The sequence below is a fragment of the Solea solea genome, chromosome 14 (genome assembly GCF_958295425.1).
Source record: "Solea solea chromosome 14, fSolSol10.1, whole genome shotgun sequence".
In the NCBI taxonomy this organism is placed as follows: Eukaryota; Metazoa; Chordata; class Actinopteri; order Pleuronectiformes; family Soleidae; genus Solea; species Solea solea.
Window position 1 is genome coordinate 4,849,187 of NC_081147.1, and position 71,284 is coordinate 4,920,470.

At 40.4% G+C, this 71,284-nt stretch overlaps 3 protein-coding genes, 1 long non-coding RNA gene and 2 other non-coding genes across 10 annotated transcripts; 2 read left to right on the forward strand and 4 right to left on the reverse strand.

Moving 5' to 3' along the window:
* The first annotated feature begins 8,393 nt into the window (after window positions 1–8,393).
* On the forward strand, window positions 8,394–17,598 carry LOC131473018 (centrosomal protein of 78 kDa-like). Its single transcript, XM_058650537.1, has 13 exons — window positions 8,394–8,761; window positions 8,853–9,028; window positions 10,871–10,943; window positions 11,025–11,128; window positions 12,406–12,580; window positions 12,666–12,779; window positions 14,034–14,127; window positions 14,298–14,340; window positions 14,458–14,574; window positions 14,689–14,766; window positions 15,449–15,630; window positions 15,859–15,997; window positions 16,693–17,598. Exons 1-13 carry the CDS (start codon window positions 8,509–8,511, stop codon window positions 17,101–17,103), a joined length of 1,959 nt encoding a protein of 652 aa, XP_058506520.1. The 5' UTR covers window positions 8,394–8,508; the 3' UTR covers window positions 17,104–17,598.
* A 4,164-nt stretch (window positions 17,599–21,762) lies between these two features.
* trnal-uaa (transfer RNA leucine (anticodon UAA)) lies at window positions 21,763–21,844 on the forward strand. The gene has a single exon. It is a non-coding gene; the product is annotated as a tRNA-Leu (tRNA).
* Window positions 21,845–22,010: 166 nt separating this feature from the next.
* On the reverse strand, window positions 22,011–22,084 carry trnai-aau (transfer RNA isoleucine (anticodon AAU)). The gene has a single exon. It is a non-coding gene; the product is annotated as a tRNA-Ile (tRNA).
* A 17,252-nt stretch (window positions 22,085–39,336) lies between these two features.
* On the reverse strand, window positions 39,337–43,184 carry LOC131472879 (uncharacterized). The gene is made up of 6 exons (XR_009242144.1): window positions 43,140–43,184; window positions 42,672–42,826; window positions 42,362–42,446; window positions 41,004–41,093; window positions 39,468–39,542; window positions 39,337–39,384 (listed from the first exon to the last, which is right to left on the reverse strand). It is a non-coding gene; the product is annotated as an uncharacterized LOC131472879 (long non-coding RNA).
* A 1,487-nt stretch (window positions 43,185–44,671) lies between these two features.
* Window positions 44,672–53,598, reverse strand: LOC131472215 (cyclic AMP-responsive element-binding protein 1-like). Of its 5 annotated transcripts, none has more exons than XM_058649136.1 (7): window positions 53,417–53,598; window positions 49,706–49,822; window positions 49,529–49,611; window positions 49,075–49,202; window positions 46,219–46,404; window positions 45,975–46,128; window positions 44,672–45,129 (listed from the first exon to the last, which is right to left on the reverse strand). In XM_058649136.1, the coding sequence occupies exons 2-7, from the start codon at window positions 49,754–49,756 to the stop codon at window positions 44,985–44,987; spliced, it is 747 nt and encodes a 248-aa protein (XP_058505119.1). In that variant the 5' UTR covers window positions 49,757–49,822; window positions 53,417–53,598; the 3' UTR covers window positions 44,672–44,984. The 5 variants fall into 5 exon arrangements, with proteins under 5 accessions (XP_058505119.1, XP_058505120.1, XP_058505122.1 ...); XM_058649137.1 differs by having other exon boundaries at window positions 44,676–45,129; window positions 49,721–49,822; window positions 53,417–53,597; XM_058649139.1 differs by lacking the exon at window positions 53,417–53,598 and having other exon boundaries at window positions 44,678–45,129; window positions 49,351–49,611; window positions 49,721–49,787.
* Window positions 53,599–55,957: 2,359 nt separating this feature from the next.
* Window positions 55,958–57,094, reverse strand: LOC131473020 (dynein regulatory complex subunit 4-like). Its single transcript, XM_058650540.1, has one exon. The coding sequence runs from the start codon at window positions 57,092–57,094 to the stop codon at window positions 55,958–55,960; it is 1,137 nt and encodes a 378-aa protein (XP_058506523.1).
* Window positions 57,095–71,284: the final 14,190 nt, after the last annotated feature.

The following is a 71,284-nucleotide window of genomic DNA, read 5'->3' on the forward strand; positions in this document are numbered from 1 at the left end:
TAGTCCTGACAAGGTCACTATTTACACCAGAAAAGGTCCTAAGGAGGTAACAAATTCAAGCCCACACACACACACTCCATTAAAGTGGCACATAATCTCAGGGGCAACCAAGCTGAGAGAGCAGCCAATTAGCCTGACCATCTGTTATTGAGGACAGTACCAGAAGTTGTGCATGAATGTGTGTGTGTGTTAGAACAATGCAATAGTCAAACGTCCAACTGGACATTCCTGTTAACAGAGTCACATGTGTGAAAGACAGCACAGAGAATATGACCCATGCAGTAGTAGTCAGGACAAGGCGCAAGTAGCATAACTGGCGATGCAGGAGTATCTTTAAAATCCACTCACATTAGATGATGAGATTCATTCATTTTGACCTGCATTTTCCACCACTGAATTATGCAGCGAGCCCGCGGCAGAGTGCTCTGTATACTGTCTTTTTGCAGCGTTGCAGTCAGGGGTAGACGGTTTATGTTTTTGGAGGACTCCTGTGGAGATGTAATGGGGTTGTACCACAAGAGTAAACAGCCTATATGGTCCTATTACTGTAATTTTCTTACCATTAGCAGTCATGGCGCCAACAAGAACTGTCACACGAGTAAAAAGTGTATAAAGCCGATCTATGTCTATCCATCCATCCATCCATCCATCAATTTTCTACTGCTGTATCCTCCACATGAGTGTCGTGGGGGGTGCTGTGTCTATCCCAGCTGACTTAGGGTTATAGACGGGGTACACCCTGGACAGTTCACTCTCACATTCACACCAGTGGTCAATTTAGAGCGTCCAATTTACCCAATCCCCATATTGTATGTTTTTGGACTGTGGGAGGAAGCGGGAGAACCCAGAGAAAACCCCCACACACGCAGGGAGAACATGCAAACTCCATGCAGAAAGGCCCTCGTTCTGACCGGGTCTCGAACCCGGCGTTGTCTTGCTGCAAAGGCAAGAGTGCTAAATCATTTATGATAAATTACAGCCACAAAGACGGTCAGCAACAATAGTCTAAACAGGGCAAGGGAAGTGGGCATCCCATAGTTAGTGCTGCTAACTATCCTGTTGGATTTGCAGTTTATTTTTACTGCGCACTGACTGATGGAGTGAGTGAGAGAGAGAGAGCAGAAGACAGTTGGGCAAAAGCAAACAGCTCAGAAACACAAAGTTAGAGACCTGATATGTTGTGGGGGTAAAAAAAAAAATCCTAACTTGCGAAAATAAAGCCGGCTGGAAATGAATGTAGGGGAACTGCAGAGGTTGATAGTATGCAGGTATGCATTTGCAGGCACAACCATTTTTTTCATTTCACTTTTAAATGAGATGGTTTCAATCCATCCAAAATAAACCAATGACCTATTTGGTGCCGAAGAAAAGTTGGTGAGTCTAGTCTCCAGTGTTTGACTCAAAGTCTTCAAAGAAAAGTCAGAGTCCAGTCCTGAGTGGAGTTTGTCATGTAATACAAGTCAAGAGTCAAGTCCTGTATGTCAAAGAAAGTCCAGTCCAGAGTTGAGTCAGAGTCACCAAAGTATAGCAGTTCAATCATCTGTGTTTGACTATAAGTCAGAGTTTCAAAAGAAACATCAGAGTCCAGTCTTGAGTGTTCAAGTCAAAGTCACCAAATATAAGTCTTTATGCCCTTTTCCACTATGGTCCCAGCTCGCCTTGGCTCGCCTCGCCACGGCACGGCGCAGTTTAGGTTGGTTTTCCACTACAAAAATAGTACCTACTCAACGTGGGCGGAGTCATAATGTTTAACGTCTCTTCCTGTGAAGGCACTCTGACCAATCAGTGGCCAGCAGGCTGACGGCATCACGCATAGTATCGCCTCAGCTCACTTTTAACCTGGTACCAGGTACTATGCTTAGCCGTGCCGTGCCGTGCCGTGCCGTGCCGTGCCGAGGCGAGCCGGTAGAAACACGCCATTTGTCCAGTCCTGAGTATATAAGTCTGAGTGCCAAAGAAATAATTCAGTTTCCAGTATGCTCATCCAAGTCTTCTAAGAAAAATCCAGTCAATAATGAATGTGTTGGAGTCTGAGTCACTAAAGAAAAGTTAGTATCCAATCCTTTGTGTTTTGAGCCATCAAGCCTGGGTTTAAGTCATGTTTCAAAATGGGCTCCAGTGCTTCAGTCTGATAAATAGCAGACATTCAACTAAAAAAGGGCTCATGATGAACAAGGGCTTGCAGGTAAATCCACATTAATCAGTTAATTAAACATATTAGTGACATAAGTGACCCCTGCTCTGATCATGAAACTCAGCATCCCAGTTAAAGAACCAATTGCAGCTTAAGTTAGCCTGTGGCAGCATACAATTGTGAAGTAGGATTTTCTGTTTTCACTAAAAATAATGACCAAAACACAGACTCAACACTGCAACTGATATGCACATTATATTGTTCATTTAACTGGGATGCAATACTTCAAATCACGCAGGCCTACCTATCACATTTGCAAGGTGCAAATTAAATTCTTGCACAATGCAGATATCCTGTTAACTCCACCTGAATGCATTTAATGGTCTCATTTATCACATGCGTGTTTTTAATGACATGTGCATACAATGAAGTGGTGATTCATTTACCAAACACATGCAGTATGTCTTGAACATGCAGGATTACCTATTCAGAATAAGATTAGGTGTCGCCGTAAAACTAATCAGAAACATTGTGCAAAAATGTAATCTTAAAATCTGGGTCCCCGACTTTGAGAGGATTATTTCAAAGATGGATATTATTCTGTTTGGTGCAGTTTTATTGGGAGGCAGGATAATCAACATTGGCCCTGGATTGGCATTTTTCTTTTTTTAGGGTTAATAAGACATTTAGAGTCTTCAGATGAGCTCGCTCTGGTTTAAGCCAGATACATCTGAGAAGGGCATCACGTTCCCTGGTGGGTTGCTATGATTGGCGTTGATTCCACATTATTATTGTCCAACCATGATTATTGAAATGAAGGTCACTGTGGCCAGTGTTCTCTTGTGGTTACCCCCGCTGAAAAATATCAGAAAGGCGAGCTGGAGAGAGAAGAATATAATAAAGCCATTTTAACCCATCTTTAAAACATCACACAATATTGGGTGTTGAATTGTTCCTTGGAAAACATGAGTTTATACACTGATTAAAGCACATTTGCTGAAAGTGCAAATGGTTGTCCCAATTAGAGTCAATATAATTTCAATACCATTATGCAAACAGTTGAATAGCAGTTTGTTCTTCTTTTTTCTGAATAATTTCATAAGTACATCCCATTTGCCTGGGTGTAATGGCTCAAGTCCATATGCTTATCTGTTTGAGCAGTGGGTGGAACTGGGGTGAAACCTGTAATATCAAGGAGTTAGAGTCTGTAATGGGAAAGGCATGATTGCTCAAAACTTAATCAGAAAAGAAAAGTCCTCAGTTCTTCATACAACCACACTTCAATAAAAGGTGCATGTATAGAAAGCAGGGTTCTGAATTTAGTACAATAAACCAGAGGAAATGTGTCTTGTTGAAACTTATACTAAACTTAAATAAGCATACAGTCCATAAACTCAATTCTGGATTTGATTGAAACTAGTGACCTTTGACTCATCGTGACTCACAAATTGGTCTCTGCTGGAAAGAAAATGATACGCCGCCTCAGGCAGAACCTTATCTGAAGTGAAAGCCCCCGCAAACCACAGCAGTCCATCATGCCAGAGGGAGACGGAGGGGGGTGGAATTTGTTTAGAGGACGAAAGAGCGGGACATTTTAAGAAGAAAGAGTGTGCCGGACAAAATATAAGATGAAAGCTGCAGATATTAAGAAGACTCTCCAGATTCTGCAACATGCCACTCCCTCACCCACCCTTCCATCTTTGACTGACACTCTTCTGTCCAAGCTGTGACATCCAAATATATCCCTTCCTCTTCCCTTTCTTCCTTTCCCATTGCACAACCTTCCCCTCATGTCCTGTGAGAGAAATCTTCTACAAACACTGTGTGGGATGAGTGGCAAGGTGGTAGCAAAGTTCCTCCACAGCTTCCAACCATGGCAGATATTGCAATTTATATTGATTTTAAAAACAGAAGGTACAAAAATGGTATTGGAATTTCGATTAGAAAACAATATTTTGTTCAGCCCTATTCCCATATATTCATCTGTGTAGAAGCGACTGTAGGTGGGGAAAGCAAAGGTAATGTGATATAGGCAGATACACAGAGAGTAAAAGAGAAGAGGGCAAAAAAGTCTCATCCCTTCAGGCTGAAAGCATGAAGGGATGCCAGGAAAGAAGGAGAAGACGGACAAGCTTTAGGATTCAGGAGATCATGGACGTCCTGAGAGAAAAGTAGAGGTGCATTACATCTTGTTCACTCCTGCTGCAGTGTGTGCTGCTACTGAAACCATGAGGCAACAGTGCCATCATGTGCCTCTGATTGGATTATCAAGATTTTTAATGTTTTTCCTCTGGTAGGAAAATTAGTCTCTGTGCTGAATTGCATGTGCATAAATAATAAATATATTCCTCAGGGATGTTTTTAACATTGGTGGGAAATGGAAGGTTTCAAACTAGATGTGATTAAATTGAAATCCTCAAAGCCTCATTGATAAAAATATAGACTCCTTAATCCATTGTCACTAGATTGCTTCCATTCTAAGCACTGTAGGGCCCCTCTTGGTCCTTTATGTCTTGGGCCATCAGAACCTCTTCAAATGGCCCGGAAAGTTATAGACTGAATTTGGGAAGAATTTCAAACTGTGATACAAAACTTTAAACCTTCAGATTATTAGAAGAACAACAACTATTAACTGCAATTGGGAACTTAACTACATATATATATTCATTTTTAATTTTAAACACTGAAAACAGGAAACAAGAACAAACAGTAATAACATGTTCACACAAGACTGCCTCAGTAATTATATTATTTGGGCTAATGTTATAATCATGAGATCATCTAACAATTTCCCTTAAAGTGTACGTCTCAGTAGAACTTCAGCTTTAAGAATAAAACATGCCAACTCTGCTCCTTTCAGCCAGTGGTGAGGTTTGAAGTGTCCAAAACTCACAGCAGGGGATGTCAACACAACCTCTTTTTTCCACAAGATGTTGATCTGCGGCTCATGACTATTTTTAAACTAAAAAATACAACATACATGTCTAGTTAGCATAGGCCCAATTGGTTGTTCCAGTGGTTTAAGACACTTTGGAGTCGTTTTTAGTAGAGCACTTGATGCTAAGCTGTCATCCACAGTGATAACCATTAGACTGGCACTTTCCATTGTCCTGACAGTGGGTCTGTCACTCTTGATTGTGAGTGGTGTCCACGGTGACCCTGGAGTTCCCGTACATGTCGCACTGTGCTTTCAGAGCAACATCTCAGAGGCAAGAAGAAAAACAACTCAAGGTGGGGCAGGAATGGCAGAAGACAAAAAATTGTGACATGTTTGACTGCTCTTTCAAACCCTCCGTATACCAACTGCCCTTAGCCTTTGTTAGATTTTGAATCGACACTGGAAACAACTGTGGAGAATTGTAATATGTTAAGCCCTCCAGCTTGATTCCTTTGGCAGCATTGACAGCAGTATGAATTCATTCATACAAAGACATGACGAGGCAGCCTCACTTTCTTCATCCTGTGCTTCCAATTGTTGCCTGTAGGGATGACCTTGATTTTTGAGGCGATAGACTTTATATAGCTTCACTTACTTGCTGTTTGCTCATGTAAAAAATGTGTGTCATATCAACTAACAGGGTACACTGTGGAGTGTGTCTTTAAAAGATGATACACCCTGCCAAAAACACTTTGGGGTGTCCCAAAGATATACACACTTGTCACAAAAACAAACTGTGATGAAGTCAGGTTTCACTGTGTCACAAACTCCCACATTCACATCCATCTCCGCCAGCCTTCGCACAGATTCCTTGACTGTTTGCACCACCATTCATCTTCCCCTCAATGTATCATTCATTCATGCCACTGTAGAGGCGAGAGCAGAAGAAGAGGGGAGTTTCCAATTCAACCAAGCAACAAGCTGGTAGTAAGGTTGTTCAATCTCTTTTTTTTTATTTATTTCATGCACCCACTGTAGCCATCCTCCACCACCATATCAGCTCTATAGCTGTAATGCCCTCTGGCAGGAAACAATGATGAGTTGAATGTTTGTCACAAAGCTAGATTGTGTCTATTTGTTTCCCTCCAGACCCAAAACTTTGTTTGACTCTGGTGTAAGATGAAGGGAAATTAATAAAGAAGTTGAAGATGTCAGGAAACTGCAGGTCTGGAATAATGTCCTCTCCGGCTGTATCCAAACTCATAAAAAGCATGCCGTATTATTATTATAAGGTATTGGTTATATTCTAGTCTGTCAAGTTTTATGATATATTGTTTGTTGACCATGGATTTAAAGTGGACAGGGAATACTGCCAGGTTGAATTTCTGCTGGATTAAGCTGCCGATATGGTGGTATCGATGTATTTTCTTACCATGGAGTGTGGGACACTTGGGATTTGGGATGTTGTCTTGATATTTTTACTTTTTCCCCCCACAAAACTCAATCAGCAGCAAACAATGATCTTGGACTTAAGAGAAAACGTCATTGACCATAATGGAGAAAATAATTGGGCTTATGACACTTCCTTGGAGGATACCATTTTCCACCACACACCTTCCTGATCGTGCAGATCCTATTCTTTTTATCAAATAGTCCTTAATCCAATTATATAGTTTGACCAGTTATTCCCATCATACTTAATTTGATCAGCAATCCTCTTCTTCTGGAATCTCTTCCATCACATCCCCATTTCCATCTGTTCTTGCTTCTCCCCATAATGTGCTATGTGCATTAGTCCCACATAACAACACCCTCTTACTATCTAACCCCTCAATTTGTGCGAAGCAATTCAAATCAAGCTCAAGGATTGCCATAATTAATGATAATCACTAGTGCTCCCTCATGTCCATATTTCTACGTGTATATTCTCGTTCAGTGCCTTTACCTACCTCCCTAAATGAAATACCTTCTGTGATAAATGTTACGCATCCTACCCCCACCCCATCCCTTTGATCCAACCTGATGGCTGAATAGCTAATTATTTTTGAAATGTAAGTTGGTTTCAGTCATGTTTCCTGTACTAATAACATCAGGTTGTTTGATCATCTACTTTTTAAATTATTCACCATTAGCCAACAAACATTTCACTGTTCCTCCTTTTAGGTTTACTCTTATTTCCTCCATCGAGACTCCAAATGGAACCTTCCAAATCACGGCTTGTTCTTACCACCTTAAACCTTGTTATTTCTTTAATCCTGCCAGCCCGCTCTCGCTGCTCTTCAGTTCTGCAAACAATCAATAGGTTACCATCTTGCAATACTTGCCATAAGTATATCGCTAGTCTGGTTTTCAGTTCAGTTGTTAATTTCACATTGAACTCCTCTCTCTTCATTAAATTGCAAATTGACTTTAAATGTGGAGCTTCCTTCATTTCCCCTTCTCCCTCTCTCATCTCCATTACTCCTATTCTTTGCACCAGTCCGGGCAAAATGACTCTCTCTTTTCTCCCTCGATCTTTCACTCATTTGGCTTTTCTCCATGTCACTCCCACCACTCTGGTCCATTCACAACATAGTTGTGTCTATCCACCATTGTTTGCTTCATTTGAAGCGAAGTATTGTTTTCAGTGGCTCTGTGTGTCTGTTTGTGTTTCCACACTTGCCAATATGACCAACAGAGGCCGACAGAGGCTTGTTGCGTGAATGGGGTGAAGTCTGCCATCTCTGATTGCCTTGTTTCACTGGTTTTCCTCCCATGACCATCAGCTCAACATGGAGCCATCTTCTTCAGCACGTGTAACACAAGTTCAGCTGAAGTAGCGGCAATTTCACACCTCCAGGAAGTGGACTTTAAAGTGGGAGAAGTCAGTAGGAGTTTCCAAAATAAAAACACAACAAAACAAAAATTTCCACAGTCATTAATCACAGTTCGAAGTTCTTCAACACAAATCAAAGTTGTCCTGCTTTCTTGTCTTCATTCTTTTCTTCAACATGGTTCTTTCACATCGAAGCTCTTCAACGCACTACTAAGTTCTTGCCTTCTCATCTCCTCAGTCTCTTCATCGCAGTTCAAAGTCTCCTCCTCATTCGCCCGTCCTCATCCTTGCCCCAATCCCCCTGGATCCCTCCTCATCTCATCTCTGTATTTCCATTACTGACCTTTGATATGATATACCTGCTGGATGGGTCCAAAAAGAGGAACCACGAGGAGGATCTAAGGATTAGAGGAAATAACCTTGAGCTGTATTGAAAGGAATGTTGCACTGAACTTTGAACTATGTTGAAAGACAACTTTGATCTGTTAAAGAACTTTGAACTGTGATTACTTAAAATGGGATTTTTTAAACTGAGATCCTTCGAACGCAAATCAAAGGCAGAAGAATTTACCTACTGTTGCGACAGCAACCCACATACAGATCAAATGCACTTCTTGGACTTGTTACTCTTAAGTCGAAGTAAAATTAAACTTTTAAATCAGCTTTCCTCCCAGATCAAAGATGAAGCAGAACAATGCTCAGATGCTAAGGCAGGGTGCCACTGACTTTCTGGCTTACTATGGCTTTGCTTGTGCCAGACAGGATTCTATGCCTCTCACTGCTATCAAGAGACATCTTGACAAAGGAATGCTGGACTTTAATGGAGACAGGCTGGATCTCAGAGACTTGCAACCTGTTCTCAACTCTATCTCTATCAATCAACACTTGAACCACATTGCAATAAGAAGCACTCATCTTGGTTCTGAAAATGCAGGTAAGTCAGGATTTTTTTTTTTAAAAAGGACCCATTATTTATTTTTCTTAATTTCTGACTTAATTTCTGATTTTGTCATCTCTAATTTTAGATAAAAGGTATTATAGGCCTACATCTAGGAGGGAAATCCCATTCATTTGCTCCAAGGACATGACACTTGAGCTGTGCAAGGCCCTAAGAGAGTGTCTGACTATCTCCTCCAACCTAAAGACTCTACGACTTAATGGACTTCCACTGAATAAAAGGGACCTCATCACACTGAAAAAGGTCAAACAAAGCATTATTTGCAGTATAAACTGTCCAAGTTCAACAATTGTATAGTTTTATTTAATTTATGCTACAGTCAACACTATTGGCGCTTTTCCATAATACAGTATGCGCAGGTTTGGTATCAGGCACGTCATTTTCCATTACTCTGTAGTACCTCCTCAACATGGACGGGCTCGTATTGTTCAGTTTGATTCTTTCAACTGACGTTGCACTCATGACTCTTCCAGTGATGACGTTCTCCAATCAGTGATCGGCAGTTTTTTGACATCACATTTTAGTATCGGCTCAGCACGATTGGAACCTCGCTAGAGCAGTGACCAAAAAAAAGCACCAGTACCAGGTACTATCCCTAATAGAAAAGCAAAAAAGTGTAGAGTAGTGTAGATGTGTTAGATCACCTTGAAAGAAGAAGAAAAAGAGCTACTACTTCTCACTTGATTTTCATCTGTAGGAGCCAAATTGTAAGAGGTTATAAATAGGAACTAAACCTTACCGAGTCAGGTGTTCCACCTGGGAGGAGAAACATATTTTGATTGCGAGAAAGTGAGAGAGAAATGTTTGTAGCAATCATTAGACAAGGTTTTGGTAGTAAGTGTTTGTCAAAACAATTGAAACAATGTGATTGGAAGCCTTGGTTTACGACTTTAACAAACAAGACACTCATATCCAGGCCCAGCATTTCAGGGCCTTAAGCATTGACTTAGTATCAACATTAAACAGTAAACATTTTCTGAGGAATCAGTTGTCTCAATCATCAGTTTCTGCTCTTCTTTAATATAACTTGATGCCAATTTTGTAGATTATGTTCCCATTTGGAAGAAAATAGATGAAAAAACATGGCACATGAGAGGGCACCAGTTTGATTGACATCTGGTTTCATCCAACAGGTGCCTTGTTGCAGGTAACGGCAGTAGCGTACCGTGGGGTTTCAGTCAGGGCCTTCAGTAAAAAAAACAAAAAAAACACACACAAACACAACCACATACAAAACACACTATTATGCACTATATTCACGAGACAGTTGATCTGCAACAACCATAGCGCACACGCACACCACTGCCCATCTATAGGCTACTGCATCATTACCACCACATCTTCCTTTATGTCACTCACTAGGCAACCGCAATTTCTCAAGCCTCTATATGACACAAAAACAAGTTTCAACATAAGCATAGGCGTCAGCTACGGCACTATTTATGATCAACAGTTTTGTCCTCACCACTTCTGAAAACATTTTTATAAATGTATCATTAACACTTGAACTACCGGAAATGATGTACCTCTTCAGTGTAGGTCTTCCTCTTGAAATAATTTCCTTTTTCTCCAAACGATCGCCGTGAAAAGTGCACACGAAGGAGATCAGATACATGATGGATCGGTGGTGTTAATGCAGTGGCCATAGCTTACTTCAAAACCCGCCAAAGGTCGTTGATGACATCAGCGGGGGCTAGCGCCAGACACATCGCCGCTGACACAAATGTCGAGGCTTCACAACTGGAGTTTGTTTTGCAACTGGAACAATGTGTCCAAAAAGAAAGAAAATGACCCTAAGTCTGTTGGATTGTACAATAAACACTCAAAAAACACTTTTTAGTATGACAGCACATCACAACCTCAAACTTCTGCCATATCAGTCCATTAAAATATTTTACCACAGACATTCGTGCTGATAAATTTACCTCCTACCAACCACTTTGAAACGCATAAAGCTCTGCATGGCAGACATTTGCAGCCCTTCCTGGAAATTAAAAAAATCAGTAAAAATTCATTCAAATAGCCACTATGTTTTGCATACAAATATCATTAATAAATTATGAACCAAACCAATTATTTTTGTAGGGTTTGGAAAAAAGTATGTCCCTGGAACACCTTTCTCTGGCCAATTGCCCAATCTCGGACGAGGGTTTGGAGGGTATGTGTGTGTTCACAGTATTGGAGTTATATTGTTTGTGTTTGTGTTCATGTTGTAACTGTGTGATGTCTTATGTTTCAGTCATTTGTAAAATTGTGAAGCACTCTCCAAACATCAAGAGAGTAGATTTCTCAGGGTGCAATCTCACTTGGAGAGGAGCAGAGCACATCGCAAGCATCATCAAGGTGGAAAATCTAGTTTTTAACACTTTTACTGCCATGACATGTATGTGACATGAGACAAGATATCTTAGATTTTGGACGACTTCATCTGCGATGTCCAGTCTTGCATATAATACATAAAAGAGTAAGATACTAGAGTAAAAGTACAAGTATAAGAAAATGACTTTGGTAGAAGTTGAAGTCACTTTTTAATATTACTTAAGTAAAAGTCCAGAAGTACAGTATATGACATTGACTGTCCTTAAATATCAAAAGTAATTTTCTGATATGAGATTTAATTAACTTTTAGAAGTAAAAGTAAAAGTAAATGAGGAGTAAAGATTAAGTGGTAGGGCCAGTTGTCTTTCAACTGAAAGGTTGTGGGTTCAATTCCTGGTCTATATGCGCCGTTGAGTAAGACACTCTTTTTGCAAGAACAAAAAATGGGTGAATGGCAAATCTCAAGTGTAAAGCAGCTCATCAAGACAAGAAAAGAGCTATATAAATACAGACCATTACCAACTCTTCTTCTGATTTTATCTGGTAGTAACGAGTGACAAAGGTATTTAGGGGAAATGTGGTGGAGTAAAAATACACAATTTATTTAGGAATTGTAGTGGAATAAAGTAAAGTAAAAGTTGCAGGAAATATAAATAACAAAATGAATGTTTTTGAAAGTATTTCTTCTTTGTTGTTGGTGATGTCCTTTCTTGGCAATAAAGGATTTTGCAATGCTGCTACAATTATACATTAAACATTGAATTAAGTTATTTTTGCAATGACAAACAAGAATTGGTCAAAACTGAAGTCACACTGTCAAAAACAGGTGTATGTGGAGCAAACTTAAAGTGATAGACACAATCAGGATGATGTAAAATACTTTTAGTTTTTGTGTCATATAAGTCTATTTATTTATTTTTATTCTGCCCCTAGAATTTTGTGATTAAAACATTACACAGTATAAAATGTATTTTTACATTGTATTTAGTACTGTTAGTCACTATAAAAAGGTACGGACAACATGAATGTCAATTAATTGCTGCTGATTCATTCTTGTTACAATACATAATAAGTCAGCACACTCAATGTAGTTATATTCTACAATAAAATACAGATTTATCTAATTTTATTCCAACTTTGACTGTGCTTGCTTCCGCAGTGAGACGTGTTGTGGATAAATGAGCTTACTTTGATTACACGTATGATGTTGTGAGAAAGAGTTTTGAAGCTGAGATGCATGTTGGCAATGCAGAATTGACCAATGTTTGCAAGTTTCCAAGTGTTTTTTTTTCCCCCCTCAGTATCAGGGTGTGCAGAGGCAGGGTATCGCGTGGGCGAAGTCTCTCAGATATCGTCATCCACACTTGGAAGAAATGGGAGGTCTTCGCCGTGTCACTCTTAACGGTAACTCTTTGATCGGGGACTGTGGTGCCGCTGCTATTGGGCATGAACTGGCAGAGGATTTCTGGATGAAAGGCAAGTGAACCCTGAGAGCAATACAAAACAAAGATAGAGGATTATCACTGTCCATGTTTTATGTTTCTCTTGTGTGACTGAACAGCGGTGGACCTACAGAGATGTGGTCTTTCCAATGAAGGAGCTTACCATTTGCTTGAAGCTGTGAAAACCAATTCTGTTCTGTGTGTACTGGATATTCACAGTAACCCCTCGGTCGGTAAGACATCATCTAGAACAGCCTCAGTCACCCTTTTACAGTTATTTGAAGCATAATTAAGTAAAAGTAAAATTATTTGTTACATGGCCTATACACTCAGTACAAAGTCCCACGTGAGCTAGTGCATGGTCATGTCCTTTTGTTTACTTTTTTTACTAAAAGTTATGAGGCTGTAGCACTGGAATTATAAATTTAATGGTCTACGGCATAATAAAAATAAGACTGTAAAATGTTTTCTTTTACAGACAAGGGCCTAATTAAAGCTATAACAGAGAAAGTAAAGAGGAACAGAAATTCCGGTGGACAGTCTCTGCAGGTTAGTGCCTGCAGCTACTATCACTATGAGGGGGGAAAAAAATGCATTTGCCGTGTAATAGCTTAGTGCTCGATGTCTGATGGAAAGCTGTGTCATCAAATCAGTTTTTGAATTTACAGCAGTATCATTGGATCAAGCCTGCAGCCACTGAGCCACAGAGAGTTCCAGGTCCAATGAAGCAACCAGTGCCCAGAAGAATCAGGACAGGCACGTACACATTTTAAGTGTTTCTCTCAACTACTAAAGCTCCAGTGTGTAACCTCTGTTGTCCCCAAACTGCTGAACATCCAGGTTTTTGTCGCAGCAGACTGCCCTCCTGAAACTTTTATGGTTTTGTGTTTCTGTCATGATGTAAAACAATCACTACCTGTGTTCTGAGTGCAGATAAGAAAAAAAACTGTGTATTTTTTATTCAAACTAAATCCTGGGAGTGACCATATCATCACTTAGTAAAGATGCAGAGAGCAAATCTGACTCATAATTGATGCAATTTACTGAACATATTGGATTTCTTTTATTTTCTGACTGTATGAGATAGAAAAATTTGATCAAACCTTACATGATGATGTTGATTTAATGTAAATACACACAACTATTACTGCTACTACAACAAAGTATGAAATCAAATTATATATCATTGCTTTGATAACATTTATTATTATTATTGTTTATGTTGTTTCAATGTTGATGCACACATAAACCAGAAACCCTGCTTTTGCACAATATTGTTTTTGTTTAGTGAATAATATCAGATTCAACAAATTGTATTAATAGTCATTTTTTTTGCCAACAATTTCCTTGTTTAAACAGCATGAAGGCTTTGCATCCATGACAGTATGACCACCGATTGTTAACAGATGCATATAAAAAAATATTTTAGTCCGAGCACATCTTTGTTCTTTAATATCCACCTTTTCACGTTGTTCTTATTCTTGCAGAAACCCGCAGTTCAAGTGTTGCTCCGGTACAGAAACCTCCTCCACGCTCCCAACACGTTCCTTGGCATGCTGCGGCACGAGCTGGACGCCGGAGGTGAGATGTTGTCATTTTTATTTTGTTTACCATTAAGAACCAAAAAAAAAAAAAAAAACACACTGTAGGTTTTAAGGAATATAATTCTAACCTATTTTTACAGTGTATTTACAGGGTACTATAACATTAACCTGGATCAATTATCTTTTTGCTGGATGATTTTTTTGCAGGGGTCTTCCTTATGTAGGAACTGTGGCAAAACAAAGCTTTAACGTAAGTTTTTTTTTTGTTTTACTACATTGCGTTTATTCCACTATTAGAAGAAGAGGTTACGTCAAGGATGTACACAGAATGTAAAATTTAAAATGTTGTATATGTTGTTTTCATTAGGGTGCAACTACTGATCAGATTGCTGAGGACCTAAAAGGAGAAAAGGAAGAGAAAAGATTAAAAGTATATGTCCAGGACCAGGATGGGGTCAGTGGACGACAGTTTGACCGTTTGCAGGTGACTGAAAATGGGTTATGTCCCAAAAAGGATCTTTGTGGAATGTATTTCTTTTGGAGACAAATGTCTGGATCGGTTTTTGGATGTGTGTGTGTGTTATCCTTTTTCCGATAGATGGAGCTGAGTGAGTGTCGTCTGAGGCTGGCAAAGGAGAGCACAGCCAGACTGAGAGCTGAGTCAAGGCTCAAGGAGGTGAGTTTAAATAGCTTTACTCTGTTTGACTAAGCTGGGTAATACACCAAGAATATAAGTTCTGATCATTCTAACACCCTCAATTTAAAGATCTGTTCAATCCATGTCTGGACTGAATAGCTTCACCCTTATTATCTCTTATCACAGTGATGACCAAAGTCTGGGTCGGGACCCACAGATGGGTCGCAGGAGTTTTTTTTGTGATTTCTTTTCAATCTTTAAGTCAAGACTTATCCGTATGTAGCTGACATCACACAACCAAGGTAACGCCCTATGGAAGGAAAAGACGTACTGTACATCCTTGACAACACAAAAATCAGATAATATGCGGGTGGATAGATGGTGATGCCAAAACATACAGAGAACGGAAGAGCATTTTACCGGATCCCCACAGATCCAGAAAGACGGCTCAGGTGAATCACTGTTATGAGGTTGTTGTGCTTTCAGTGAGAACAAGTTGAAGATGTCATACTGCAGGTCTGGAATAATGTGTGGCTGTTTCTGGCAGGTTGAACCCAGCACCAGTCCTGTTCATTTTTGGAAACTGGGTCACGGGATGTCCGGAGCAAACCAAATGATTCATTTACCAATTCAAATTAATATTACATGTTACCGATATGGCTGTAAATGCCTAATAAATAATGATACTCCACTGTTGCCTTTTCTTCTTATTCGTTTTCAGTATGAGATATGGAAGGCATGTCTTCCTGATGCTAAACACTCCATGCCAGAGGCGCTTGCAGCCGCTGGCTCCAGGTCAGCACCGCGTACTGTCAGTGTTCTTGAGGATGAGGCTGTACTTGAGAGTATAGAGAAATCATTTATCAAGTTCCATGCCTTCCTGGATCTCCTCAGGGATGCTGGGTGGGTAACTGGTTTCTCTTTTAAATTTGGACTTCACCAACTGGCGTCTGGATCTACTGCAACAGTAAACATAATTGTATAAGCATTTCAGATGCCTCCAGTCATGGCTTGACCTCATAAAAAGGCACTTGTTGCTACAGAAACCATTTAGTAATTTCACTATTTACTTAATGTGACATTTGTACTTTAAAATAAAAACTTATTTCTATTTTGTCTCATGTTTAATAGCCTAGGTGAGCTTGCTGCAATGGCTGGACATGACGCTTCAGATTTCCATCCTCTGGGAATACCTCAGCTGTCCACTACAACTGGAACGTATTTGGATGTTCGGAATGCTATGACACAGACGGTTGCTTTTCATTCTTTGGTAAGGATGCAATGATCACAAATGACCACAAATCCATATCGTTTTGGTGAACTGTTTTATAGTCGGGCTCCAATTACTTTCATTTAAATCTATCCACATGGAAATGGAACAAAATTCAATCTTTTTCTTTGCTGTTGTGAAAATGTTGACCATCAACATGGCATCATTTCAGGAAATGTCTTTATCCACAAAAAAAAACCCAACAAAACAACTATAAAGACTGTAGTACATACTGTATGTCCGGCCTGTAAACACTGATTCCATACTGAAAATAAACTTTGCAGATTCCCTTCTAAACTATTACAATATTTAAATGATAATGACCATTCTGTTTTTGGCATCCTGCAATATGTAGAACATACAAGCTAATGGCTAAGATACATTTAATGATAAGATCGTGCTCACTTACTGTTGTCACCACTAAGCAGCAGACTAGCGCGCAGGTCCTTCTTTACTTGCTGTGCATCAATGTAATGGTACAAAGACAGTTGAAAGTAGAAAATTGTGAGATTGCAAAGCCAGGAAGTTGAAGCTGTGTGGGGATGCCAAGACAGCAATGGAGGCTTGCTTACTTCAAGTGCAGATTTGTCAAAACCACCTCTGTGTCACATCTGACCATATTCATTTTGGAAAATTTGAGTTCCTCAGAGAAAAAAAAACTTTAGGATCACATCTCTGCTCATTTCTGTCTTTAGGTACATAGTGATCCCCCTACTCTCCCTGATGGCCCAAGAGAAACAGCCACACCCAGATCTCCATCCTCCATCAGGAAGCACTTCTTTGAAGACATGCAACAAGATGTGACCGTTAGTAAGGCCTCTGATCCTGCAATACAATCTGGTATGGCTGAAAAAGGACCAGATCAGTATTACAAGCCTTATTTTTGGCATGATGTGGGTCCTGAGCACAGCGTCTATAGCAAAAAATCAGTCGATGAGGTTTTGTTTGGTGAATCACATCAGATTCAACAAAGCAGAAGCAGTAGCAGAAGTTCACACCTGAGCGACCTCCTTCACAGAAGTCCTGATTCCCAGAGCAATGGTTCTCATGGTAGATCCTCCGTGCGATCGAACATTACCTGTGTGTCTGTGGGATCAGATGGGTGAAGGAACAGGGGTAAGGCAGGGAACTGGCTGCCAATTGAAGCACCGGGCATCAACTGACCCATGTTCTGCACAGTTTCTATAGTCAAAAGACTCTGCTAAGAGTTTTTGGTGAAACTTTAAAGAGTCAATAAACACAACAGTCAAAAATCTTTGATGAGGTTTTGTCTGATCAAACATATCACATTCAGCAACACCACGTAATGATGCACACGGTGTAGGTATTACGCGGGATACACAACATAACTTAAAACTGCACCAGACATAAAGTGAGTCACAGGACTCACCAAAGGGAGGGGGGGCAGGAGTTGACGGTTTAATCTTTTCAAAATATAGGTATATTGCTTATCTTTCCTGAATTGTGGGTGACCTTTTAAGAAAGGCAACCTCATTCATTCAGCAGCATGCATAGCGTCACCATCACCAGCGTTTCACACATTCACTCATTAATAACAACAGGCTCAGTGTTTTCTCTGGTATTAATATATGGCAGCACTCACAGACACAAACACACACAGCTGCTCCTTTGTGTATTACATTTTATAAGTTCTTCTCAAAACTAAATACAGACTAATAGCAAAACCAGTTTTCTTTTTCTTTTTCTTCAAAGAGGCCATAGCATGGTCCTATGTGAGATACGGAGGTGTACTTACAAACATGAAGTTATGTTTATGGTCAAAAACCTCCTAGTCACTGCAAATGAGCCGATGTAAATGTCTCATCACTGACGCTCTCGTCAGCCGCTCTGTTTCAGACCAAAACCACACCCGCGGAACACGGACTGTCTTGTGATTGGCCAGTTACCTGGAAGTGATGTAATTGGCACGTCAGCTCTCAGACCCGCAGCTCCCCCTCTGTAAAGGCGGATGCACCGCTAGCAATTATCAACATTATGTCACACCTCGGCGTAATTCCTTACGCATTTGATCCTGAGTCTGACCCAGAGCAGACACTGTGACAAGTGGACCACCTCCATCGCAAAGACTGCTGCAGGACAGCAGATACATGCAAATGAAACACGAGTGAACGCGTGTAGCTTAGCCTGTAGCCGGCTATCACTAAGGCTAAACAACAAAACAAGCGCACAAAGTGAGTTTTACGGTTTGTAAAAATTGTAATATATGTATTGTTGGCACTGCTCCTTTCTTTAGGTGAAGTTTGGTGCTGTGTCCTGCTTTATATTCAACCGTAGAAGAAGAACTACTCTTGTTGTAGCTGCTGAGCATATTGGTTGTACGTAGGGTTGCCAACTGTCCCGTATTAGCCGGGACGTCCCACATATTGGGCCTAATTTATTTGTCCCGTACGTCCCCTCTCTTGTCCTGTTTATTGACTGTTACGCTGATCTAACCACTGAATGATACAACAACAACAGCAGCAGTAGTGCTGATCACGACACTTGAGTGATGATGACAGGTGCCCTCCCACCTCGTGGCGGGAGACGAGGTGGAGTCCTGCATCAGTCGCACATGATCAATATACTGTAAGTAAACGTGCAAATTCATCCAAATTAAACTACAAAGGATAAACCTGCAAAAAAGAAGAGACTGTGCAGCTACAACAAATTATGGGAAGTTAAAAAGACGTGGGGTAAGCCCGTCAGTGGTGATTCAACGAAAGCCTTCTGCACTTTATGTCGGAGGGAATTTTCAGTTGGCCACACACAGATGGTGCACATTTAGGGGTCACTTCTATTTTAATCCTCTGCAAAACTGCTATCATTATGACATATGCTTTAAAACAATACACTGTGTAACCGAGATGAGGGCGTCTATACTGGCAACCCTAGTTTTACGGAGCCCCGGACATGACATGGTAAAAAAAAATGCCCACGAAATAGCTTTAACGTGCGCACAAAATACTACTTTGTGGCCACGGAATAAGTACGTTTTACTTATTTCGTGGCCACGAAGTAGGTATAATGTGCGCACAAAATACTAACAATATTATCATTCCTGGACACCTGGGTAAGCAAATCGAGCGGTGTTGTGTCGTTATTGTCGTACCTGCGCCGGTAAAGAAACCTTCCATTCAATATTCTGTTCAAATGGCTCTCGGTAATAATGGTTCCTTGCAATGACAGGCTTTTCAGAATGTCTTTGTAGCTCATTCCCAGCCTAAAATAAATCTGTATCTCTATCACGCTCTGTCCATGGTGTAGCTTTAGCCACTCTACTGCCTCTACCTTTGACCTTAGAAGAGGTGCGCTCGATTTGCTCACCCAACTGTCCAAGAATGATGATACTATTAATTAGTATTTTTCATAGACGAGGTACTGACGCAGATACACACAAAACGCAGCGTTAATTGACACTTCCGACACTTCTTTAAATGTAATGTCGCTTACTCTGTTGCCACACCCAGAGCATCTGCAACTCTGTACAGCTCTGTAATCAACATCCTAGTGTGTTTTAATGCAAATGTCTGAGCTGTCTATATGGATTACATACTGTACTGTCCACTCAGATCACACTCATACCAAGCTGCAAAAAGTCAAAACAGAACAAATTAACAGAACAAATCCGACAAAACGTGCCTGGATAAATACATGGGTCATGACAATGACACCACCTCCTCCAGAACCTCTGTCAACCCTGACTAAATGTGTAGTTTGAAAGCGTATAAGTAATTAATTGTGTTTAGTCATTAAATTATGTAAATGTATCTTCATATATCTACAGATTCAGGTACTCCAACGTCACTTCCAGGTACCTGGCCAATCACAGGACAGTGGGAAAGCTCTCGTTGGCTGGCCAATCACAACACAGTCCACGTTCTGGGGGTGTGATTTTGGTCTGAAACAGCGCGGCTGACGAGAGCGTTAGTGAGGAGATATTTTGATCGGCTCGTTTGCAGCGACTGGGAGGTTTTTAACCATGAAAACAAGTTAATATATATATAAGTAGACCTCCATAACTAACATATATGTGCTATACCAGCATTCGATGTCACCTTTAATGTACTTGGGTCACCAATGTAATATGGCTCACCTGTGCTCTCAGGTAGAAGAGCTGCATGCTGCCTTGCAACACCCAACAAGAAAGCATGCACATAATCAGGTACAAAGCCCCACACAATGTCAAAGCATGGCATATAAAACAATGGAGATGGCCATTTAATTCCCCTTACATTTTTCTGTAGGGTGAGAGCTTCCTCCATGTCATTGAACACCATGCTCTCTGCATCACTGTCAGGGTGTAATCTGTCTGTGATAGGGTATTTGACTTGTCCATCTACAAGTGTGCCTCGGTAGAGGCAGAAACCACAGCCAAAATACCCGTTGAACTGGGTACAGTTCTGCATTGTTGGCCTGGCCTTGGAATCAGCACAACAACAGACACCCACGAGAGCTTTCCCACTGTCCTGTGATTGGCCAGGTACCTGGAAGTGACGTAATTGGTAGGCCAGCTCTCAGATACACAGCTCCCCCTCTGGCACGGGGGATGCTCTGCATCTCAGCAGCTACAACGAGAGTAGTTCTTCTTCTTCTGCGGTTGAATGTACGCAACCGGATGTGCCCGGACTAGTGCCCGCACCAGGAGGCGCTACAGTGGTGAGAGGAGTGGTGAGGTATACTGATGACAACATCGACATACGGAAGTGCCGATCCGCTTCGCAGAGCCCAGGAAAACAATAAAACCCTATTTTCTCAGCAGTGGCTGAACTGTTTGTTCTGAAACTTTAGAGTTTCATAAACGAGGTAATGACGCAGATACACACACAAACGCAGCGTTAATTGGAGCTTCCGGTCTATGTGGCCTTTAAAACCTTCTTTTGTATCTGGCCTTGTGCATTTGGGTCCAAGCCTTGTGAGAGTTTGTTACAGAAAGTGCACGATCAACGCATCAATTTATGATGTGATCTGTGATCTGTGATCTGTGATGATGTGATCTGAAAAACTAAATTATTTTGGTCATTTGTTTTCTTTGGAATTAGTGATAAACACAAAGGAACTAAATGTCAGGGTCACAGCGATTGCTCTCATATTGATGCTTAAAAACAGGCTGTGCATTGATAGTTGATCCTGTGCATGTTTTTCCAGTGTAACGTATGATTAGGTATGACTTCGCTGAATTTATAGATCATTTAAACAATCTATAAATGTGTCAGTGTCACACTTAATTGTTACAATGGAGTAACTCAGTGAGCTCAGTCTGTTTATTCTGTGCGTAACGCGCGCGTAACTGGACAATTAAGCCTCCCCGTGCCCTGGATGACTAGTGCTCCACTTTTAGGTAATCGATGACACAGACTTTAACAAGCTATGTCGTGAGGCAGGCTTTGCAAGCCTCATCCGCACTACCTCGAACAAACATGACATTTTACAGAACTCCTTCAAAGTGTGGTAGGACACAAATTATGTCTCTGACAGAAAAATGGACTGCTGTCTTAGGCTTAGGCTAGGATCGAAACCATCCTCTGCTAAGGCAAGGCTATGTGTTGTCTGAGAGAAACGCTGACGCTGGTGAAGACAGAGAAGTGACAGGTGGCACCCATTTGCCGAAAGCCTAAGACAGCAGTCCATGCACACAATACTAGGTCAAACCTTGCTGTGCTCTACCTTTCCCTGTCTTCATAACTTTTGGGCAGAGTGAAACACTTCTTCAGGGTAAACGTTCTTCTTCCTGAAGCTGAAAAAGCTGAAAAGTAAAGTCTTCCACAGGTAGTGTGGCCGAGGGGTCCAAGGCGCTGGATTTAAGCTCCAGTCTCTGAGGAGGCGTGGGTTCAAATCCCACCACTGCCATCAGACAATAGTCATTTGAAAGGCTTTCTGTCCTACCACACTTTGCAGGAGTTCTGCAAAATGACATGTTTGTTCGAGGTAGTGCGGATGAGGCTTGCAAAGCCTGCCTCACGACATAGCTTGTTAAAGTCTGTGTCATCGATTACCTAAAAGTGGAACACTAGTATGGCCAGTATGGGGATTGAACCCATGACCTTGGCGTTATTAGCACCACGCTCTGACCATCTGAGCTAACCGGCCCCTTGTCGCAAGTGTTTGACAAGGTTTTTAGCTAGCTTCCTGATGGGTTTCACAGAAAAAACAGAGTCATTTATGCTGCTGCTGGTGGTGCTAGTTCATTATGCTGCCGCTGGCGGTGCGCGGGCAAACATTGTTACCTCACAGCAAAAAGGTAAATCATGATCTGTCTCTCAGTGTTTGTAAAAACAAGGAAATAATAAAGGGTGTAGATATCAATGATTGTCATTAACTAGTAAATGACCTTAATGCACACAAGTAATGTGTAACCCACCTGATGAGCAAACAGATGAGTCCATGTCCATCTCTGTCTGTGACAGGTCACTGTCCACAGCTTCCAATACCTGTTCTGAACGCCAGGAAAACAAAAAGAAATATATGAGAAAAGGACATTTACTCTGAAATAAAACTAAATGTGTTAAGAGGAAGTTTCTTTTACCATTGGGATCAATCTGGATTTCATCCAAGCTCATTCCCTTGTAGATAGATAGATACTTTATTCATCTCACAGAGAAATTCACAGTTCAGCAGCTTCAGAATATGTTACAAGATAGAAACATAAGAGGCATGCAAGTCTATGTACAGTCTAAATATAAACTGAAACATATGTATAAAAAGGAAAAAAGAAAAAATATATAAAAAATATAAAGGCGTTAAAAAGGATGAGATGTACATGTGTGCTTGCGTGTATGTGTCATGTATGATGCAGGTTGAAGAGTCTGATGGCATGGGGGAGGAATGATCTCCTCAGTCTTTCTGTGGAGCAGGACATTGACAGCAGTCTGTCACTGAAGCTGCTCCTCTGTCTGTGTATGGTGCTGTGTAGTGGATGGTGTGGATTGTCCATGATGGACAGGAGCCTGTTGAGTGTGCGTCGCTCAGCTATGGATGTCAGACTGTCCAGTTCTGTGCCTACAACAGAGCCTGCCTTCCTTATTAGTTTGTCCAGGCGTGAAGCGTCCTTCTTCTTTAGGCTGCCCCCCCAGCACACCACTGTGTACAGGAGGGCACTCGCTACCACAGACTGGTAGAAGGTCTGTAGCAGCTTTCTGCAGACGTCGAAGGATGCCAGCCGTCTAAGGAAGTACAGACGACTCTGTCCTTTCCTGCACAGAGCATCTGTGTTGGTGGTCCAGTCCAGCCTGTCATCCAGCTGTACTCCCAGGTATTTGTAGGTGTGCACCACCTCCACACAGTCCCCCTTGATGAGAACTGGTTCTGGGTGCACCCTGGATCTCCGGAAGTCCACAACCATCTCCCTGGTCTTGGTGGTGTTTAGGAGCAGATGATTGTTGTCACACCATTTGACAAAGTCCTGGATGAGCTCCCTGTACTCATCTTCCTTTCCGCTCCGGATACAGCCAACAATGGCTGTGTCGTCCGCAAATTTCTGCACATGGCAGAGCTCTGAGTTGTGCTGAAAGTCAGACGTGTACAGGGTAAACAAGACAGGAGAGAGCACAGTCCCCTGCGGCGCCCCCGTGTTGCTGACCACCGTGTCAGACCTGCATTCCCCCAGTCTCACATACTGGGGTCGGCCGGTCAGGTAGTCACTTGTCCAGGCAACTAGGTGTGAACCCACACCCATCCCAGACAGTTTTTCCCTCAGGAGCAGAGGCTGGATGGTGTTGAAGGCGCTGGAGAAATCCAAAAATGTAATTCTCACAGCACCGCTGCCTCTGAATAGAATAGAATAGCCTTTATTGTCGTTATTTTGTGGACAACGAAATTTGGGTGCCACTCCATTGGTGCAAAATACAAATATATAAATAACAATTTTAAAAGAGAAATAAAAATATTAACAATAAAATAAGAATAAGAAATGTTGTTTGCATTTTTCCAGAAACTATGACTATGTATACATTAACGTGAGATAACAAAATATAGCAGCAGATAACAAAATATAGCAGCAAGATAACAAATATAGCAGCAGAGAGAAGTGATTGTCCTGTTTTTGTGTAAACAAAGTGACTGAAGCATCAGATTATTGCACTAGCATCAGATTATTGCACTATAGAAAAAATTGCTTTTGTTTATTTATTTAGTTCTGTGATGGCTCTGGGAAAGAAGCTATCCCTGAGCCTGTTTGTCCTGGTTCTGTGGGATCTGTACCGCCTGCCCGAGGGTAACAGGTGGAACAGGTGGTTAGCTGGGTGGAAGGAGTCCTTGATGATGTTTCCAGCTCTGCTTTGGTAGCGAGAGCTGGCAATAGTCTCCCGGTTAGGCAGAGAGCACCCCGTGATCCTCTGGGCTGTGTTTATGATCCTCTGTAGCGCTCTCCTGTCTGCTGCAGAGCACCCTGTCCAGGTGAGAGAGAGATCGGTGTAGCAGGAAGATGATGGCATCTTCCACTCCCACCTTTTCCCGGTAAGCAAACTGTAGGGGGTCAAGGGCATGGCAGGTCTGTGGCCTGAGGTGATGAAGCACCAGTCGTTCCATGGTCTTCATCACGTGCGACGTCAGGGCCACAGGTCTGAAGTCGTTCATCTCTCCAGGATGGGGTTTCTTTGGGACTGGGATGATGCACGATGTCTTCCACTGCTGGGGAACCTTCCCCAGTCCCAGGCTCAGGTTGAAGATGTGCTGAAGGGGGTGACCCAGTTCCCGCGTGCAGGCCTTCAGTAGTCGAGGTGACACTCCATCTGGACCTGCAGCTTTGTTAGGGCGCAGCCTCCTCAGCTCTCCATAAACCTGAGCTGCTGTGATCGTGGGTGGTGTGGTGGGGGGTTGGGAGTTGTCCTCATCTGTGTTTGTGGAGGCTTGTGTGAGTTGGGGGGTGAGGTGAGGGAGAGGTGAGGTGAGGGGTGAGGGCATCAGCATTCAGATGTGTGAATGGGATGGGGTGATCAAACCTGTTAAATAACTGGTTTAACTGGTTTGCCCTTCCCACATCGCTCTCCATGGGGGGTTTTCTCTTGGAGCTGCAGCCAGTGATGGTCTTCATGCCCTCCCACACCTCCCTCATGTTGTTTTCCTGCATCTTTTGTTCAATCTTCCTCCTGTACTGCTCCTTCGCCTCTCTGAGCTGGACTCTGAGTTCCTTCTGTATCTGCTTGAGCTCCTGGGTGTCACCATCCTTGAAGGCCATCTTAACCATCCTGGTTAAGAAGACCCTTGATGTTGCTTGTAATCCAGGGCTTGTTGTTGGCAAAGCAGCGTACAGTTGTTACTGGAACAACAACGTCCATACAGAAGTTGATATACTCAGTTGTGCAGTCAACCACCGCCTCAATGTTCTCATTGTGGGATCCATGCAAAGCATCCCAGTCTGTGGTCTCAAAGCAGTCCTGTAGGGCCAGTTCAGCCTCAGGAGACCACTTCCTGAATGAGCGTGTGACTGTAGGCAGCCTCCTCACTCTTTGGATGTAGTGAGGTTTTAACAGGACCAGATTGTGATCAGCTTTCCCCAGTGCAGGCAGAGGGGTGGCTGTGTATGCATCCTTCACGTTTGCATACATCAGATCTAAAGTCCTATTCCCCCTGGTGTTACAGTCCACGTACTGGTGGAAAGCAGTCAGTGTTTTGTCCAGATTAACATGATTAAAGTCCCCAGAGATTAACACAAGAGCCTCTGGATGCTGTGTTTGTAGTTTAGCCACAGCGCTGTGGATGACGTCACACGCAGCCTCCGCGTCAGCCTGTGGAGGAATGTAAACAATGACAACAATGGCGTGGCTGAACTCTCTGGACAGATAATATGGTCTTAAACTTACCGCCAGGAGTTCAACGTCCCTGCAGCAGGTGGAGATTTTAATCCTCACATGTCCAGAATTGCACCAGCGTTTGTTTACATACAGCGCGAGTCCCCCTCCTTTGCGCTTTCCACAGGCTCTTGTGTCCTTGTCCGCTCTGACTGTGCTGAACTCCGGTAGCTCCACGTTAGCGTCTGGGATGTTGTCCGTTAGCCACGTTTCAGTTAGGCACAGTAAACTGCACTCCCTGTAGAGCTTGAGATTCTTTGTCAGCGCAGCCAGTTCGTCGATCTTATTTGGTAGTGAGTTCACATTCCCCATGATCATAGAAGGTACCGGAGGCTTGAATCTCCACTTCTTAGCTAGCCGCCTAGCTTTTAGCCTAGCGCCGGCTCTGCAGCCTCAGTACGGCTTCCTCACGTCCACAGGTAAACACGGAGCCACACCGATGCGGGACTTTGCTCTCAGAGCGTGCAAAAAGTTGCTCGAATACACGAGTCTCGGCGTAGAATAATCTGTATCCATGGGATATACTAATAATAGTTTCAGTAGAAACCAAGAAAATTACCTTCAAGGTAGAATAAGGAAAATTAAAAGTGAAACACCCGGAGCTGCTAGAAAGGCGGCCACTCGCGTTGGCGCCGGAAGTTTTGTAATCTGACAGCCGAACCCTGTTCTAGGGCAATCAGCACTTTACTGACTTTAGCTAACTCCATTGTTCCTTCAGGTAGTCTATAATACTGTCTGTGGACCCGGATGTTGTGGCCAAGAAAATTTGCCAGTGTGTCCATCTCATTGTCCTTCAGGTTGAGAACTGTGGACAGTGTAGATACCTGCTTTCTTAACTTGGTTGAGGACAGAGTTTCAGGGTGCTCGGCCCCACATTCCTTTGCCATCTGTCTGATGGCGTCTGATCCCCTTAAGTGACTCTCTGCTTCAGGGATTGTCATCAGGCACACCACAGAGCCGCCGATGTGCAACCATGGCCTCCATTGATGACAACATGTCTGGTGTTAGAAGGATAGGAACCTTCCTGTTTCTTTTCCCTCTTATTTCAATGCGTTGGAAATGTTGGCAAAGCTTTTGCTCCAGCTCTGAAAGTCCTAGTGCCACATCTGAATGGACTGCAGAAGTTTCTCTCAGGGTGAATGCACTAAGTGGCATCTTGGACACTTCACCTTCTCTTCTGCGATTAAACAGGATCACCTCAGCAAGCGTCACAGTAGCCAGCTTGGTCCAGGTCTTCTTGTTTGGGTTTTTCTTCAGATTCCTTTGGTTTTCTTCTCTGCACTTTTCAATGTGCATGTGCATGATCTTCACATCCTCAGTGAAAGGAAGGACCTGTGGAGTGTTCCATCTCCCCTCTTTCAGAGTTTGTAGGGCACAACATGACACAGACACATCCCACTTTTTCTCAAAAAGAGCCCTGCTCCTGTTCAGGTTATTTAGAAATTCCTCATAGTCAGACCGCGATCTGCGCCTCACACTCAAGAATATCTGCAATCTTCTTCAGACTATGACCCAGCTTCAGAGCCAATGATGGAGTTTTGTAGGTGTTTTTATCCTCATCAAAGCCAGCCACAGCTTTTACTGCTTCAACTACATTGTTAAAGTTTGAAGGCACACCTTAATTCGTTTCAGTGTACCATCTTTCCGTGACTGCTGCACGAGCCGTCCGATTTCACGCATTTTTTGTCTGATGTAGTCATGTTTGGTTTTGTCATGTCCATGCTTGGCATCTTATGTTCTCCAAGTTTCAAAATGCTTCTCTCTTTTCTGATGATGGCTGCGACTTCATCTTGGTGCATGGCACTTACTAGCTCCCAAATCTTTCGGCTAACACCATCTGGGACAGGCTGTGCATAGGCACAGAGTGCCTGGACCCGACTTCTGCCTGGCTTTGATGTGCTACATTTTTGTGAAAGCCTGCACCTGGACATGTGCCTCCATATGGTTTTTCTTTTGAGGAAAGCCTGACAGTTTAGGCCAGGGGTGTCAAACTCAAATACAGAGTGGGCCAAAATTTAAAACTGAACAAAGCCGCGGGCCAAGGTTGAACAAATTAACCTTTTAATAGGGACCCAAACAAGTTTTGCATTGAATATTGAACAAGCAAGGCTTATATAACTTTATAGTGACATGCAAAATCGAGTTTAAATAATAATAATAATTAAAAAATATCAATGGCATATCAAATAAAATTAAAATAAAAATTGAATGCACCCTAAATACAGGATAAGCGGTAGATAATGGATGGATAAAAATTGAATGCCTCTTTTCTATTTGCAGCCTTCTGAGGTAAATATCAAAATAAACTTTTTCCACAGGCTAATAATACATTTGAAAATAAAATAACAATAATGAATGAATCAAACATTCAAGCCTTGAAGTAGCAAGAGAAAGTGCATGAATAAAACGTTAATTATTGCTCAGTTTGCTACACTGATTTGTTTTAACACTGAATATGGAACAAGCAACGCTTATCTAACTTAATAGTGCAAAATTAACTTTCAAAAACAAACGAAAAAACATCAATGGCATATTGAATAAAATTTAGATAAAAAATTGAATGCCTCTTTTCTATTTGCAGCCTTCTGAGGTAAATATCAACATTAACTTTTTCCACATGCTAATAAATTTTGAAAATAAAATAACAATGAATAAATCAACCATTCAGGCCTTTTTACTGCTCAGTTTGCAGTTGGCGGTGCCGCTGTATAATACCGGCAGGCCAGCTCTAATGTTAATTTGATATTGCCTCAAGGGCCAAATGAAATTACACGGCGGGCCAAATTTGGCCCGTGGGCCAGAGTTTGACACCCATGGTTTAGGCAGTGCATGTAGTCGCTTGCTTTCACTGATTTTGTAGTTTGCTGACTTGGTATCAGTGTGCCAATACCAGTTTTTAGGACCTCATTGTTATGGGCACTGTTTCCTTTATTTCTAATGAGATCCAAATGTAATTTTCGTTCCTTTGACTTCACAGGAAAACTTAGTGCTTTAGCCACAGCAGATTCACGGCTGTGTTTGTGGGTTAAGTGCCGTGACATTTTGTGGCAGTGGACGGGACAATAAAAACAATAATGTGTCTTACTGTAAACTCTGGCACCATCTTTCTTTTTTTGCAGCTTCAGTATTTGCCAGGTTTGTGTCATCACAATTTTCACTTCCTGTTGTCTTCTTTGTGGGCCGTGTCCTCTGTGACTTCTTGGGTTTCACCACTGGAATCTTGATCGGACTGTCAGGTTCTTCTGAAGAGCCTTCATAGAGAGAGCCTTTTGATGGAATATATTCGTCATCACTGCTTTCAATGCAGCTTTGAGAGGCGTCTGATCCATGTGATACCATGGCGATCCATTCAAGGTATTCTTTGGTAAGCTGAGCTTTCAAGGATGAATGTATCTGCTGATTCTGAGCTTGATTCCTAGAACAAAAAAAAATCCAGTATCTCTCAAAAGACTGTCAAATCATGCCCCACTTCTATAATAACCTAAGAACTCTAAAGGCGCTTAACAACACTGTGGTGAATGTACAGTTGCTAAATAACTTTGCTAAAATCATAATTCACTTTGACATAAACCTGCACATTATGAAAATGCTAAAGAGCTGCATACAATCAGATATCAACACTAGGAGAAACATGTTTTTATTTCCAAATGCACTCAACTTTTCTGTTGTTACCAAAAAAAAAAAAAACATGAGGGGTTAGGTACACTGTGGTTTGCCACATGTCAGATTAGGTTTGTAGATAGTCCAGTTTCCACACAGCTGTTGAATTATTTGGTTACAAACACTTCCATATAACACTGCTATCTCACTGTAGCTGCATACTTATTATCAAGTGACCTGGGAAAATACATTGTAACTGACTAGTTATAGCAAGATGGAGTAAACCATTAGGGGGGCTGTCATATGGAACAAGTTAAATGCAGTGTTTGACACTTACTAAAATCTTGGAAGGTGTATGCATCTGTGCTGGAGGCGCTGACTGTGATGAGGCCTCTTGGTTTGGATTTCCTGCAGACTAAACAACAAAGACAGGACACATTTACCACAACTGCAGAACTCCTTCACTAATATTTGTATAATTAAAAGTTAAAATATGCAAGGGAGTTTTGAAAATATAATAATACTGGAAATTCAATTAATAATTAGTTCATACAAATTATGTATTGCAGCCAAATCTTTGCAGATGTAAATTGCAGCTCAGATTAGGGCATTCAGAATTAGAGGTGTCAAATTATTGCGTTTATTGCGATTAATTAATTACAGCCCTATTTAGCACATTATGTTTTTTAATCGCGTTAATCTCATTTTTATTCTCTAATTTTACTGCGCCCGCTGATTGCCACTGATGCGCCCGCTCTTGCTCTTTCACCGTCACTTTTCAAGTTTTTGATCTATAAATAAATATATGTTGACTTTAACAATAAGTAAAGTGAATGGAATATTAGACAAACCAAGAGGGGAAAATAATTTTAGTGTGGCACCAAATATACTGCAGTCAGTATGACTGTGCATGGCTGAAATAGGTAAGATTCATAATAATTATCATCATATTCTGATTGCCTTTTGTGTAATTAATATGAAAACATGTTTAAATGAAAACACAGAGGCTACAACTTTGGGAAAAGTCTCTCAAGCTGCGCTCAATGCGTAATTCCCTCCAGTTGATGGAATATAAATGGATGCATCTGTGTTCAAGTTTGTTAAATGACGTTTTAAAGCCTCTTTGTATATGTTATATATCAATCTTTTGCTCTGCCACAATAATGTAAAAATGCATTTAAATGAAAATACCTCAAGTTGAGGGCTTTAGGAGAGATTAAAAAAGAGATTAATTAGACTAATTAATTACAGATCATAATTAATTAAGTGCTCAATTTTTTAATCCATTGACAGCACTATTCAAAATCCCTGCAATTTTCACCAGATACTCCATATTTCATCAAAAATGGAGAAGAATATTGCAATCTGAATATTGTATTACAACTGGTATTACCTGTGTTTGGGATTGCATGATATCCATGTGCTTTGATAAGCATTTATCATGATGCTCCCTCAGGCGATCCATGCGTGTCTTTAACCTCATGAGTTGTCTACTTGTTCTGCCCAAGCAAGGGAAATGGTGGTCAATAGTAGTCAATGTTTAAACTCAAAACAACAAGGAGAATAAATGTCCCTGATAAATTTGTTACAGAGAATATGGACTGTCTTAAATCACAATCATGATGCTTTTACATGGCTGAACAATGATAATTAAGATGTTGTCACTCATTTCAACTAGCTGCTTTTTTTAGGTGTGTAAAATTTTAAGGGTTCCATTTAACTTAAGAACATAAAATTAGTTCAATATGCTGCACATTAAAGAGGATGAAGCTCCGTCTCTCACACCTGAACATTAAGCAGCACTTTCTCCCTTCTACAACAGGTCAGCAAAGTGAACAAGGTATATGCGTGAAAGCGAATTTAAATAACTTTTTCAAGACCTTATCAACATATTTTAAGACCTTATCGCCACTTCATGCTGTAATCAGCAACACATATTTAACTTGAACAGTTTAAATCTATAGAGCACAACCATACAAATGAATTTATAAGCTGCAAAGAATTAATTTCGTGTGATTTCTGATCTTATTTCGCACCAGGAGGAGCGCGTTCACTGTCTCAAGATGCGTAACATCACGTGTGCGCGTGGCCCTGAGCTGATCATGCAGGGCAAGCATGGCGGTGCATCATTGTTTTTAACAAAAATAAACACATTCATGCATACTTTTAGCAGTCAAACTCTATGGACAAAATGTAATACCTCAAGAAATCGTAATTACGACTTTTTAAGGGCCTTTACTCATTGGCTTTTAATGCCCCTTAACTGTGGCCGAATTGGCGTGTATAGCAGTCAATGGGAGCCAATTAATTTTCCCAAAATGGATTTATCAACTTTTGCTGGAGTCAGGAAAGGTGTGCTTTTTAATGTGAAGAGAACTAAATTGTATGTGAGCGGAGCTAATCATACAGGTGATGATTAGCTCGGGGTTCACACACCATGACGTGTGGGCTTTTTGCGCTCATGTGGACAGAACGATTGTGACAAGGTCTGTGGCACAACAGGCACTCTAGGGTTTTGAACTATCACCAGAAAATATCATGTTAGTTTATTAGGGTTCGAGCAACAAGGTTGCAAGAACCCTCTTGAAACTGGTTCTTATTATTCCCCCAAATGAATTGCCTTTTTGAGGCCTTTCCCATACCCCAAAACTCACCAATTTTTGTGACCGCATCAATCCTGGTGTAAATTTACGTCTGAAAAAGGTTCGGGGAATGTGCGTCAAAAATTGAATGTGGGAGGGGCCAAAACGTGCGAAGCGACCTGTCAAAATTCACCATGACCAACACAATTATCGCACATGCCCGAAATTCGGTACACATGTGTAGTGGGTCAGGATGAAGAAAAAATTACATTATGACCATGATCCAAACCCAACAGGAAATCCGCCATCTTGGGTTGATTGGCCATTTTTTGGCGATTTTGGCGATTTCGCAGCAATGGTATTTGAACTAACTCCTCCTAGAGTTTTCGTGCGATCACCTTCAAACTTGGTGAGGTTCCTGTGGACCAGTTGAGGAGCTCACGGTATCAAAAGTTTTTTCAAATGTCACATGGCGCACGAGATAGGGGGCGGCAAAGTTCGTGATGATTCTGATGTTTCGCATCAGAAAAACAAAACTCTTATAACTTTGTGATGGAAGGTCCGATCCGAACCAAACTTGCTATGATTGATGATGGGCCATGGCTGAAGACGTCTATGAAAAAACGGTGAAGTTTGAAAACAGCGCCTCCTTGTGGTGAAAGAAAATACACAAAAAAAGAGTTTTTTTACGATTTCGGGAATAACTTTTACACAGGTAATCGTACCGCACTCAAAATTGGTGACAACAGTCAAAACACATGGTAGATGATGCGTGATCAATATGACGACAAATCGTTTAACGGTGTTGCCATGGCAATGACGCAAAGTCGGATTTTTGGGACAAAAAATCAAACTGCTACAACTTCGTGAATCCTGGTCCGATCTGAACCAAACTTGCTAGGATTGATGATAGTCCGGCCCTAAAGACGTCTATATGAAAATATTAAATTTCGAAAACAGCGCCCCCTGGTGACAGTAGACAATATGACAGCTTGTATTTCAATTATCTCCTCCTAGAGCTTTTGTGCGATCACCTTCAAACTTGGTGAGATAAATGTGGACGAGTTGAGCATCAAAAGTTATCAAAAGCTTTTTAAAATATTGTATGGCGTACGAGATAGGGGGCGCCAAAATTGGAGATAATAATAATTTTTCATAACAGACAATGAAACTCTTATAACTTCGCGATGGAAGGTCTGATCCCAACCAAACTTGCTATTGTTGATGATGGTTAGTTGCTGAAGACGACTATGTTGCTGAAACGGTACATTTTGAAAACAGCGCCTCCTGGTGGTGGTAGAAAATTCTAAAAAAACAAACTGTTACAACTTTGCCAATCCTGGTCCGATCTGAACCAAACTTGCAAGGATTGCTGACAGTCCGGCCCTGAACACGTCTATATGAAAATATTCATTTTCAAATACAGCGCCCCCTGGTGACAGCAGACAGAATTACATTTATAGTTTTTGATGCTGCTCCAACAGGGATTGTTGTATCCACTTGAAACTTAGTATGTGGGACCCCAGACCCTTCCTCAACATGTCCGTAAAAGGTCACCTCCCTACAGGAAGTGGAAGGCCCAAAACAGGAAGTAAAGTCTTACATTGTCCGATTGACACGAAACTGGATATGTGAGTTACGGGACCTTCCCTGAACATGTTTCCGGAGACGAACAGGAAGTCGGCCATTTTAAACAGGAAGTGCCCTCTAACTTTGCCGTACATTGTCCGATTTGCACAAAACCTTATATGTGACACCAGGGACCTGTCCTGAGCATGTCCGTAAAAGGTCACCTCCCTACAGGAAGTGGAACGCCCGTAACAGGAAGTAAAGTCTTACGTTGTCCGATTGACACAAAACTAGATATGTGAGTAACGGGACCTTCCCTGAACATGTTTCCAGAGACGAACAGGAAGTTGGCCATTTTAAACAGGAAGTGCCCTCTAACTTTGCCGTACGTTGTCCGATTTGCACGAAACCTTATATGTGACACAAGGGACCTGTCCTGAGCATGTCTGCAAAAGATGACCTCCCAACAGGAAGTGGAATGCCAGAAACAGGAAGTAAACTCTAAGATTGTCCTATCTAAACAAAACTTGATATGTAAGACAAGGGAACTTCCCTGAACAAGTTTACGGACACGCATTTGACCGAACAGGAAGTCGGCCATTTTAAACAGGAAGTGCCATACGTTGCCCGATCCCCCCCGAAATTTGGATTGACATGCGCGGGGACGCCGCTGAAAATAACTTTTACTGAAAATAACTTTTACTGAAAATAACTAGTACTGAAAATAACTAGTACCGCGCGCGGTGAATAAACGGGTGAGAGCGCGAGGCGTGCGCGTGGGTCGGCTCGAACCCGTTCAGAACCGCGCGCGGTACTAGTTATTATTATTATTATGGATTCATATAGACTTTGATTCACACCGGTGTAGACACCGAATATTAACAAAAATAAACTAGCAGCAGTAGTTTATAATAATGCAATAATAACGCAGGTATGGACATATTCTGTTGTTCAGTCAGCTGATCTCTAGATCAAATACAGCCATGTGAGGTGACTCATGTGAGGTGACTCACCCTATGATTTGTAAACCAGCACCTCCAGCACATCAAACACAGCTTTAAATGGCTGTGCCTGCAGTGGAAAAACATTGCACACAGCCAACTCAGGTCTCCACTATACCCATCATAGTTTTAAAAACCTTTCAGCAGTTAGGGAGTTAAACTAACATTTGGATGGATTTAACTTCTGATGAAGAGATCACAGCAGAGAAGCTGCAGTTTGGGTAATGCAAGTCAGTTAAAAGGTAGCACACGAGCCCAAAGTCCTGTAGAATTTTTTTTGTCCTAGATCCTTTGGCCAGAGTAGAGGTTCTGGAATCTATTCCTAAAGGTCGCAGGAGTCTGAATCTTTTATATGTCGTTTGGGGTCCCGAGACAGGGGATAGACGTCAGTCCTGTGCCACCTTTGAGTGCTCGCCATTGCCACAAAAATGGACCGAACTGCATGAAACTTGGCCTGTGGACCTTACCTAAGACCCTTATCAGTCTTCCAGAGTCCCAAGTCTGTAGACCCTCAGCAAAGCTAACTAGCTCTACGGGGAAGCTCTGTGGCGCACAACATAGTCAAAAATCAGATTCCTGGCTTGATGTGTTTATGAATTATTACAAAAAACTACACCCGAACGGCTGACCTTTGACCTTTACGAAGGGCGCATGAGTCCGAAACTCGGCACCCTGGATCAGCCTTAGTTCCTAATACACATACTGAAAAATCAGACCCCTAGCTCAATGCCTTCATGAATAATTACAAAAAACTGTAGGCCGAATAACACAGATCGCCCCCAAACCGCTGACCTTTGACCTTTCTGAAGGTCGCACAGGTCTGAAACTCTGCACCCTGGACAAGTGTTTGTCCTTGATACACATACTGACATTTCAGACCCCTGGCTCGATGCGTTTATTAATTATTACAAAAAGAATGAGACTGCTTTCAAAGTAAGTTATAGTGTTTAAAACTAGTATTAAATTGGCTCCCTTATAGATTTTGGGCAAAATAATTTGATAATATTGAAGTCTGATCACTTAAATGTACATTCATCTTCATGAAATATGAAGTTTTTTGACATACACACCTACACACGTCAGGAATCGGACCCCACTGGTGCAAACTTACACACTGCAATACCATTTGTGACCACTGGGGACCCAATCCCACACACACTCTGTCATGAAAACTGACTTCATGGGGTCCATTTTTTTTTTTTCAAAAAAACTGGGCAGGGCCTATCAGGAGGCTGTTTTCTATTGATTGCAATGCTCATGGGCCCCACGGGAAAAACTGGGCCCCACCGTGTGAGTGAAGTCAGGATGTGGTCTCCATCAGGATAGAAAAACGCACACACTCACTCACACACAGGTCTGTTTGTCTTCATTGTCCTCTCTGATGTTATCCACATATGTTATATCAAATGTTTAAGTTTATTTTAACCATTTTAATAATTGATCTATTTGTATGTGGCCAGATATAAAACATATATATTATTGTGGGTTGTTTATTTCATGTTTAAATTACAATGACACAAATCAAGCCGAAAAACTCCCTCATGTTCCGTTGTCAATGTCATTTTATTGTGAAATTTCCTCTTATTTTGAAGTCTTTTTCACCCCTTGTCTGTGTGCACTTTACTTTTCCCCTCTGTGATTACCCAACCCGTTTCACCTGTGTCTTGTTGTCGTCTCCCTGATTCCTCAGTGTATATAACCACTCCCCCTTCCTTTGTCTGGTTGTGAGTTTGTCTTCGTCCGTCACCTAGTTAACTTGTGTTTTGAGCTCTCCTCTTCGTCTCATCCTGTAATTTTACCAGTTCAAAATGCATGACATTTCTGCTTATTGTGCGCATAATCTGTCATTTAAAACCTAAAAACGTCATGGTCCATTTTTCGAGATGTGACACTCTTATGATGAAGTAGGCATCAATTCATGAAAAAACTGTTGTGTGGGCTGAGTTTGGGTTGCCCACAGTTGCCCATTGTGGGCCTGCAGCAAGCCCACAGTAACCCCACTTTGGGCTGAGTATGGGCGTAGTGTGGGGCATGTTGTTATTGAAGTTATTCTTTTACAAGTGGGATTAAGTTTATTAATTACACATTAAGGAACATTATGAAACACTATGTAACATCATTGACCATTATTAACTTGAAAACAGGAAACAACTCAAAAACATCAATTAAAAACTAGCAAAAGAGAGAAAAAAAGAGCCATTATGTCCTTCTCGTGCTCCTTCCCCCGTCCCGATCTCGGGGGTTACGGAGCCACGTTTTTATTTACCGCTTCTGCCTCCGATGCTGTGCCCCTGGTGCTTTTTATTACAGCATCTGAGTGACAAAGAAAATAAATGTACCGAAACGGTACTAGTTATTTTCACCTCCGCCCCTGTGCATGTCGGGCTGTGGAGCCACCGAGACGTGTGCAACAACCTCATTAGAGTGGGTGGCGGTCTCCTGTTTGAAGTTTGGAGCAGATTGGGCAATGTACTGCAAAGTTACAGTTCACTTCCTGTTGGGAGGTCATCTTTTGTAGACATGTTTAGGGCGGGTCTGTGGTGTCACATCTTGAGTTTTAGGTGGATACAACAATCCATGGTAGATGAATGTAAATGACATATTGTCTGCCTCCACCATGTGTTGCAGCTTTTGTAACATTGCGTTTCATTTTATAGATTAGACTATGTGAAGACAGCATTATGTGAAAATGGTGAAAATTCATTTCACATTTCCTGTGTGGTGTTTTATCACCTTAGGTGGTTCAGATAGTTGTAATAGATGAACACATATCAGAAATAGTTGTTATAAAAGTTTCAATACTGTCTAAGTTATTGCAATAAAAAAATAACACATTTTTCTTTGTTTTTTTTTATTTTTAAACACTCAAAATGACTTTTCAGTGTATTATAAAAGGGAGAAAAGAAACAAAGAATTACCATCAGAAATATGTCAGGTCCATGTTTTTATGTTTGGATTGATTTGCACACTGTAATACTTAATTTTTTTTTATTCCTGGGACACTGCAAAAAAAGAGAGTTTGATTTATCATGAGTCCATGTGTTTTATGTTTTGTTGCATTCTATTGCTTATTTCTGTCAGGTCTGAGTTTTGTACCTGTCTCACCTTCTTCCTTGTCTTCTTCTGAAGACATTGTGACTGTCAATATGAAAGACCCATTTATGTTGATAAGCATCTGTAATGACACATTTATGATTTCTTTTGTTTGCGTTTGACACAAAATTACTGCTGTCGATATCTTCTTCAGCATCTGCTCCTGGAAAACATGTTTTCTTTCATCAATAGGTTTTGAGAGTTGTCAAATACATTTATTATTGCATATTTTATGTTTTGGTACTAACCAGCCATTAAGTCGTCCTCTTTTTCCATCCACTTTTGTGCCTCTTTCAGCTGCTTCTCCAGAAATTCATTTTTGTTCAGCTCTCACATGAGTTTATTGTATTTGCCACAATCGTGGCCACGTCCAGGACCCTCGCTGCCAAGACATGTCTTGGGACAGTAGGGTCGGTGGATGAGTATTGTTGAGACAGAAGAAATGATGCACATATTTTACATGTAACTGGAAAAGCATCTCGATAGTCATATTTTTTATACCTTTGTTATTTTTATTACTGACATTGTTGGTGGGGTTATTGTCATGGTTTTTGATATTTTGCATTTTTTGTTGGTATGGTATTTTTACGTGATGTTTATGGTAATTTTAATGTGAGTATGGAAATGTTTATAGTTACTTTAATTATTTAATGCATTCATTCAAATTTAATTAGATTTTTTTTTTTACTTTTGTGTATGATTTACATGGCTGTTGCTGATGCAATACTGTCTTCCCTGAAAATATCAAAAGTATTGCAGTACTTCATGTGAATGAACCAAGGGAGTACATTGTTCTGATAAAAGTCATGTCATCATTTAGTTGGAACCAACACTGTAGATTACAGGGAACTGGGCACAAAACTCATGGTAAATTTACAGGTTTTGTTTATTAAGGAAATTCATTTGATTGAAAAATATTGATACAATTTTATTTATCTTTTGTAAGGCAATAATTTTTTATTGTTTACATTGTTAGTTATCAAATGCCCAAAACAACTCCAGGGTAAATATAAACTCTTGTAGCTAAAGACTTCAAGCTAAAGCTTCAGCTGCAGGCCTTCATGCTCCTGCTGCATTTGTGGGATTTTTGAAGGTGAAGCCATCTTAAAAACACATGCACAAAGAAGTTATGAACACATATCAATTTTAAACAACTGTTATATTTGTAGATAATAACTTAATGTTGTATTTTTATGTTATCTTGCTTAACTACTTTGTACTTGTACGTCCGTTCACTTGTAGCTCAATCCACAGATTGGACACTTCCATATCCCTCTGCAGATAGGTGAGTCCCACATGCAGACGTTATGTCTGAGCTTTGGCATGACAGAAGTGTGACTGGGTCACAGAAGTGAGGGGAAAATATAAAATAGACTATTGTTCCACCACAAAACGTATGATGATCGTCCTTGCAATAACACATTTCATACTGTACCTATGACTGCTCTGCAGAGCATCATTTCTCCAAAGGCCAGCTTTTGGCCAGTGTCCTGCCAGCACTTCTTCCTTCAGCATCTGCTCATGGAAGACATGTTTTCTTTCATCAATAGGTTTTGAGAGTTGTCAAATACATTTATTATTGCATATTTTATGTATTAGTACTAACCAACCATTAAGTCGTCCTCTTTTTCCATCCACTTTTGTGCCCCTTTCAGCCGTCTTTCATACAAATTCATTTTATTGGCCACAATTGTGGCCACGTCCAGGATTCTGGCTGCCAAGACGTGTCTTGGGACAGCAGGGTCAGTGGATGAGTACTGTTCAGACAGAAGAAATGATGCACATATTTTACATGTAACTGGAAAAGCATCTTAATAGTTATATTTTTTATTGTACTTACCGCAAGTAGCTGCAGCTTCAGCTGCAGACCTTCATGCTCCTGCTGCATTTGTGGGATTTTTGAAGAAGAGGCCATCTTAAAAACACATGCACAAAGAAGTTATGAACACATATCAATTCTAAACAATTGTTACATTTGTATATTTGTAGATAATAATTTTACGTTGGTTATTAATTTTATCTTGCTTAACTACTTTGTAATTGTGTCCGTTCACTTGTAAATCTTCGGTAATTGTGAGATACGTGATAGTGATTAGGCTCAATCCGCAGATTGGAGGCTTCTATTTCAAAACAAAGTTTAAAATAGTTGTCTCAACATTTCTAGGGCTTGCTGAGTTGGAGGGAGGAGATGCCAGATCTATAGCCCTAGCTGTTGTGACTTTCCTGAAGAAGTGTTGTCTTAAAAAATATCTGGTGTTAATTTGCTGTGTGTGTCACTCTCTGCAGCTTGCTGTAAGTGATGCTTTCAATGACACCATGCCCCGTAGTGTCCAGTACTTGGTACGGGAGACTAATTGGTTTTCAGTGTCTCCAAAGGGCAGGGAGGTATACAATGCCATATATAAGACCATCAACTGTGGGGAGAAACCCTAACAAATAACAAAAGGTGTGTGCCACATGTTGGCTCTCCATTGAACCAGTGTTTTCACACATTTTGGACCAGTGGGAGGTGCTTAAACTGCATTTCGCATTGACCAAGTCCAGTGAACACTGCTATATGTCTGAGGTTTTATACTCCATGTACAGTGATCCTCAAAATATTTAGTATCTGACTTTTTTGAAGTCAGTGCTGGGTGAGGTACAGTTGGCCATCAAGGCTTTTGAGGGGGAGCAGGTAGAGCCTCTTAAACGACTTGACAGCTTGGTTAGCCTGATAACGTCTGTGAGTAGCAGGGTGCTGAATCCACTGGCAAAAATTGATGTATGGGCACTTTTTAAAATAAGGTTTTGTACTTTGTTTATCAATGTTGTCTTCATTGTGTCATACAGAAAGTCTGGACAGAAAACAGTGTAAATGTACATACTGTGAAACTGATTTACACAGGTGTAAATAATAAGATTGAATTGTCTTTATTATGGTAAGATAGGACCATTGTCACTACTGCTATATTTTATTTTGAGTTCCTGTTTGCACTAAATATTTACAAATAATTTTGTTATTTAATTTACTTAATTCAAAGGTTCAGCTGTTTATTTTAATAACAAATTAATAAGTTGATAACAATTCAGTACATTTGAATCTGTGTGTTGCTTTGTTACATTAAGTTTTACAGAGTTAGGAAAGTAATGTTTAAGTCAAGCCTGATGCCTATAGTCTCTTCCACATGGTGAGGTGTACAGTTTATTAATTCATCAATGGTATCAGGTATCGACCGATATGCAAAGCCCGGGTATCGGCATCAGTATCGAGACTGGAAAAGTTGGACAGGCGCATCCCTACAAATTATGACTGAGCGTGTGTTGGCGGCTGACCAATTAGCGGTTAACATCCCTTTGAAAGAGGGTACCAATCTAAAACTGTGAGTGAAATGGTTACCTTTCCTTCTTCGTCCAACTCTGGGGTGATCACTTCAGGTTCTGCTTCCAGACATGCTTCCAGATTCGGGGAGAGACTGCTTCAGGATCCCTGTAGGATAGAATAAATAAATATGAATAACATTATAAACTGTAGAAGAAAAAAAAAAAAAAAATCACACCTAGGAAGCGGCACGGTTTGCCCTCCGAGTCTGATGGTGGCTATAGGCGCTGCACCAATTATTCTGACACTCTACACAGACCGTTACAACCACGCTTAAGGGGTAGAGGGAAGTAACATAAAACCAGATGTTTATCGGTTAAAACAAAGGTATTTGTTAAATAAAAGCTTAAATTGTTTCAACAAAAGGAGGCAAGGTACTAAAGGGAAACAAAGGACGAACGGATGCTGTTCAAATAGCCAAATAAATAAAACCAAAGGAGAACTCTCTAATCTGGAGCCTAAAAAAACGAGAAAGGAAAACCTCTCTAACTAATTATCTAAAAAACTTAAATACACACGTGAACAGCACCCCTAAACTATTGCGTCTAACAAAAGGTATCTGCATGTAAATCAGTATATTCACAGCTAAACATTGCCCAGTCCCAGCAACAAATAAATTGACTTCCACAAACAATAGTCGAGTAAATCACTGTTATCATACGCTTTTTCTAACGAAACAACAAAAAACAATCGCACTGCTGGTCCGACGGCTGCCGCTTAAATAACGGAGATCACGGCAAATGATCTGAGGAGCTGCTCTTGCAAGCGCAGCTTCAGACTGCGGATTATCTTTAGCTCTTCAGACAGCGCCTTATTTTTTTCCTGTAGTCTTTGGATGTTCATAGCCCCCATACTTTCGGATTTGAGTTGCAAATTTGACTACAGTATGATGTCACTGGTGTTTCGTAACATGCGCAGTTAGAAACCACTGACTCCAATTTGATGTGGGGTTTGGTAAGACGTGCAAATGTGCTTTTCTCACCTCACAACCATGTGATTCCTAGTGACTTCGATTTGGGGTCAGTAGTCCATAATTGCACGTTACCAAACGCCAGTGACATCAATTGACATTAAACTTCCAAGGTGGCAGCGTTCAAAAAGTCTCAGTGAGTGGACTGGTCGTATGCAGTTTTATTTATACATATATACATTTCTGCACAACTTTTTTCATGTCAGGGCTTCAGTACACTTGGGTCAGTACGGATAAATCAAAAGTGAGCACTGTCTGCTGCCATTCTATGAAAATCCATTGCTAGCCGGACCCCCCCGGAACTCAGAAGTTCTCCCAACCCTTCGTTGGCATGAGTGAGTATAAAACCGGTAAAGTATCCCTTTAATGCCCAATAGTAACTGAAATGATGAAAAGTTTGACTTACCTGTTTGATGCCACTTCTACTGGTTATTAGAGGCTGGCTCTTCGTCCCCGCTCTCCACCGGTGGCACTGAAATCCTCTTCATTATCTTTGAGACACAATTAGAGAATATACAATACTAATGATGGTCCAGCTCTTGAAAAATGACATACTCAATATTAAAAATACATTATAACATAGTAAGCTGTTATTTTCTAAAGCAGTGGTGTGAAAAGGGTAAATGAGTTAACACAGTGGGCTTTTACATGTTCTTGATCCATCATGACTAACAAGACAAAGATACAAAATTAGTAAGGCCAGTATGAATTTTTACCTGACAATTTTGATATTTGTCTATCATAGCATGAGCCACTTTCCTCTGGGGTCCTGTACCTCTTCTTTGGGGGTGGAAGTTTTCTGTGTCATGCGTTGACACGGTCTTCCGGACATTATCTTCAATGTGACGCACATAGGCATGCATTTTCAAACCTGAAAGTCATAAATAATATTGTTTCTGCCTAGAAGAGAAAAATAACAATTAAGAGAGAGACAGAGAAACACAGAGAGAGGGTGAATGTGACGGAGCGACTCGTCACTAATGAGCACACGCACTCGCTCGTAGAGAACAAAGACGTACACCCTCCAACACACACCCGCTGAGAGCGCCCGCACCCACGCACACACATACCGCCACACACCTGCTGTTTTTGATAGTTTACAGCCACATTTGTAGACCGTCAAAGGTGTACACTTGCCGCGCCTACATAATCATCCCGTTAACATTAATTTGGCTCAAACTTACCTCACTCTCACCCTCACTTTGCGTCGGCAGCATTCCGTTTACGTCAGCGACGCACTTAAATGGCGACGATGGCGGGACGCTTTGTGTGACGTCACTTTTTGTAGTTCCACTAATTATCAATTAAAGATGGGGACAACGATTATTGTGGCACAGTTAATTTGGGAAATCCTTTATTTTGACATAACATGTGTATGTATGTGTGTATATATATATATGTGTATGTGTGTGTATATATACGTATATATATATATATATGTGTATATATATTCATAAATCCATTCTTAACATGTCAGTACCTGTCCATTATAAGTTAAGGGACTCTGTAGGTACATATAATGGGCTCATATTCATATGTACCTATTGATAAGGTGCTGAAAAGTGACTGTATTGCTCTCACAAGGACATCCAGGATCACACCATTTTTTAAAGATCACCCAAATGTGTTGAGGCTACATTTTTATGAAGATGAATTTGAAGTAGTCAATCCTTTGGGGTCAAAAAGAAACAAACACAAGCTGTGTGCATTGTCATTTAGCATTGTTGGTACCCTATACGCTCATGTCAAATGTGTGGTTTGAGTGTCATCTTAAAACCTATGATGGATAATCTAAAAAAAGCTTGCTGATGGTTTTACAGTTGATAACTTATCAGCTCACGATTGGTGGATTTACTGATTGTCAATATTGGCATGTCTTTCTGTTATGTCGAGATGTTACTGAGATTGTGATGACTCCAAAGGTGAGAAGAGCTAATCTCTTGTTGTTAAATGTACTTGTTGGCAGAAATGAAGGATGTATTTGGGGATGTTATTACACCCAAGTGTCACTATTTAATCAACTATTTTTATCTATTACCATAGGACCTGCACAGTGGCTTCACAATCAATCTCAACCTCTGTAGTGTAGATTTTACAGACAAATCTATCCAACGTGTGTCTTAAGTAACAGCCAACAATGTCAAGTGTGCTGTCCGAGATGTCTTTGTCTCTTAATATCTTTGTATCTTAAAAATTTGATCCACTATTTGTTGTTATGAGTCTTGGCTCCCAGAAGGTGTAAATCTTTGAGGCTAAAATTCTACCTAAAGCAGTGCCTACATTCAAATGGCCACATCTTCTTCAAATATTTTCAGATTTCCATGTTAGACGTTAATGGAAATCTTAGAAATCACACTTTCGGTGTCTGTAAATAACTCAAAATGCCCTTCAGCGTACATTCCTGGTTTTTCCATGGCTGGGTACATATGGAGCTTCACTGAAATAGCTCAACATTGCAGCTGTATTGTAAGCAATAACCTATACAGTAATAACTAAAATGTATTTTAGATGTTTACATTTTTGTGTTCAGGACACCAAATCCCAGGCCTGGAGTGGCCTATTGGGAGAATCGGGAGAATTCCCAGTGATATATATAATTCCCAGTGAGATCCCGATTCAAAATATTAATTTATTCCATATTAAAATTGATGTAGTCAAATCATTTAGCACATCCAATATACATAACCTCAATGTACTGCCAATTAAAATATATTAAACTCAACTAGTTGCAGTACCTTTTTTTTCCCTAGATTTCTGTACGTACCACATTTTTCTCATGCTGATCAAAACAGGCGTCAAGTGACAAAGTCAGTGACCAGTGAGACAACAGCAGCTAGTGAAGATGAAGAGACTAACTCATTTATTTTTAAAATTCTTTATTTGACTAATGGTTTATTGATGTGAGGTATTATTTAATTAAATTATTAAAACTACTGTTGAACTATTCCTGCATTTATTCAATTTCCTCTACCGCTAAAACATTGGGCTGGTCTTGGGTATCAAGGCTGAAAATTGGCTCCACTCTAGTCCTACTCAGGTTTTTTCTTGTTTAGGGCTTTAATGGCTTGAATTTCTTCGGCAATTAACTTGTTTTGGTGCTCCAGGGTGGTCACTCGGGTTTGCAGATATTGAATATACTCCTTCTTCTTCCTGCGACATTCACGGGCTGCCTCTCTGTGGGAAGGATAAGACATTGTTTGTTTTTAATGTTTTTTGGAGGCTTTTGGGAATGTTATTCAATTTTGTTTTAATATCCAGATTCTATGTGATATTACCATCACTCTACCATCTATGTGACTCCAGATTCATCAAAGCATTGTTACCAAGCCTGAACAGGGATTTTTTTTTTGCTGCTCAGTTGCTTCCCAAAAGTTTTCGTGTAAAAAAAGTATAGTGTGCACATGCACTTAGCCCAACAGACCTTATGTTCTCTAATACAGCATTGAAGGCTTTAATCTACAACATTTAAATACTCAAGACAAGTAGCATTTTAAAAAGAGGGTGATTTTGAACAGCTTTCGTTTTGCCATTTTGTTCTTATGTCATTTCAGTGTTTTCAATCTTTTGAATAAATCTGATACTTTTAGCAAGGCTTGACTTTGTATTGTCGTCGTACAAATAATCCACCTGTTGCATCCAACTGCAGTCAGAGTTAATGTTCACCCCTCCACGACTGCAAAACCACTGCTGGCTGATCCGTTAATGTAAGATAAAACAAAATAAATGACTAAAAATAATAATTAAAAAAACTCTGCCAGAGTGTCTCTTTTGAGTCAATTTTGCTGGTCCCAAGCCCGGATAAAAGAGGAGGTTTGGAATTGTGACATAAAAAAAAAAAACAAGAGAGTGCAGCTACTTAATGCAAATTAGGTGATAGCTGTTTTTTTCTCCTCTATATTTTTTTAATATTGACGGAATTTCGTCATCACGGAACTTGATGACAAACTTTAATCCCGGTCTTGGATACTGAGAAATTGCTGATACAATACACAAGACACAGATTATCTTCACGTTCATACCTGTTCTTTATCAGTCGGACTTCTTGTTTGCGAGTGACCTCCTTTGTGGCACCCTGGGTGAGGAGGGCAGGGGTAGAGGCCATAATCATCCCATGGGCCATGGAGCCCGCCGGGGCTGTCCGGAGCTGGTATGGCTGGACCCCACCGGGGGTGGCTAAATAGTGCAGATTGAAGAAAATGAAAGTAAACGCTACTTTTATCGCTTGTTCATTTACTGTTGTTTAAGCACAGGCACTGGACTCACCTTGGACAACCATTGGGTTAGCCGGAACAAGTATCTGCTGGCCATTCCTTGTCTGTGCATATTGGAGGATCATGGCTCCAGGCTGGGCAGCAGCTGCTGTGTTGGTCTTCGTCAAAGTTTCGAGGCTCTGGACCTGGTTTGTACCACTATTGGCTAGTTGAATGGCTCCACCCTGTGTGAGTTCAACTGTGTGATTTAAAAAAGGACAGAAACCTGTTAAATTAAGCTGATGTTATAGTCTTACTAACTTTTAGTATGGTTGGATGCCAGTGCAACACAGAGCAGCAAACTGTCTTTTTCGTCTTCTTATAATAACAATTTACAGCAGACTGCACAGTAAGAGGGTCCTCAAAGGTTTTAAGTTCTTAATCCCAGTGTCATCCTCTTCCGTGAAATTCAAAGTTCCTGCGGCAACATTGCATCTCGTGTTACTTGATAGGCATCGGTGAAGTCCTTTGATGACTCAGAACATAGAACTCCAACTCCAATCTAGTGGTTTCATGCAGTTACATGCAGGAGAAATTGGATTTTACTCAGACTAACATGTTTACATGACACAAAAACAGAACACAGACACAGAAATCCAAACTGTTTTCTTAAGGTCTTTGCACACTGGACGTGTTGCGAATGTATGGTTTGAAAGTATGGATCATTTGGATGCCAATTGCAACACCCCCTCCATGCACATCAAGCACGAAGCGAGGAAATTAATAAACACGCAGCTGCTGCTGCTGCCATGGAGACAGCAGTTCAGTGAAAACTTCTTTGAAGCTTGTTATACATACACTATAACTCTGAAGCTCCATTACAACCCCCCTACACACGTCTTGTAATTGTTTGTAAATATCCACCACCGTCATCAACAACACTCCTTCTGATTGGTTAGCTGTAAATTTGTCGGAAAAGGAAGCTTGGGGAAATCAACCACAATCCGAAAACGGTTGCAGTTTTGCACTGGGCCTATGTGAAAGCTGTGTTGATTGGACATACATTTGAATAATTTGCACAAAAAAAATGGTGTGCAAAGACCTTAAAATCTGACTTTTAACATGCATGCAAATGTAGTGACTGACTCCTACTACCATAAGTCAGTTCTCCTTTTTCTTGTCTTCTTCTTCTAATTATTATATTGTCCAGCAGGCTGTACACTGAGTGTTGCAATGTTGCCCCCCTCTGCCTGAAGCTCTCTATCACAGTTCAAAGCCATCCGCCACAGCTCCTTTCATCCCTCAGGAAGTGTCCAAACATGACACATGACATCGTTGGCTATGATTTTTTTTTTTTTTCAGGGCTGTGTAGACACAGAAAGACAATTTTCAAATCATATTTGTGTCACTTCAGGATGTGATCCTAGATCACACATATGTCCAATATGTGGCCCTGCAATGTGAGTGAGAACGGTCATATCAGAATCCATGGCTGCTGTGTATTCTGTGAACAGGTGGCTATTTGGCATTTCCAAACGTAAGAGTGCCACTTTGAAATCTGAAAATCCTCTAAATAATGACCCTGATCAAGACACAAGATTTGAAGCCTATATATATTATTGTTTTCATGTGAACTTGACGATACAAAAATCAGTCCACTTCACTTTATTTCTGAACTTGCATATCTTTCAACGCACGCATGTGGTTATTACAGCTGGGTTTCATATAATATTTGAAAGGTTTACCTTCACAACAAAGTGCTCACTCTCAAATGACATAATTATCCACCAACATAAATAACTATTTACAATTTATTTAACTTGACAAATTATCATTGAGTGCAAATACTGAAATGTTAGGTCTGTGCTGACCAGTTGTTACTGGATACTTGCACATAAATGTCGCGATATTAAACCATGAAGAACATAAAAAGAATACATCATTTATACACCATGGTTTTGTTTTATTCCTTACAGTTATTTCTTATTTAAAACTTAAATGCAAAACTGAATATTAAAAACATATTTATTTATGTTTAATTACTTTTCACGGCCCGGCCCACAGTTTAAGAATTAATGCTTTATGTACATGTTTTTCCGTATTTTAATATAATGTTACACTAATTTACTTATATTTATACTTCCTATACTGAAAAGGAAATAAATAATAAAAGATAAACAGATATATTTGTATTTTATTTTCAATACTATCACATAAATATCTATACTGTAACCGAAAAAAAATGTCTGAGTCGCACATGATTCAGTGGTTTATTGTAAGTGTGGTGAACTGTTTTACGTCCATCAGTCTGGAAGCCTGGTCCTGTTGAAGACAGTGATGTCACATAGAATCAGCTCAGTGTATGATTGTTGTTGATATGATGCAGTAAATACAGTCAAATGTCTGTAACTTACCCAGACCTCTCCTGACTTCTGACTGCATCAAAACTGATGGACAGTGCAGGGCTGGGTTGAACTAAACCAGGCCGTCCGTGGTCATCTGGTGGAAGTCTCTCATCTTGATGTGCAGTGCAGTTTGTAAATGTCTGTCCCCCATCAGTGATTCCACTCAGTAACAGCAATGTTTACTCGTGTTATCCTGTCATCTGCCACAAACATGTTTTTCGGCACTGTGTTTTCTTTTCTTTGATGACGTAGATTCGCCATCATCTCCGCTACAGCGTCCTCCTCTGTCACGTGACATAATTTCTTCTTCGTTGATGGAGTTGGCTTTTCCAGCGCGACATATGTACTGTATGTTTGTCTGCGTGAGGCTCCTGTAGAAACATGGTGTGTCGCGATTGTGGAGGACTTTGCGGTAGCGGGTCGTGATTATATTATTATACATGGCTTTTTCTAAGAAAAAAAAATGCTAATATAGCCCCAGAAATACCACAAACTGTAACTTTAAACCAGTCTTTATAACTTACTGTATTGGCCACTGCTGGGCTGGTACATGGGCGTGGGGACAGGTGTAGGAGTCGCAGCAGATAGATCCTTTTCCTCCTGGGCACGAGGGTCAGGTGGCGCATTGGATAAAAGATCGTTCAGAATTCTCCTGTTACAATAAACAACCATTAGAGTTTCTCACAAAAACAGTTAATATACATCAACCGATCAAATCAGAACATATTGAAAAATCTAGTTGGGCAAAATAGATAACTAGAACAGGAGTTGCAGTGGCTACTGTGGTTGGGAATTGCAACCTGGCATTCATCTGTGCAAGGCAGATTGTGTAGGGTGCCCTCACAGAAAATGAATGAGGGAAGTCCCCAAAAGTGATCCCTTGGGGGAAGAAGAAGATGGAGATAAATAATGATTACAAAGAAAGCAATAGGAACTTCCTGCCACTTTGTGCAAGACCATTTTGTCCTAAAGAGTTACCTGTATGAAGGGCGCCATGACATGGTCTCTCTATTCCTCATACTGTCTATTGAGTCCTGTGAATCCTCACTTTGAGCTGAGATCTGGAATAAACAAATAAACCAAATATGTCAAATAAACATAATGCAATAGCTGGTATGGTACTCAAAACTGAGCTTGTGCACATGTGTCAAGTACTCGTAAAGCCTGGACCTGTTGACCCTGGATGATACAGTGGTCCTGAACCATCTGTTCATTTGGAAGTTGAGCCAGCGTAACAGTGGGACTTGTTGCTGAGGTGTGGTTTGTTGATACCTGAAATTCAGAAGAGATAAGACCATATGTGACCAGCCACCGGTATAGAAAAAGTTTTTTTTTACAGAATATGCAAGTTGAAATCATGACGAAGCCACTCTATGCTTTAAATCGCAGTATTGTGTGTCTTAAAACCATGAACTTTGTACTTGAATTTGGTTTGTTTTATCGCTGTGAACCGATTCCAAGTTGGGTATGGTGATGCCACAGCAGAGTGCTTTTGTTGTTTTTTGGCTGCAACGTCACAAAGGAAACATGGCTACTTTATATTATATGCAGGCACTGCTGTGGAGGCGTGTTACTGTTACTGCCACTTCAAGAAGCCGCAATGCATTTTTATCATCGAATGAAGATGGACAAGGAAAGACAAATTTGCAGAGAACTAAATCGTGGCAGTACTTTACAAAGACAGTTGTATATGCTTCACAGCTGATGTATAAATAAATAAATGCATAAATAAATACATGAATAATAAATAAATGCATAAATAAATAAAAGAATAACTAAATGCTTTACATTTATTTCTACACTCCTGTTCACCTACATTTATTTTATTTCAGACGGATCACTGAAACTTTGGAGCTGCTTAAGGATGACTAAAGTGTGAGGGGAGAGACCAGAGCCAAAATCAGAAGGCTGTATAAGAAGGCCCTGAAAGCTAAAACCAATTTTGGCCTCCTGTGTTGTGAAGCACTTTTCGAGCCGTGTGAGTCAGTGGCCAGGAGTTTACAGCACACCACAGCTGGACTGAAATGAGCACAGGATGACAAAAACGCAGCTTAAAATGATCAGAGACGTCTTCAGCGACTCTCCCTGTAACACCATGCAGGACATAGTCTCAACTCCATCCACAAACGAGGGCTGTTTTCAAAGAAGCTGAAAACCTCATCAAACTGTGCTTATGCCTCCCCGTCTCAGCTGCATCATCAGAGAGAACATTTTCCACTCTGCGCCGCCTGAAGACATGGTTACGCACAACTATGACACAAAAAAGACTGACGCAACTTGCCCATGCAAGTCCATATGGATATTTTGGACAGTCTGGACATTGGCAGCCTAATGAGGAGCATCATCAGCGCCAACCCGGAGAGGAAGGCCACATTTGGAGTTGTGTGATTCAGGCGGTAAGACACTCTTATTTCTCAAATGCTGCTGCTGTGCAGCACGCCTTTACGCACCACAGTTACATGGACAGCTGTGACAAATCGTTTACTGTTGCCATTGCCAAGATGATCAGCACCATGGACAGTTCTGGTTCCATTATACACAGGATGGCGCTGTTGTGTTTTTTGCAGGCTTAAATAATGTGGCCGATTCCGCTCTGAATTACCTGTGAATTAAAACTTCCTTACGGTTTTTAATTGAGAACTGGCTGACGTCTCGTTGTGTTTAATTTTCTCTCTATTTCTATTAATGGCTTTGCTTCCCTTGTAGTGAGTTGTGAGTTAAGTGCAGCGTTGAGGTTTTTTTTTTGCGTTGAGGTTTTTGTTCTCAGCACCCCCTGCTGAGAATATGTTCCGCAGATGCAGATGGATTCTTTTGCGGCCGAAAGAGAGTAGTTACTTACTGAGATGACGACATGATGCCCGTGATGAAAAGAAAGCACACTGGACCTCTTATTATCCTCTTATCTTCTTATGGGGTGAGTATTAACATTGTTAATCTACATTATGTTAGTTCATTCAAACTAGCATACAGGGATTAAAAAGTGTTGTTCATGCTTTAATAATTCAATAATTAGCTAGCTCAGTATTGTCGTTTTTTATCTCTATCTCTATTGAAACTTCTGTTTGATCAAATGATCGTATTATAAGCTGTAACAGGAGCATGTGAGCATCTGCTAATAATATGAACAACAAACCAACCTGATGTGCTTGAATAATGTGTGACTGACACAGCTTTGGGTATGAAATATTGACTGCGATGCTAGGTGAGGGTCAACAATCCACGCTACACCACAGAGCCGCTTAAAATATTGTTTTATTTTATTCGATATTAGAAATACGTATATATCTTTGATCCTTCCAACTCTTATATTGCCTTCATATATCATTTTATTTTTCCTCTGGGAACTCCCCGGGACCTCATCATAGAACCCTCGGGGTCCCTAGACCTGGTATTGATAACCATTGTTCAAACTACTACAATAGTTTCTGTCCTGTGGGCTAACAGATATCAGATGTCAGCGAGACCAGGACTATGTAAATGTGATCATATGGTTATTGGCTCCCAGAAGGGGTAAATATTTGAGGCTAAAATTCTCCCTAAACCAGGTTATTGGTTATTCCATGGCTGGGCACATATTGTCTGTCATGTGACACTTGGCATAAAACTATATTAAAACCTGACTGAGTACAATTTTCTGCAACTAAATAAGGATCCAAGATCAAGACAAGACCAAGACTTTCAAAGGGGAACCTGTGATTAAGAGTGGGAGGGGGAAATGCCTTGGACATGTTGATACAGCATTGTGTAGTGACTCACAAATCATCTCAATAGGCAATTTGACCTTGTCATCACGCCGTGTTGCATCATGGGTGTCAGCCAGTTATTGTTTATGTTGCTGCTGCTTGAATGTGCACTCTTGATCATTACTCCATCTTTTACTGTTACCGTACTGTTAACTACATTTTCTCAGCCCTTTGGTGAAACGTTGCTGTGTTTAGATACTTTATTAATCCCCTTAGGGAAATTATTCTCTGCATTTTGACCCATCCTAGAATTAGGAGCAGTGGGCTGCCACACTGAGTAGCGCCCGGGGAGCAATGGGGGTTGGGTACCTTGCTCAGGGGTACCCCATCCCTTTCGACCTGGTGGGGACTTGAACCCGCTGCGTGTTACGGGGTGCAGCAGCTCCTCGAATGATCACAAAGGGATAAAAAACCCACAATAGAGTTAGTTTTGCATCGTCCAATGGAGGTACATGTACAAAAGATGTGTATATACATACATCCTAGCTCCTTTGGACAACGTTCATATGAAGCATAATGGAGACGTGAGAAGCATCATCATCTTATCCGAGAGCCTTTATACCTTCAAAATCATATTAATTATATCTGAATAATATTAATAACATTTTAATAACAATAATATATCTGGACTCCACGTAGCTCCACATACTTTAATCTGAATGTTCACACTGTTTGCCGGCTTTAGGATTTGAAGGTCCTGCACCCAGCCGTTAGTGAACTGTACATGAGAGGCTAAATAATTGTAGTTTCTAAACTGATCCGATGTGAGATTGGCACAGCAGCCCCCGTGACCCTCCGGTGGAGGATAAAGCAGTAGTATACTGAAAGTGTGAGTGGTCATCAAGACAAAGTGCTATTTAAAAAACATAAATATAAAGACCATTTACACCACAAACAAGGTAAGCAAAGATGTCGGCTGTGCACGGTCCAGTCAGTGTCTCCCCCTTCCCTTTATTGTTTTTAAGCATCCTCATCAATTCACTGTGACAACACAGCTTTTGTCGGAGATGAACTGTGGTTTCCAAGCCCTATCACCAATTTTGGGCCTCAAAAAATCGCCAGGCGCACTATATAGCATAAATAATATTGGTCGGACTCTATCTTTCAACGGTAAATGACCTACCTGTGGAGATAAGGCTCACAGGTTCAGTGGAGTCGTCTCCCTTCTTAAAACTTCTTTGCCGTGTTTAACAGCAGTTGGCCTTCCCTTGACTTTTCCTTTACCTTGACCAAATTCGGAGGTCACCATTAGCCTGATGTCATCACTCGCACATAATGCCATCATACCACCTCATGGCCTTTTATCCTGTCATCTTATTCTTCTTACTTGCAATTGTATTCTTTTTACAACGTTACTTCAAAGCATTTATTAGAATCCCGTTGTGTTCTAAAGTCTGGCGAGGACTGGGAGGACTGGGAGCCACTGCATAGACATATACTGTATAATGGCAATATAATCAGTTCCTTTCATTACTTCTTAACAACTGTTCATCTCATCTATGTCAAACTTGCTAAGAAAAATGCTAAGATGTGGGCTGCTTCTATAAAAACAAAAAACATACAGCCCCATAATATGACTCAGTTAAAACTGTGTATTAGTCTTCAGGCAGACTGGCAAATGTGGGCATGAATGGATGATCACATGCATGAGAAGCTAAAGCCATAAACCTATAGCTTTAGTTTTGGGTGGATTTTATTGTGCAAAAGTGCTCTACAATTGCGCTACAGTATATACTTATAAGTGCTTGATGCTTTGATTGATTGATGGTTGCTACTTTACGATGTGTGTTTTTTCCAAACCACCTGCTAAGTTGTGATATAAAATGCATCTTTGTGCAGCACAGGAATGTTGCCACAAACTGCTATGCTGAGGAACATGAGCATTGTGTGAATGTAAATGTAAATACAGCGTAATAATGCTGTTGCTTCTGTTTATTAACCTTTTTACCGTCTGTGCTTATTGAAGTACTTATGTAGTATATATAAAATGAGATATAAAATGATTTTTTATCAGTTTCAGACAGATACCAATGATTGGTATAGGGACTAAGTTCATAAAACAGTCTCCATCCCTGATTATCGGGTAGAAGGATATGTAATACATAACTTGACCACCGAGTGGCAGTATAGGTTTATTAATATCTTTAGAGCAGCAGGCACAGCTAAAAAAAAACCACTCACTCTTTCTAGTACACACATTCATACATGTTATGTAGCAGAACTTGTATTTTATTTCACTTAGCAGCAGCCTTTATTTGGACTGTGTGTGTGTATGTGCTTTAGTTAGGGTCAAGGCCAAGATACACATTATAAGTCAGGTTAAAGGCATAGTTCAGATGTGTTTTCAGTGTGGCTGCATGTTGTATTCACTCATAGCACTGGCTGTGCAATGCTTGAGACACAGATGCTTGCACTCACTGAGTACATCCAGCAGGACACAAGGAAAATCAACATATTCTTAAGATATTATTTTGGCTTCTCCCTGTGGTGACTCCTAAAGGAAGCTGGACGAAAAATAAAAAGAATGGACTTGATTTTATTTTGAGCCATTTGTTAAATGTGTCCCTGCTGGCAGCTATGTTTTTACAAAGTGTGAGCCTCAATGTTTTGGGCTGGTTCCCGGTATAGAGGGTGTTGACAGCACAGTCCGTTTCATTTGTCCGTGTCTGACAAAACTATAGTTTTATACAAAGTCTATAGGCTTCAAAAACTTACTTCCAGTTACATCAGGGTTACCCCTTTCCAGGTCAGGGCCGGAAAACACATTTTAGTTTCAAGAGATTACAGCAGTTACACTGAGGGAACATTTCTCAACTACATTTCGCCAGGCAATGCAGTTGGGAATGCTGAGTCATCTTGCCATGATTGTGTCTGTCTGCCTATGAAGAAATTGGCTGGAAAATATTGCGTCAAATTAAAAGCAGCTTCATGTTTGTGATCTGCAGGGTATAGATGATAGGCTGTCACTCAAAAGGCTGCCCTATCATATGGTAAAGGATGAGAGCGGGCCTCATGAGCGTAAAATGATGTATAGCCTGGAGACAGAAGACGGAGCTGGAGGTGGCAGAGCGGAGAGACCAGGATTAGAAATGAACATATTCAAGGTGCAGCTCAGGTTGAATGGTTTGGAAGTAAAGTATTAGAGATAAGCTTGAGATGGTTTGGTAATGAGCAGAGGCATAGTGATAATATTGGACAAAGGATGTTGAAGGAGCTACCAGGCAGGAGGAAAAGAGGAAGACCACACAGAAGGTTTATTTATGTTTTTAAGGAGGACATGAGAACAGCTGGTGTTACAGGAGGACAAAAGGAAAAAGGTAAGATGGAGGTAGATGATCCGCTGCGGCGACACCTAAAGACAGAAGCCGAAAGACGAAGATGCATAAAATGAGGCCCCAACGCAACATGAGATCATATGCACATCATATGTTCTGCATGTAGTGGGAGGGGTTGCTCTCGTTTACATGCCTATGAATAAACCCAATGGCTCAATCCTGATTTTGTTACTTAAAATGCAATGGGAATATGGGGGTTAGAAGGTTAGATCTTGGTTGCAGTGTTGCCGTAGCTTAGATGTGGCCTAGATCTGACAGCAGCTGATCTCATGAGTGCCATCATGGAAACGGCTGCCGGTGTTCTAGTGGTGGCGACGGCAGCTGAGAATCTACCCAGTTTGTGTCAGAAGGGCCAGCTTCCTCTGAAGACCTTGTTCCTTAAGAGCTCCTTGCTGTTGCAGGTCCCACGTGGCCTGCCTGTGCTTTCTCTGCATCTCCTCGCACTCCTTCTCATGTTCCTCTAATTCATGCTGCAGCAGCTCATGCTTCACCGTCACGTCCCTCAGCTCACCCGTGATGACCTTCATGCAAGCTTTTTTCTTAACAATGTCCCCCCTGTGCTGGTTGTAGTCAAGCATCCGTCGGTCAAGATCAGTCAGCTTGAATTCAGATTTCTCCACAGAACTACATAGAGATTCATTCTCCTGCTTAGCTGCCGAAACGTCTTTGTCCACTTGAGTCAGCAGCACCTGTAGCTCTGCCACCTTCTTCTCCAACGCCTTCTCCTGCGTCATCGCGTCAGTCTGCAAGGTAGAGAGTTTGTCTGACACAGCTCTGAGAGTGGCCTTATGTTTCTGAATCAGGTTGTCAGCATCACTTCTTAACTGGTCCTCGTGCTTTTTGACCAGTTCCCAATGCTTTTTCTCATCTGCATTGATCTTCATCTGATACTTCTTACAATACTGGTCCTTCATTTCTCTGATTCTCTTGTCATAGTCTTGGTTCAGCTCCAGCAGCTCCAACTGATGTTTTATTATGACCTCCTTGACACTGGTTTCTTTCATGACTTTGTCCAATCTCTGATCCTCATGCATATTTTGATTGATCCTCTGGAGCTCAAGCTCAAACTCTGTTTGCTGTTTTTTGATCAGCGATGCAGAGTCAGAGACTTCCATCTTCACTTCTGAGACTGCGCTGTGCAGCTCAAACTCGGCGTGTTTCACTTTCGTCTCGTACTTCCCGATCTCCGTTCGGTGGTGCTTGTCTGCCTCCTTGCGCTCTATATCTTTGAGGAACAGCTTTGCTTTCGTCTCCTCCAGGTCCCCACTGCACATTTCCAAGAAGGAATTCAGTTTGTCCACATCCAGCTGGAAGTATGTCCTCTCCCGACCCTCCATCTCAAGCTCCTCCTGGAGGTAAATAACGTACTTCTTCAGCTGTTTCTCTGACATGTCCTCGGGGGACATCTTGTCCAGCTCTGCAACCGAGATTGCATCCTTGCCCTTCTTGCCTTTACCTTTGGGCATCGTCAAACAGCAAAACCTGTTCTTTCAAAAACTCTGATTTGAAAGCTAAACACTTTGTCGTTCAGCAGGACTTTACCCAAACCCTTTTCCGTTAATAGCCATAATATTATTTAAAACTTACAATGAGAGGCATGATGTCATGATTACATCATGACATCAAAGGTAATTATATAAGGACAATTTACTATATCTGTTACAAGGCCCACTTTATTTTGGTCTTCTTGTTTGCTAGATGAGCTGTTTGACTAGTTTAAGGGGAACTTAATGAACCCTTTTGTGTGTATCTTTGTAGCTCCCTGAGTTTGAGCTAAAAAGAAATCCACGATTATCGATCAATGCTTATAAACGGGCAAAATCCCTCTTAACTTTGCGTGCATTAATACTAGAGTTTCATTGATTGACAACCAGGGAGAGTGAGGTATAGGTAGGATTAGCATAAAATTTGATAAACTGACATATGCTCACATTTGCACTATTCTAAAAACACTATATCTACATACCGATTTACAATTGCTATAGTGTACATGTTGTAAATACATTTGTATTGCAAACCCAAATTTCTACTACAAACAGTATTTTACGATGTCACACACACACAAGTATATTATATGAAGTACAGAACACAAGTATATTATCAATGTCTGTGAAAGAAAAAACAAGATGCACATCAAACATTATAACATAGCCTTACTGTTTCATGACACATTGCCCTCTATTATTACGCAAATGCAATGTTGAAGGTTGACCAGCAGATGTCGCCATATTTAATTGTATCAAATTATTCAGAGTGAACCATTTCAACACAATTGACAGCCACGACTGTCTGTCTGGCTGCACACACCTCAGTCCAGGTGCCATGCTTAAGTGGAAGAGGGTGATGTGATCCCTCTGCATCTCTCTTTGAGCTCCCCTGGCTTCCTTTCTTTTTAAAAAAAATTCTCCAACATACCGTCGCTACTCTTTCTTTTCTTTGTTGGCATGTATTCTATATGACCATAAAAACAAGCAGACTGTAAATGTAGATTCTGAATCTTTATTGTCAGAAAATTACAGGATTGGGAATACAGGATTGCATTGTGTAAATGTTTATAGTATACCTCCTGAATTAATTGATCTAAAAAAAAAAAAAATAAACATTGCTTCCATGTGTCTTTACCCATTTTTCATTCTTCCTCATGTCTGGCAATTTATCACTTCTTCCTCTTGTTTCTTTCTCACGTAGGACATCCCTCAGATTTCTCCATCACCTCTACAAACTCCTGAATTGTACACATTCATCACACACTTCTGATTATACACAAGCTTAATAATAGTATGTTAATGTTACATTGTGTTGTAGTTTATTGGATTTTGCAAATTAGCAAAATGAGTGGTTTAAACAAGGGCATTTATGGATAATTTTGAAGCTTGATATACACACACTCCATCCCTAGATACTGCCCTTATAGTTTGTATCTTTCTTATAAAAAACAACAGGGTTTTGGGAAACACAACCAAAACACAAAAAAATTGAAAAACTGGATTGAATTTTTCCACTATTCATTTAGACCACCTAAACAAAACCTAACCCTTAACCTTAACCATACCCAGTTAATGCCTAACTCCAACCTTAAACTACCACAATTAACATCTTTGCCCTAAATTTAACCAGTTCTTTAGAAATGATGTTCTGCCTCATTAGGACCAGGTTTTGTTTGTTGGTGTTTATGCCAGAAAAAGTCAAATAACAAGTACACACACACAAACACACACATTTGCCCAACTAATCTTCTACATTGTCTTAACCTGACCCATAAACAGTTAATGACTAACCCTAATCTCTAGTAACACTGTTGCAGAGATTGACTGACAGAAATAAAATGCTGGAACACATGCAGGTATGTTCAGGACTAAAATCCACCCTGAAAGTTCCTGTAATTCACAAAGTACTAACCCTTGAGCAAAAACCTTTTTGGGGCCAAAAAACTCTACCCAGTACTTCCACTTCCATTTAGTGCCTGGTTCCTGCAGAGGAGAAATCACATTGTTCGTAAAAAAAAAAATCCTTATTTCTTGGTATTAGTTTCTTCAGGTGAAAACACACCAAAAGTCAAATCCCTGACCGTAGTTCACATTTTAATCCATAAATTTAGAAAGAGCCTTAGAAATGAAGTTTTGCCTCATTAGGAATCAGATCTAATCCCCTTGAGGACTACTGGTCCCGACAGAGTCTGTTTTATACCAGGAAAAGGTCCTTAAGAAATAACTTGCTCACTCTGTGTATGTGTGTCAATGTGATAATATAACACATACACTAACTGTGTGCTGCTTTTTCTTTTGCAAAGTCCACTTAAAAAATAAGAAATAAACCCTAAAGGACACATCAACCTTGTTTGTACTTTCCTGCAATAGCAGTTTCCTATTAATGAATACATTATCCTTCCTGTGAAAAATGACTCCCTTAAATAAAAAAATAAATACAACAAGAAATGGGATTTTAATTTGTGGAAATACCTGAGTTGACCCTTCCATTCATTTCATCCACTTTCCCTCCAGTGGCTTTACTACAAAATCAGAGTCATACTTGTGGTGGCTGATAGAGGGCGCTGTCAAGAAAATTAACAGCTTTGTTTGAAAAAGTATACATTACAATATAATCTATCACAGACACAGAAAGCATTTCCGTTGGTGAGTGAGTCACAGACTCCAGCGAGAGATGAGGAAAGTAACGTAGGAATACACTGACAATAAATAAAAAGAAATGTGCACAGCAAAATATATTTATTAATGAAAACAGAAGGAAATCATTTTTAGTAAATAAAACAAAGAAAAGGTTTAATTGACTAAATTAATTTGGCCTTATTATTGTATTCCCTGAAATTAAAGGTTACGGGCACACTACCTGTTCAATGTTTGCCATTGTTGACCAATGTGCAAATTACGTTATTTTTAAGTAATGTAAGTTTAAGTAAAGTAACATAATTATTAAGTGTTTTTTTTTTTATTTCAGTGCTTTATTTATGCACAGATACACCTCAACTTGGCAAACTGCAGCTAAGGACTGCATATGCTGCCACGTGGCAGACGCTACCACAGAGATCTATGCCAGACACAAACGCTGACAAATCTATCAGCTTAAATTGCTGCTTTGCATATTAATAGAGACTTCCATAAAGCTGTGTTTAAAGGTGACACATGAGGGAGACAGACAGAGAGAGAGAAAGTGAGTGAGTGAGTACTTATGACCTCTTTACGACCTTTACAGGCATAAAAACTGACATTGTAAGGACCAGTAGTCCTCATGGAGACCAAAACCCGGTACTAATGAGGTGAAACCTCATTTCTGAGGAAGTGGTTAAATTAAACGCTTTGAATTCTGTTTAGTTTAAGGTTAGGCTTAGGCATTTACTGGGTATGATTGAAGTTAAGGATAACGCTGTTCTTTTCTTTTCTTTTAGGCCAGTGATTGTATTGAGTGAGAAGTTTGTATGTGTTCATATTTATTGTTTTTGTTTTTCAGTTTCATATTTATAAATTTATATAAATCCAAAACAAAATCCATCCCATCATTTCGATTCCATATCATCATCATCAAATTCAAACACACCCATTTATATATCTCTACATTAAACAAGTCTATACCATATAATGTCTAATGTTTGTGAGTGGTCTTCTTTCTTGTCACTCATTATCCACCCACTAGATGGAGCTCTTCCTTTTCCTTTGAACCTCCTCTTAGCTCTAACCCTTCCCTGTGGATGTGGCTGCCACAAATTTGTCCAGAGCATATGACGAGTAAGCAGCGGAAAAAGGATGGATACAATCCCTTGATATCACCTATATCTTTAACTACAACCTCCTTTCCAACTGGCACTGGTGTGTGCCTCATATCTTGCACATGCCTGTGCTTTCATTTAGCGGGATTGCATTTACACCTGCTGTTCAAATGCATCCCCACTTAAATTCCCCTTCTTTACCCTTCAGCAAAGCCTCGGCAGATTGCTGCAAACAGCTGTTGTCATTTTCCATTTCAACGCCAAGAGCAACGCATATGCAGCAAGTTTATTTATTAAGCACAGTCTGCACACCTCCTCTGATTCATAATTGATCATCAGGACAATTTGGACTCCATATATATCCAAAAAAAACAAGCATTTTACCATGCAACTTTACAGCTCCACAAACTGTGCTACCATCTGTAACTGATGCTGAGTCAAACTAGCAGCTGAAGGGATATTGTCCAACACTACTGCTGCAGACATCTGAAAAATACTGAGTAAGTGTTTGGCAGACAGTAGCAAATGCTGAATTATTTGTCTCCATGGGCACAGAGCTCCGACAGATGACGTCATGAAATCCCTTCATGCAGGAGTCAGAATTTAAACAATGCCATTTTGGCAGGAAGCTGTGCTTTTCAAATCTGCCAGGCAACTTTTCGTTTTACCGGAGCATATTCAGAAAAAGTAGAGATGGTGGATAGCCGTCGTGTCCCAGGACGTCAAAACTGTCGGGGAGAGCGTTTTACCAGATCACCAAAGAGCTCAAGAGATGGCACTGCCATAAAACACACCCGCAGGTAAAATAAGTAGCGATGATTATGTACAGGCAATGGAGTCTGCTTTATAGGCAGCCCGTGGCCAAGTGGAAAGGGAGCTTGGCTTGTAACTGGAAGGTTGCCGGTTCAATTCCCCACCAGGTCGAAAGGGCTGGGGTACCCCTGAGCAAGGTACCAACCCCCATTGCTTCACGGTTGCTACTCAGTGTGGCAGCCTAATTCTAGGAAGGGTCAAATGCAGAGAAACAATTTCCCTAAGGGGATTAATAAGTCTTATATCAGGTACAGAATCTAACACTTACCTAATTAAAAAATGTTTACTTATGCAAACGACTTTGTTATGCCAAGTGACTCTTACCCTTATCGTTAGCTTTAGCTGGTAAGTTGAATATGTGTCACAAACCCAAATAACAATTGCTTGTAAAATTTCAAGGACTCTCCAGAGTAGGATGAGGGAAAGTTGATCAGAAAGTTCAAGATGTCTGGATACTGCAGGTCAAATACTGGCAGCTGTTTCCATACTCCCAAGGCAACGCCTTCTAGCATAAACAATGCTGTTTACCTCTATGGACGTAGTGGACCACACATAAATCAGGCAATATGTGAGACAACAGAGCATTTTACCGGATCTCCACAGATCCAGAGAGATGGTGGGGGTCTGCACAGCAACATTACCGCAGCAATTATTTGTAAAAATGCCATGTTATGCTAATGCTATCTTTGGCCATGTAGACTCCAAAGTTGAATGTTTGTCACAAAGTCAGATTGCAACCATTCGTTTCCCCCAAGGCTCTTGTAAACTCTCAGTGACTCTAGAGTACGAGGAAGGGAAGTTAATCAGGAAGTTGAAGATTTCAGGATATTGCAGGTCTGGAATAATGTCCTTTCTGGCTGTTTTCAAACTTGTGAAAAGCTCGCCAGGGGCATTATAAGGATCGGATATATTCAGACGGTAACGTTTTGTGATATTTCAGCCGTTCTCCATGGATTTAAAGTGAGCAGTGAACTCTGACAGCTTGAAACTACCACCGTTCATCTTTGCCGAAGCTTTTCCTACCAACATGGCAGTGTGAACAAAATGAATCACGTAATGCCCAGGGCCCTATAGGCACGTATCCCTCAAAATTCTACATAGCAAATTGTTCAATAAAGTTTTTTGCTATGGTGACATCATTTATATGCATTCCACAGTTCCCACTCTGAAGCCTCTCAAATCTTTGGCAGTTTATCACTCTGCCAGGATTTATAACCAAGACTATTTTTGGACACATCATTGCATGCCTAACAGGAACATTGGATGGCAGTGTTTGGTAATTGGCCAGTAAGTACTCACTCACTCCCTCACTCACTCACTCATCTTCTACCTCTTTATTCTGCATATGAGGGCACTGGTACCAATACCAGCTGACATAGGGTGGACACTCCATTTTCTACTGCTTTATGCTCCACAGGAGCGTCGCAGGGGTGCTGTGCCAATCTCAGCTGACATAGGGCAATAGGCGGGGTACATCCTGGACAGTTCGCCAGTCCATCGCAGGGCCACATAGAAACAAACAACCATTCAACCATACCCTATCACTCTCACCCCTATGGTTAATTTACCTAACCCCCATATTTCATGTTTGAGGAAGCTGGAGAACCCGGAGAAAACCCACGCACACATGGGGAGAACATGCAAACTCCATGCAGAAAGGTCCAGTACGTGCTTTGGATAGAATTGTTTGCAGAATTATTATTTTCTGATCGTAAAATATCTATCATGTCTACTTACCCACACTTCTGCTATACAGTGCACCAGGTTACAGGATTATCTGACTCTCTAAAACTTGCTTTTGAATATGCACTTCAAAAATTTGGCCCAAAAACACTTGGCACACATACATTACCAAAAGTGTTTATCAGGGTGTGAAGATCAATCACATCCAGCATGTCACTGTGAGCAGTCACTCGTGCCAAGTGTCCTTTATGCGTCATGGTGCTGTGCAGCCAGGTCTTCAGCTGATGTAGCGTAAATAAATACAGGCATAGATTTAGTCTTTCCACCTCCAATTCAGACTGCATGTTAATATACCCAACATGGAAGGTCTTTGTCAATTTTGTAAGGATAAATAATAGCAAATATACTACGCTACTAAATTCACCCTGGCTTAGTCGAAGGCGTAGCTTGGTCAAGTGGCTTCAAGTAGGCCGTGAGGTGGATCACAGATTTACTGATGCAGAAATGGAGAGGATGTGTGTCACCAAGCGAAAAATAGCTTATAATGGAAACGACTGAATGTATAAGTAGCCCAATATAAATACTTACACAACCGTTTTATACCGTTCTGTACTGTTCTATATTGTAAACTGAGGTTGGATACATCGGGATTTCATGTAACTGACGTCATCATATTCGTAATTTAAAAAGTTATCCCACCTTGCAGTTTAATAAAAAACAAAAAAAAAGGTCACTGCAGTGTGAAATCTCCTTCATGTCTGCCCTGGAGGACGTCAGTCACGTGACCAATCACACAGAAAACTGTAACACATGAGTTTTCCTACTGCGACTGTAAGAGAATGGGGTTATTTGTGAAATTACCGTTTAATATTCTTTTAGAATGACATTTGTGTTATAGCAGTTTATGGCCAGTAGGGGGTGCTATCGGGTGTTCTGCAAACAGTTACTGAAGAGACGTTACCTGCATTAAAACCAGCTGAATGACAGATCATTTTTCATGTATTGATATGCAGCGAAATCACATATACATACAGTTTTGATAGAGCAGTAAATCGTGCCTTTATTTAAATTTCCCACTTGCACACAAGAAAATGTAAGAAAAAAATAATAATGTAGTCCCTGTCAGCTCATCTGTAGTGAGTTCACAGCTCTGTGCTGTGTGATGAATAATTATGGATACGATCACCGAATAATTAATCAATAATCTCATGCAGGTACGTGTCTTGTCAGAAAGTTTGAAAGTTTGAAAGTGTCAGAGCTTCATCATCTAAAATAAAACCACCTTTACCACCTCATCTCACAGATATATGGCGGTAAAAACGTTTTAATCAAATACAAACATCGTTCAAGACTAATCGGAATTAAAATTACATTGAGCCACATGTAATCACTGTAATATATAAAAAAAACCTCTAAAATGATCATGAATAACATGTAAAACACGTTTATTTCTGATCAGATTAACAGATGACTGGACAGATTGAGCGCTCAGGATTAACATATCCTGTTGTTTAGCCTGGTCTGGACCAGGTTAACCGCGGAGAATAAATCGCCATGGTAACTTATGCGCCATTGCTTTCACGCAACCGACTTGAGGCTATGTCCAGCCAGGATAAGCAACATAGCCCGGGTTAGGGTTAAACAAAACAAATCTAAAAAGGCATCATTGAGTAAAACTAGACTAAAATGCTCAGACTAAAACTAATAAAAATTAAAATGACAGTTTGACACAAAGACTAGACTAAAACTGAAATCAAAACAGGCCCCCAAAAACAACTCTACTTGCCAGACTTAATCAGGCCCTGGGGGTTGTCCTCTAGTCAATATGGTGTGGGTTTTAACCGGTATAATTTAACATGGTCTCCAAGTCGGATTTTATGACCCTGATTTTGTCAGCAACTATGGCTAATCTAATTTTATTAAATTAGACTTTCCATTTTAATAACTCTTTCAATTTTACACATAAAATGGGGCTTGAAGATAACATGTATTTGATTTATAACTAGTTGGAGCGGAAATAAACTAGTAGTTTCTCACTTCATTATTTACTTTCCCAGAATCCACTGCAGCTTGCACAGAAAATATTTTATTAATTATGTAGGCTGTGATCAGTTGAGAAACAAAGGTCATCCTAATGATAAGGAGCTGTTAATTCTTCAACCAAGTAGTAGCCCTCCATGAAGTAAGCCCCTCCCCCCGGAAAACTAACCACCTGACCAAATTTGAATGATTAAAAAAATAGGTGTTTACAAAATAAAAAATAGTTTATTGCATATAAGTGATGTCACTCTGAAGGAGCTGAACTCACTGTATATGCTTTATTGGGTCGGCCAACCTCGCTGCATCACGGAGGCCTATTATAGACGTATGTGGACAAAAATCCTAAACAGAACAGAGGAGATAGAACTGTTTTTATTCTTTCCTCACAAGGAAATGCTTGTCTCTCTGTTCCTCCTCTCATCCATTCCTTCCTGCCGTAAAATCCAGTGTCTTCTCAGCCGTGTGTGATTGGCTCTAGCAGGGTTGATTGCCTCTAATTACTCCAACACAGTGCTGAGAAAACCTCTGGCACAAACAGGGGCACAGATGCACATGTTGATGTGATTGAAAACAGTTTTGCACCTGCATTATATTAACACGAGGACCTCCCAATCCCCATATGCTCAATTCCTCACAATTTAAATGAGTAATTTAACATTTCAAAGTCATCTTCATTGTCCAGACAACAGTAGGTTGTTTGAGTGACCTCAAGGAACAGAAGACATCAATAATAAACAGAAGCAACAAATCAACAAAGGACATTATTTGACATTTGTTTATTGTTAATGTGACATAATGGCCAAATGGCCTTCTTAATTATTATTAATTCATTATTATTCATTGTTTGGTGTTTTGCTACATTCTTGCTAATGTCACAATATGCGCCTCAAACCTCTCAGCATCTTACCATTTTTATAAATTCAACCTGGCAGAGGAAGAAGAGAAAGGGAATAATCAAGTTTAGGTTTGTGTCTGAATTACTCTTAAGGATTTTGTTTGTCTTAAATTGTCTTTAATGGCAGCGTTTTATTGTTAATGTTTGAATTAAAAATATAAATCTACACTGAACCAGTCAAGGAATCATTGCATATAAGACAAGTACAATATATGTATACATATGTATATGTATATATATATATATATATATATATATTGTTTTGCTCATTAAAATGAGGAAAAACAATATATATACATACATATATATTTATATATATATATATACATCTATATATGTATAGATGTATGTATGTATAGATATGTAACTTCTAAGTTTAACTTGTTTCTGTAAAAGCAAACGATAACATTGTCATGTGCGTGGAAGGGATTACTCATTTAGACTCAATTAAATTGTGGTATCAGTAAAAGCATCTGCAAAGAGTCCATGATCCTCTAAATTCACAGGAAACAAAGCTTTTGCATTTCATATAGGGCCAATATTTCAAAAATGATTCCATAGCATTATATTGGTTGGATTAAAGGGCCGTTCATGGCCTAGGAGAAAGGGACCTTGCCTTCAAGGGCTGGGGGAACTCGCAAGAAATTCATTACATCCAAACTTTAAATTCAATAAAGTGTTAAAGTGTTTTAAACAGAACCAAGTAGAAATGTAAAGCACTGAAAGGTACATTGTGTTAGGCCACACGTCCTGCTGAAACCTGCTGTAAATTAGCCCTTTAAGCCCTAAGCCAATTTTGTAGGTCTCTGCTCACACTCGTAATGAAATGAGTATATCTCTGCAACCTCACGGTCTATTTGAATACTTGTATTGCTGGTGAAGAGCAAATGAAAATTTTGTATATTAGTATAGCCACTGCCAGAGGTGTTTACTTGCTGGGTTCATTCGGTCCAATCTCAAGTCCCAAACAAGCAGAGATAATGCATTTGTACTCCCTCCAGTCGTCTCTTCATGACTGAAATCCATCCCCTGAGACTTCTAAGCCTCCATGTTGCCTGAAGCAAAGTATATTATGGTGTTTCCCAGACTTTTTTTAAAGATGAAAAACTATCGCGACCCAATTTACAATAAAAAAAGTGACCAAATTCTTCATTGCCACCAACACCAAAAGGAGAAGATACAAAGCACGACGTTATGCTGAACGTGTATATATCAAGGCGCCTATGCTATAGAAGTAGAAATGACCTATTTCATGCATTTTTACTTGACATGACCAGTGCAGACTTTGCTCACCATGGAAACAGCGGCAGCAATGTGGAAAATTGTGGACGGCAAGCTGGAATTTGAACACAGCGAGAGCTAAAGCCCACTCCTCAGCATTATTATTCTTGACATCCCGGCATCCAGTCTATGATGGATTCTCCGTAGGGTTTGCATTTCTCTGGGAAAATGTCTTTTAAATGTGGCAATTGAACTCACAAATAGGGTAGTAAACTTTGTGGCATATGAATCAGAAGTGAGTGGGCCTGTCTGGACCCAAAATTACAACCATATATTCAGACTAGGGATGGAACAACTTACTAAAAAAACATTCACAATTATTCATTCTGCATAATTCCCATTATCGGGTTAAGTGAATAGATTGGAATAGTCCACATTATTATTTCATGTGACTTGTTTTACTCACAATGGGAAGTATGTGTCCTTTCGGTCATTTTAAACTCAACGCGAGTTTAATTGGGTTACACATGAACCATGTTTCCACACATGGAACGGTTTGGTTTGATCAGTACGTTTTTATTTACTCTTTCCTTAGGGTACCAGAGGAAAATGGCAAGTTTCCGTGGTTACAGTCCTCCTTGTGGCTCTTTTGGCCAAAACAAGACCACAGCATGTGTGATCAGCGTGTATGTCTTGAGCTAAATTGGAGGTGTACAGATTGGTACATAATTTGGAGCCACAGAAAGTATTACCTGGCACTCAAACGTATCCACTTATCTCCAAACACGATTTAGCTCAACTCATCTGTATTAACATTGGTGAGTATCATAATGTGTGTTACCTCATCGTGCTGTTTGTTGTGTATGATTACACAGTGTTTTGGTCAACGGTAACTTAAAACCTGAAGGTTTTGTGTTGTTCGTTTGTCACTCTCCCTTTTGTTTTTCTTTAGTTGTATTCATTTTTGTATGCATTCTAGTGTATGCTTCGGTCCTATTTTGTCTTCTATGAAAAACAAGCAAGGATATGTCATGTTTTGTACTTATGCTTCATAAAAATGCTTAAATGGCAAAAAAGAAAAATTTAAAGAAAAACACTGGCTCGTTGTTTTCTAACACCCATACTCCTGCAGCATCTTAATGTGCTGGTGCACATCATTGACAGATTCTGCACTGTTGATGCTTTTAAGCAACTCAGGTTTTGACAGCTGCCAAAACCGGCAAGTTTTGGGGACAACACATTGGTCACTGGAGTCAGTCATGAGCAGATATTGTTTCTCTCCAACTTTGGAGAGCTACTGCGCCTCGTGCATTCACCACTCATGTGCTGTGCAGCTGTTTTGGCTGAACCGACTAGATCCATAAGCTTATGTCAGCTTTTGTTCTCTGAAGTTGACTTGGTGTGTCCCAGCCTTCAAACAGTATTCAAGCTACATTTTAATTTATACTTATTTTGTCTAAGGTTTGTCCTTATTGTTTTGTTTGGTTGTCTTATATTCTGAAATATACCTACACAACAATTAGGTGCAGGATAAGATGGCCTTTGCTCCTGTGTTCCACTCTCATGCAGGATTTAATGAGGCCCTAAAACCTGACTGGAATAATGTCCTCTAATGTTATAAAAGCTCCCACTTAAAGCTTCACCCACAATTTACAGCATGTTGAGAGAAGAAGTTGAAGGTTTTAAATTGCGTAGACTTAAGAATGCATTATAAACAGAGCATTATTGATTACCCTAACAGTTGCTACAGAGTATATGTGTTGATTATTTGTAAAGTCATGAAAATGGCTTTAATAAAAGGAGAAAGGAGCCCTATTGATCAGCTATACAGAAACATTTAACACACAACATGTTGTGTTTGATCGGTGTTTATAACATACTTAACTCAGACAGTATATTTCATCATTAAACTGATATTTTAACACGATTGAATTTCTTCTACATTTGGACATTTTAAATGTAAGTTTTTACAACAAATACACACTTTGTTGTATGTATTTTAACAAATGTGTGAAGCACTTTGTGTGTTGTTTTTTTTAAATAACATAAAATGCAAATACAGTTTTTTTTCATGCACTGTATTGATCTTAAATATTAATGTTATTTTTCTTATTTTACTTGAAATGCACTTAAAGTGAGATGGTTAACGGTCAGGGAGTAATCTACACCAGCAGGTAACAGTAGATGTTTATGAGAGAATGGTACATTCCCTGTGATATTTGTGTGAACCTTGAAATCTTGAGCTGTATTTGATTGGCAGAGCTGTTTATCTATTGAGAAAGCAGAGCATCAATGACAGTGATTCAGCTATAACAATAATAAAGGAAGTCATGTTCCATCACATCATTCATGTATCTAAGGACTATTGCATGTGTCTCCGTGCTTATTAACTCCTTAGCGCTGTATTACACTCCCTGTAGAAGTCCCTGCTGCTGCTGCTGCTGCGTGACTCCAGTGGGGAACCAGAACACTCACTGCCATCATATCACCATCTATGCAATTAATAATCCTCTATCCTGAGGCATTTTTCTTAGTTAGCACTTTGTTATTTTAATTTTCCACATTAACTTTCCCCTTTCTTCCTTAAATGAAGTCTCCCCTTCTATGAATAACTGTGCTATTTTCCAACTAGTGCAAGTGGACCAGGCACGTGCAGCTGGGTCTTCAATTTTATGAAAATTTAATTAAATTCAATCTTTCAAATTTCAGGTTTATCAGAGAGTATTAGTGCTCTGCTAAGTAACCTGCGACTAGTCACTGTCTTGTTCCTGCCAGCCTGCCTTCTTTTACCTTGACTTTATTGTGCTTTGTATGCAGTTTTATTACTCAAGTAAGGCTGTATTGCTTTGTAATTTACATTTTATATTCTGTTTTTAGTGTGAGAGTGTCCATGGACTACAGATACCGACAGATAGCCTTTTAGAGAGTGAGTCTTATCCTCACTCTTCTAACCCTTGGTTGTCAGTTGGTAACATTTGGAGAACTATTGGCGAACTATTTGGAGAATCGTGTTTTCCGCTTTAACAAGTAATGCAACTATGTACACTTTACATATACATAATACATATACATTAACTTTCAAAAAAGTCGCTAGCGACAAATCTAGTGACTTTCTGTCATAAACCTAAATACCTTCTGAGAAGAAGCACATCTTCCTGCTCCACCCATGAATAAGATTTGGCATAAATTACATAATTCGAAGTTGACGGAAGCCTCCAGCCGTTTGTGGTACAGTATCCATCTTTCCATCCGTCTTCTACCGCTTTATCCTCCACATGAGGGTCCCAGGGGCAGCTGGAGCCAATCCCAGCACATAAAGGCCAAATGCGGGGAACACACAGGACAGGTTACTTGCAGCCTTGCAATGTACTGTAGGTGTATTTTGGATCTTTTTACAGAATCATAAATTGATGCTAACCGTATCCAGCATCCTGCTCTGAACAAAACACACTACATGTGTAATCTCCTCTCACGCCTGGCTAGAATTTGTTTTGTCAAACTATCACTTTAACATGTGTTGTAATAATTGTGGCAGACAAAAGTGAGAGATCATTGTTTGTGGATGAGTTGCAGTAATGTTTCCACCATTAGCATAACAAATGAGAGCAGAAAGAAAAAAAACACTTAGCCACTGAGAGGAGCTACAATGGACTTTTAATGTTGTGTTTCTTCCAGTGTTTTATATCAGATAAACTGTACACCTTTCAAATCTCCCGACTGCTTTAGATCCTGTGTGCGACCGTCACTTCAAGGCTCAGTGTCTGCAGCTGTCTTCTTGTTCTG

Bases quoted from the DNA above. Each gene is read 5' to 3' on its own strand.
- LOC131473018 (XM_058650537.1), top strand. From the start codon at position 8,509: ATGAAGCAGAACAATGCTCAGATGCTAAGGCAGGGTGCCACTGACTTT. The intron at 11,129-12,405 runs GTGGAAAATCTA...TTCCCCCCTCAG, and splicing joins ACATCGCAAGCATCATCAAG to TATCAGGGTGTGCAGAGGCA. The intron at 15,998-16,692 runs GTAAGGATGCAA...TTCTGTCTTTAG, and splicing joins CGGTTGCTTTTCATTCTTTG to GTACATAGTGATCCCCCTAC.
- LOC131472215 (XM_058649136.1), bottom strand. From the start codon at position 49,756: ATGGTTCAGGACCACTGTATCATCCAGGGTCAACAGGTCCAGGCTTTA. The intron at 49,612-49,705 runs GTACTTGACACA...TGTTTATTCCAG, and splicing joins AACAGGTCCAGGCTTTACGA to ATCTCAGCTCAAAGTGAGGA. The intron at 45,130-45,974 runs GTATGAACGTGA...TCCTTCCCACAG, and splicing joins GTCCGACTGATAAAGAACAG to AGAGGCAGCCCGTGAATGTC.
- LOC131473020 (XM_058650540.1), bottom strand. From the start codon at position 57,094: ATGCCCAAAGGTAAAGGCAAGAAGGGCAAGGATGCAATCTCGGTTGCA.